The sequence below is a fragment of the Saimiri boliviensis genome, chromosome 5, assembly GCF_048565385.1.
Source record: "Saimiri boliviensis isolate mSaiBol1 chromosome 5, mSaiBol1.pri, whole genome shotgun sequence".
NCBI lineage: Eukaryota > Metazoa > Chordata > Mammalia > Primates > Cebidae > Saimiri > Saimiri boliviensis.
This window is the reverse complement of record NC_133453.1, coordinates 49574131-49624622: the sequence shown is the minus strand read 5'-3', so window position 1 is coordinate 49624622 and position 50492 is coordinate 49574131. Positions and strand designations below refer to the sequence as shown.

Sequence of the window (50492 nt, the reverse complement as noted above, 5' to 3'; positions counted from 1 at the left end):
TTGTCTAGTGCAGTAAAATGAAACCATGCCAAATTCCCAAAGCACAAAAAGGTAACTGATAGCTAAACCTCAGCGATTAAAAACAATATATTTTTTTAATGTTGTCTTCGTCTTTTGGTAATTTCAAATGGAAGAGTCAACTGAAGCTTACGTTCTCACCATCTACATAAAAACTGAGAGAGGAGCCCTCGTATTGTGTGTGGTGCCACAGAAAGCACTGTGTGCATATTGTATTTAATGCAATACACGTAAGTTCGCTTTAAAACAAAACTCAAGACAACTTTATCTCCACCAAAGAAAAATACAGCATTTGCACAATAATATAGTTGTGGTAGCAACAGTGAGAAAACAAGATACAGCCACATAGACAGCAGTATGTGAAAGGAAGAACCCTGTCAAACCCATCTCCTCATCTACTTTTGTGTCAGTGCTAAGGAAGGAAAAAAGTACAAAAATACAGTATACTTCATGAAACATCACCCACTCAAAAAAAGGGTCTAGAAAACGCACAGGAGAGAGAACGGAACCATTCGCAAATGTAATTGTCAGAAAAACACGCATATCAACGAAACATACGCAGTTCTCAATGCAGTTACATAGGAAATGAATTTTGAAGTGATCTGATTCTCATATTATCTCTGGTTAATGATTCAAGTTGTCAGTTACTACTTTTTCTACTCCTTTCCCAATTTTGTGGCCAACAGACTAAATATCACCTAATAACAAAAAAGACAAAGTAGCCCATTTAAGAAACATGAATTCAATTTCTGAATTAATCATAGATGTACATAAATTAATTTCAACTTGAAAAAAAAATAAGATGACTTGCCTCGAATGAATGGCTGTGCATAGCCAAACTCCCTTGGTAGAGCTGCAAAAATATCTGTATGTGACCAAGATGACAGCAGAATGTCTTCAGCTTTGGATATTAAACATAGAACACTACTTGTGAATTTGGAAAATGTACATCCTTCTGTTGATATTAGCCAGTATCCTTAAGCCATAACAAACAGTAAAGCTAATATTCTCTCAAGAGATAGAATTTGAATTTATCTTTGTCTTTAAATGGCCAATGTGAAAGATGTAATAAAATACACATCTTTCCCCCACCAGATGCACGATGGGTACCTTTGAAAGTGGACTGATATAATTGTATATACACTTGGCTTTGAACTATTTCACAGGTAAAGCAAAGGAAAACTGCCAGCCATACTTAAAGCAGAGAGAACACCTAAGAATTCTCCAACAGAAATTTACCATTCCTATATCAAGCAGTTTTCTAAATAACCATTGATTTATCCAACAACCTGCAACGGCTGGGCACTAACTTTACGCACAGCATTTGCTAGATGTTGCTAGACTTCTCCTTTCCCAAAGGACCCGAATTCTAGTCCGATACTTCGGATGTATCTGGATGTTTTTCATTTGTCAGACCCAATCTTCAGAAAATGCCTTTCAGTTTTACCTTCAGTAAGATGTATGATGCCCTTCAGAGTAACTGATGTTTCTGAGTTAGAGAAAAATTCGCTTGCTATCAACAGGTTGCAGCAAATTTGTTGGCCTTTCTTTCATTTCCCTAGAAACACAGGATGGGAAGGAACAGAGTAGCAGGAGGGAATCACAGATGAGAAGGAAAACTGTCGCCAGAGAAGACGAAAAAAATTCACGTTCTATACTGCATTCATCTGTAAAAGGACAAAATGTGGTTCAGTTTATTACACTGATGTTGTGAAATGCAGATTCATACATTAAATAAACATGACTGTCTATTCTAGAATGAAGCAGTAGGAAGATACTTCCAATGGGAAATAACTACCATGGAATGAGAGGGCCTTCAGCATGTACTGTCTATTATCCTGGGCTAACCAAGACCTTTTATATTACCTAAGCTGATGGATTATTTCTCTGCAGCCCACTGGCTTAATTTTGTGAATCCATCCAGACTACATAAAGCTTTTTGCTGTTATGCAGGTCTGGGGACAGAGCAATGTGGCAAATCTGCTCAAGTGAAAAAAGAGTGAGGAAATGCTGAGCCATATGCCAGAGGGAGAGAGGAAGGATAAGGAAATGATACATTTCCCCTAAAGGCCACTCAGTGGGTAAAATCAGTGACTATTTCAGGTACAGGATGGAGAAGCAGAATTACCAGGAACCCTTTCACCCTCCCCACCAGTAACTTCTGCCCAGCTGCCTTGACCAGGATAACTTACAGTAAGTAAATTGCTCATCCAAAGAATACTAGCCTGCCAGTCACTTCCTGTCTGACTTCCACACTGGTCTTTCCCCTTAGACCAGATACTTTTAATTAAAGATGATTCTGTCCCCTGGCAATGTCTGAAGACATTTCTGATTGTCTCATCTGGCTGTGAGGGTGCATGTGCTTACTGGCATCTATTTGGTAGAGGCCAGAGGTGCTGCTGGACCTCCCATGAAGCACAGTTAAGACCCCCTATCCCCAGCAAATAATTCTGCAGCCCCAAATACCAGTAGCACCAAGACTGAGACACACGGCACTGGACTGGAAAGCCTCAGGAGAACATTTTTTAAATCCAAAGTGCTCAATAGTGTGTGGTACACGGTGGGCTCTTAGGAAAATTATTCTGGATTGAAAAGCACAGTGAAAGTGTTGCCCTACGTTTCAGTCTGGCTGATGTTTCAAATGTGTGGTTAATGTGGTGGACTATGGGGGCAAAGAGAGGGAGGGAGGGAAAGATAAACAGAGGAAGAGTGAAAGCCTGGATTCAGATCCTGTCACTGTGTGACCAAGGCATATGACTTAACCTCTCTAAACCTCGAAGTCTTCATCTATTAAAAGAGGATTAATAGTACCTAGCAGATAGGCTTGTTAAATTAGATGGCATATGTAAAGTGTTCACTATAGTAGATGAAAAGTAGTAGACTGGTCTATTGACAGTCCTATCATTATGAACTTTAGCTAAAGGCCTCTAGCAGAGTAGACTGGTTCTATTATAGTGCTGGAGGAAAACACTGATTACATAGGAAATCCAGACTAAACAAATACCCAAGTCACGCTGCAGAAAACACTGGTGCTCTGGCTCTCTTGGACAATTTCCTCAGGAGCCTATGGTCCTGTTGCTCCTGAGGCTATACCAGGCGTAGGTCCCTGGTGCCACCCTCTTCCAGAGTTGCAACCTCCAGACTTGGCAGAAGACAGCCAGCTTGGGGAGAGCTGCTTCTGTTTCAGAGTGTACACCCTGATTCTAGGAGTGGATGCTGGATGGAAGTCATGGCCGAGGGGCAGAATAGCAAACAATTGTGGAGTCAACCCAATTTAGAGACTGATTCAACTTTTGCCTAACCACTGCCTATATTATAGCCTCTTTTTTCTTTTTTCTTTTTTTAATTATAGACTCTTTAGCTCTTTATGTCTTCTATGGGTTTAATGAGAGACTTCAGTGGTATGTAAAATGGATTTATTTTATTCTACAAATGAAATGAATGAAATCATCTGAAATGGAATGGAATGGCTACAACAGGCATCTGAAGACCACAAAACTGTTTCCTGACATGTGTTTAGCATATTTAAATTGCTCACAGTATCCTCCCGAGAGCACAGATAAAGCAGTCCATCTGCTGGCACAGGACTGCAGAGAGGGAACCAATCCATCTATTTTCTCAATGTCACGGGAAATAACGGTGACAACAGAGACAGAATACTGATTGCCAAATCCCAAACACACACAAGCCTCTCACCCAAAGGCCATGCTGCCTTTGTCTTAGTAACAGAATAAACCCAATCCTGTACAAACAGCTTCTTCAGGGTGCATGTTTTGAATGGGGCAAAGATTAGCTTTTTGTGGGAGGCTTTCCAGGATACTGGACAAAAGCATGAACTAGGGACCCACTAGGTAGATTCAAATATTTTTTCTACCATTTACTAACTGTTTGATCTTAGTCAAGTTACATAAAAGGGGCTGCAGGGGGATGAGGAGCTCTGTTCTCACATCTGTCGAAAGAGCAGTAACAATAATACCTAACTCAGAAGGTGGCTGTGAGAACTGAATGAGTAAGTACATGGTATACAGCAGGTGCTTAATGTCACCTATTAATGGTGGTGGTGATGATGTTGTAATTTCCTCAGGAACGACAAAGGAGGTATATAAAAGAAGATCTCCCCATTTTACAGTTCCTGTGATACAGCATATTTTCTGAATAGGGGTTTATGTCTGTTCCATTCTTGTCCCAGGCCTACAAAGCCCTTTTTACCTTTATAGCAGTGTTGGGAGCTACATTCTAACAGGATCTCCCTTACACCCAGAAAAGGCTCATTTTATACTTGCCAATAGGAATGGAACTATTTTGCTGCCACACTAGCTAAGTTTTTTTCTCAATGGCCTATTTCATCATCGATGATCAGGAAGATGCAAGAAGGTACAATCTCTAATGACTGTAGCCCGTGCTTAAGGTGAGAAAAAATGTCAAGAAGTTACACATGAGAAACCTGAATCCAGGCAGATCTTACCGAGGCCTTAACGACACATTCCCCAAAGGTCTGAAGAGTGACACCCTCTCATTCTCACTCACCTTTCCCCTCCCTGCCTTCTTTTCCTTGTTGAGCACATACTTTTTGCCAGGCACCAGGTACAAAGCAAGAAAGAAAGGCCAGACATGGCCGAGGGTATTTTTTAGAAGCATTAAACAATTTTTTAAGAATGAGCTGCAATAGTTCCATGTGGAAAAGGGCTTAAAATTAAACCGCATCAGCAAAAATCCAGCCAAGCAAGCACAATCTTTAAGAGGAAAGATTTCAGGCTGAAAGGCAAACAATACTAGTTGATATACTAAAAAAACACCCTCCCAAAGGAAGATGCTTTCTTTTGTGGACAATCATCTTCCCATTTCTATCATGAATCTCATTAACTGTTTCACTCCTTGAACCTTTTACTCCTGGCAAGCCCTTCACAGCCCCAGGAGCTAGTTGTACAAATTAGCTCTCAAATGTAAAGCAGATGAAGTAATTTCATTGCTGCTAGGTAAAGTATACTTCTCTCTAATTACTGTAACTACCAAGCCCTAGTCCCTCCCTTTCTAAAAATAACACGCCCTCCCCTAGACACAGTGAGGAAGCAGCATACCAAAGAAAAGCATTTGCTTATCAAAGAAATCTTAGTTCCTTAATATATGAAATTTCTACATGGACAACTTCAAAGGGCAGAGGAGGAAACCTGAATATTTGAAACGCCACTTGTTTTTTGGAAGGTGCTGAATGCCAGGAATAAAAATCCCGCTGATGATGTAGGTGGTTTAAATACAGCAGCTCCAATACGTCACCGCTCATCTGATCACTGCACTCCCCTTGGCTCTGCCAGGGTTCCCTCCTGCAGACAGGCCCAGGATCTGCCATGGTGCCCTCCGTCTCTGAGCACACGTATTTACTGAGAGCTACACACATGCCAGCCGTGGTACTTACCATACTGTCGAATTCGACGGAGCCCACTATCCGAGACACCTCGTCAAACTCCTCAGGAGACATAGGGAGCAGGTTGTCTGTGGACTGAAGTCTAGAAGGGTGACTAAAATGGGGAAAAAGAAAAGGGGAAGTCAACATCTGAGTGACGAAAGCACTAGGGCATACTTACACACTTTATCTTTTGTCTGTATGAATAATCGCGACGTTTTTATTTTGGGTAAGTGCATACACTTGTAAAACACATTTGCAAAAGTACAGCTCATGGGAGGCTCATGTCCCCAGCCCAGCCCCTTGTGAAACGTTTCACACTCCAGGGATGTGATGAACAATAGCCAGACTGGAATCTGCGCCGCTTCTGCCTGGGTAAGCCTAGTGTGCAGTGCACTACCCTGAGATGACGATGCCTCACGGCTTACCCTGGACAGAAAAGCACCAGAGAAGTCTGGGGAGTCCCTCATCCCTACCTTGAGGTTTGAATGCAGATAAAGCTGCTCCACAGAGTGTTTTTACATGAAGGCTACATCCATTCACCCCAAGACAGTGCTGCAGGCCAAATAACTGACAATGACATTTCCAAAATTTTTTCTACCTTTTATAAAATGAAACAACAAAATCAAAGCAAGTGGAGACAACGTATCTCAATCATTACTTTGGCCTTTTCTGGATTGAAAAGAACTGCTTTCCCACTCTGATCAATTTTTGCTCATTTTATTTATACGTTTTCAAAGTATCAGTTTTGGAAAAATGTATATACTTTAAATACAAATTTGGTTTTTGGCTTTTTTTTTTTTTTTTTTTTTTTTAAAAAAAGGTAGTGAAATGCTGATAGGGGATAACATGGGATCTCAACAAGTTCAACTGTGATGGCAACAGCAATTACAATGGAAAAGTAAGATACAAGCATCTTCAACAGGTCCCAGCCAGGAACAAGGCTGGCCTGAGGTTTGCAAACATGTCACTCTTCTGTGTTCACTTACACTTCAGACACAGAAATCAATTCAGTCTTGATATATCCAGTTCCTTTAGGGCCATCAAGTTCCATTGGCTCTGGTGCTAGAAATAAATACATCATGCACACTTTCAATCAACAGAAATTACTTAAGAATAGAACATCAACTTTTCGGGGGGATTAAAGTTATACTGTATTCCTAGACAGCTTAGTGTCCTAAAACTTTAAGGGGCCATAACCTCCCTCCCTGAGTTACCTAAAACTCTAATGGGAATGCAGAAGCTACTAGGAGGAGGAGGAGATTTCAGCAGGACTCTAGCTAGGAGCTTTCTCTTTACACAACTTGAAATCTTACAGGAAGCTGGAGCGCAAATTATGTGAAGTTCTATTTGGTTTATTGGCATTAGCCTGGCTAATGAATATTCACAGCTCTCAGGGTAAGGTGGAGGCATTTTCATTCCAAAGTAATTTTCCTAATATTGAGATTTCTGATTCCGAAAAACAGCTTTGTTGTTGTGTTCCAAACAAAACAGGTCTAATTTGAACTTTCTCAAATGCAATTCATTGACAACTGAGAAGCAAGAGACCTGTGTTCTCAGATGAGGCCTCCTCTTACTAATTATCTAATCAAAATAGGATCTAGTAAGTAATTGGGCCACCCTAAATGAACCACTTGACTGCTTCCACGCCTCAGTTTCCTCAACTTTAACATGAGCAAGATGCCTTCTGTTGGTTGGCCACAGTTCCTTATTCTTTACCCTTTTTCATGTGGCAACAGTGATAGTAACAAACACAGAAGACCAGCAATGGATTTTTCCAACACTCCTAAAATAGGAAATTATCCATTTATTTTTTATAGCTATATCAGGTCAAATAATGCATTATGTTTCAACTGCGCTGAGTTTATACCATCTTTTGAAAGCCTGCTCTTACCAATTCGAAAGCAAGTGGTGGATTAATGACACCGCATGGGTAGAGAGTTTGGGAACAATCACCCCCTCATCAGGAAGGACTGTGCATGTGATTACCACCTGCTGGCCCCGCTTACCTTCCTTTGGCCTGGAGTAATACTTTCCAAAGGCATGGTCTTTGTCAATATTTGGATACAGATACTTCAGGGGATTCTCAGGAATATTCTCAGCAGCCATGACTTTGTAATTGCGAATGATGTCAGGGAAAGTAACGGCAGAAAGTTCTTTCTTCGTGTAGGGTTCAACTGCATGGAAGTAAGGTTCTAAAAAAAAGAAAAGAAAAGTGAATCCCACAGAATATCCCCAAATGAAAGAGGACAGAGAAATAAAACACTGCAGAGTTGACAGATTTGAGTAAACCTCATAAGAACTAATCACAATCTAAGAGTTTTAACATATGTAGTAGACTGCTTTATTTCTAAATAAATTATAATCCTGTCTTAAGAAAAATAAAAGGAGGCATTATTCTCAATAGCATTGCATTTGACATTATTTGCTTAGATTTATAAATCCGAGGCCGGGCGCGGTGGCTCAAGCCTGTAATCCCAGCACTTTGGGAGGCCGAGGCGGGTGGATCACGAGGTCAAGAGATCGAGACCATCCTGGTCAACATGGTGAAACCCCGTCTCTACTAAAAATACAAAAAAGTAGCTGGGCATGGTGGTGCGTGCCTGTAATCCCAGCTACTCAGGAGGCTGAGGCAGGAGAATTGCCTGAACCCAGGAGGCGGAGGTTGCGGTGAGCCGAGATCGCGCCATTGCACTCCAGCCTGGGTAAAAAGAGCGAGACTCCGTCTCAAAAAAAAAAAAAAAAAAAAAAAAAAAAAGATTTATAAATCCGGCCAAAAAAGATTTATTAAAAACCTTTAAAAGCTTGCACCTTTAATGATATGCTGGCAAGAGGCAGATAAATAACTCACTACTAAGTGGGTCATCTTGGCTCAAGCCACAGATTTAAAGTACTAAAGCTAAATTCACTTTGTTTTTCTTTCCATATTGAAAAATCTAATTTTGTATTAAAATAATGATGATGATATATAAAAAACAACTTTTAAAATAAAAAAAGATCCTACTTGCTACATTTCCCTCTAACCCTTAATGTAATAAACCATGGTTTAATTCACTCCTGTTGTTATTCCCAGACTGAATTCAGATCCTTTTTCCTAGCTGATACAGAATCTTCCGGTGTCCACTTTCCAGAGGCCACGGTTCAGGTGCTCTGGGGAGCCTGCTCTGGAACATGAGACTATGCTGCCATTGCAACCCTTCTTGGCTGTTACTGCCCTGCTTGACCTTTCCTGGTTGCCAAGGGTTTTCTTCATCTCTGCTTGGTCTGGTAGCTCTGTCCCTCAGCTGGTTCAAGAAGGGAAAGGGGGAAGAGGAAAAGGGCAGGTTCCAGTGACTACTGCCCAGGCCAGACTCTCATCTCAGCCCTGCTGCGTTTTCTTCAGAAGAAAAATAGAAGAGTATTCCACAGAAGCAAATAGAACAAGAAGAGTATTCCAGAAAAAATAAACAGAACAAGAAAGAAGACTATTCCAGAAAAAGAGACTATTCCAGAAAAATAGAACAGGAGTATTCCAGAAAAATAAACAAGAATATTCCAGAAAAATAAACAGAACAAGAGTATTCCAGAAAAATAAATAGAACAAGAACAGTATTCTAGAAAAAGGAAACAAGAAGAGTATGCCAGAAAAATAGAGTAAGAGGAATCCAGAAAGATAGCACAAGAGTATTCCAGAAAAATAAATAGAACTCTTCGTATTCCACTTTGTCTACCCACAGAAAGTGTAAAAATTACTAAAACAAATCAGTTTTTCCTCCTGCCCTTCAAATAGACCAAACTCTAAACAACAGCAAAAAGTCATCAGTTTGTCTTTATGATTTTTTCATGTGCGCTGTTGAGCTTGATCCTCAGAGACCTGCTTCCTAACGCCCAGGTTTCCAGAGTCTTTCAGCCACGGACTCATTTGATTAAACAGAAACCCGATCTATGACAAAGATAAACTTGTAGTTGCTCTGTTGGAAGGCAGGGTAGAGGCTGCCACTTGTCCCAACAGGCCCTGCACCCGCTCCCTGGCTAACGATGTGTATGAAGCCTTCTCCCAAAGCCTGTCCCCATCCACACATTCTACTCTGGGATTACCCTAAGAGAGTCCGGACGCTTACACCTGGGGGAAATGTGATTCCTTCCAAGAATGGGTTGCAGATTATATTGACTCACATCCTTGATCTGCAGATAATGAACCTGACGCAAAGGAAAGAATCTGGCCTTGTCTTTTCGAAACCACCATTTCCACAATATGTTCCAGAGAGGGAACCACAAACATTCATGGTGCTTTATGAAATCCTATCAGGGGTTCATTCAGGGTAAGTATGAGATCTGCAATTTCATGTCCCAAACATCATCTGTATGAGCTCACTGGCGGTGATGAAGAGGGACTTCATCACACACATGGAATGGTGGGACTGTGTGCTCAATCTCCCACTCACCGCCTCCGTTCTGGGACCGCTCCACCCATGTGAATGTGATGGCCCCTTCCCGGGAGCTCTCACTGAACCGCAGCAGGAAGGTCCCCGGCTGCTGGTCCTTCAACAAGGCGCGCTCTCGTTCCTTGCTGATGAAGCCCATGATGCACCTGGATATTGAAGAGATGGACAGAGGGGCTTTTAGATCAATTGTGATTTCCATTTTCAGGCTAACTTACAAACCAAGAAAATGGCTGGAATATCACAAAGAACCTATGGTAAAAAACGTACACCATTTTTTTTTTTTTTTTGGAGACGGAGTTTCGCTCTTGTTACCCAGGCTGGAGTGCAATGGCGCGATCTCGGCTCACCGCAACCTCCGCCTCCTGGGTTCAGGCAATTCTCCTGCCTCAGCCTCCTGAGTAGCTGGGATTACAGGCACGCGCCACCATGCCCAGCTAATTTTTTGTATTTTTAGTAGAGACGGGGTTTCATGTTGACCAGGATGGTCTCGATCTCTTGACCTCGTGATCCACCCGCCTCGGCTCCCAAAGTGCTGAGATTACAGGCTTGAGCCACCACGCCCGGCCTAAACGTACACCATTTTAAAATCTATTCAGTTGACACTTAGGGAAGCTTTTCACTTCTACATGTACATACTAAGGTTTAAAAAAAAAAAAAAAAAAAAAAAAAAAAAACAGGCCAGGCGTGGTGCCTCACGCCTGTAATCCCAGCACTTTGGGAGGCCAAGGCGGGTGGATCATGAGGTCAACAGATCGAGACCATTCTGGTCAACGTGGTGAAACCCCGTCTCTACTAAAAATACAAAAAAAAATTAGCTGGGCATGGTAGCGTACGCCTGTAATCCCAGCTACTCGGGAGGTTGAGGCAGGAGAATTGCTTGAACCCAGGAGGCGGAGGTTGCGGTGAGCCGAGATCGCGCCATTGCACTCCAGCCTGGGTAACAAGAGCGAAACTCCATCTCAAAACAAACAAACAAACAAACAAACAAACAAACAAACAATATGAACATGGTGTCAGTAGGATGCTACAGATGCTCAATAAACATGTGCTAGATTAATGAGCCTTTTATTGTTCCTTGATTATTTTAAAGGCCATGAAAATGTCTGAATTTACATATCTTTTTTACTGGAGAGGAATATGTTCATATTCTAGCCCTTCTGATCGAGTTAAAGCTTTTGTTGAAATATCAGCTGATCCTGGCAATAAGTCAGATAGAAATGATTTGCCCAGTTAAAAGGGTTTTTGTTTCTTCCTAGGGGTCACATAGTAGGTGCTCAAAAAATGTTTGTTGAGTGAATGAATGCATGCATGGCACTCAGAGTTTTTTGTTTTTTGTTTTTGTTTTTCATTTAGCTTTGCCAATACTTATACATGTACTAAGCAAGTGTAAGGTTATTAATGTTATGAGGTTCCACTCTCCCGTAAATGTGCACCTCTGTGAGATTCACACACAGCTAGTCAAATACTGCAGCTGGACTCAGGCCTTGTCTCAACATTGAAGCACTAAAAATATATTTCAAAATACATCCATTGGTGGCCCTTACCCATCATTCCAGAGAGGGAGCAGATGTTTTTTAATGAGTTCTAGAATGCTTTCAATCCAAAGCCAGAAGGGAAAATTTTTATCATTTATATTCTCCTGAAAGTATACAAATGCACACATTATGAACAAAAATCTAAAACAGTGACTTACCATGGCCCCTCCCACCATCAGGTTTTAATTTGTAAAGACTCCCCAGGTGCCAGGATGGAACTGTCCCATTCAGCGCAGCAGTGGGATCCCTTCCTTGGTGGGGAATATCAAGATCCCTCCCTCCTCTTATCACCATTCAGACCAGGAGCTTTCCATTTCCCTGGGCCGGGCTCTGCTTCCCTTTCCAAACAGTAGCAAGCCAGCCCGGGAATGACCTCCAGTGTGAATCACGGAAACACAGCTGCCCCACACTAACAAAATCCAGCAGTGCGAGCTGGTCCGCACTGTCTGCTGACCCTGGCAGGGTCTAAATGTTCTCTGCAGTGGGCCTCTCTGCTCGAGCAGGCCATGAAGCTCATCGGGCTGATCAGGCTGTGCCACCTGGCGTAGAACATACATTTCACACAGAAATGGCTGAAACGCTGCTGGGCAGGGGTCCAGCCAGCCTGAGAAGACTCATTTCAGATATAAAAGAATGTTATCACTCAGGCAGGTGCTTCCTGTCAGACTCCCGCTCAGAGACCAACCTCCTGCACTGAAGAAAAGTAAACAACTTGCCTGAGAGGCCCCTTGGTCAGAGAAGAACACGCCAAAATAAGCAAACAGGTAACTATCACAGTAAGAAATACGAGAGCCTCAACCGCCAGCCAAAAGGACTCAGAGAGCACAAAACCCAGACAGTCCTTACCTTACAAAACCTCGTCCACGGAATAAGACCATCGGGGCTGGCGTTAGGACCTAAACAAATAAAAACCAGATTTTTCAGCAAACAGAAACTGATTCTGAAGCTTTGGTTGGACGATGGCTCTTGTATTTGCTCTCAAGGAACAGAGCCAAATGCCCAACAAAGATTGTGTGTACACAGTTGGCATTTCTGGAGACCTTAATGCCAAATTAACTGAGCAATTCTCACATGTGCTGGAAAAGGGCAGAATTTAAATAGTCTGAAATATGTGTGTATCGGTTTGAGTTAATGGCAGGGAGGAATCCATGCCAGATTCCTGGGCACTATGATATGAGAGTTTTTAGGGAAAGCAGAACATCAAAAAGCCTTACCGTCTGCTCTCTCCCTCCCCAGCAGCCCGTTTCCCCTCCCTCTTCTCTGAGAGCAGAGTCCGTTTAATGCCCTATTCATGTTATACTTCCTTCCAAGACCATCAGCTGACTTTGTCTTTTGCACAAAACCAAAGCTGCTCTGTTGGGCCTCCTAGAGAAGCCTCCCTATCCAATGCCTCTCCCCACTGCCTTCCCCTACTGCTCAGCAAAGCCCCCTCTTCCAACGACCCCAAAGAATTTTTTTCAAAGTTCAATCTGTACCCAAGATCACTCTTAGATCTTCAGTGTAACTGATGCTTGACTTTACAAGTTTATTTTAGACATTATTTATGCATTTCCCTCAGCTCTCCTCCAAAGAGGACATGGGCTCAGAGTTTGATGCGAATCAAAAGCCAAATGAGAGAAATGAAAGAAGCCCAGAGCTTATTAGCTACACAAATTAAAGCAGCCCGGGTGAGAAGTGGTGATAAGCCCATGATCTGTCTTCAAAGAGAACTACAAATAAGCCACTACAGGCAGAAAAGATACCCTTCTTAACGCTCACCAAATAAGAAAATGGAATAAGGTGATTTATTTCATATTTTTTATTAAACAGCACAAGATCACCACTGTGACAGCTGCATGGCCAAGGGGAGGCATTGCTGAAAGCCACTGGGTTAGGAAGAGCCTGCTGCTATTTGTAGTAAATGCAGTGCAGCTCGACAGAAAGCAAATCTGGAAACAAGTTGTCCATGGATTTGTTTTTTTTTTTTTTTTTTGAGACGGAGTTTCGCTCTTATTACCCAGGCTGGAGTGCAATGGCGCGATCTCGGCTCACTGCAACCTCCGCCTCCTGGGCTCAGGCAATTCTCCTGCCTCAGCCTCCTGAGTAGCTGGGATCACAGGCACGCGCCACCATGCCCAGCTGATTTTTTGTATTTTTAGTAGAGACGGGGTTTCACCTTGTTGACCAGGATGGTCTCGATCTCTCGACCTCGTGATCCACCTGCCTCGGCCTCCCAAAGTGCTGGGATTACAGGCTTGAGCCACTGTGCCCGGCTGTCCATGGATTTTTAAAGAAATCGTTCAGATAGCCCCATTCACCGAAAGATCTGACCTTGAGACTAGTGGATCTTTGATTTGCTTAGTATGGAAGACTAATAAATGCACTGACATTAACCACCGAAAGGGAATTATCTACCACCGTCTAGACTCTGCTCAGTCAGGCAAAACTGCAGATCAAAAGAGGCATCCTCTTGCAGGGACAGCATCCCCTGCCACCTGGGCCCACCTGAGGCGAGTGCCCTGGATTTATGCTGCAGTGAGCAGGCCCCAGAACTTTTTTCTTATCATGTCAGGGACTTCCTTTTTTGCTCCCCAAGGTTAACAGGTCTTCATCTTTCTTATCCAGGAAATTATTTCAGCCACAAATAATCTATTTTACATCATTCATACAACTTTCCTGTAGGGGGCCGGGCACAGTGGCTCATGCCTATAATCCCAGCACTTTGGGAGGCCGAGGTGGGTGGATCACAAGGTCAGGAGTTCAAGATAAGCCTGGCCAAGATGGTGAAACCCCATCTCTACTAAAAATACAAAAAATTAGCCAGGCACGGTGGCACATGCCTGTAATCCCAGCTACACGGGAGGCTGAGGTGGAGAATTGCTTAAACCCGGGAGGTGGAGGTTGCAATGAGCCAAGATCGTGCCACTGCACTCCAGCCTGGGTGACAGAAGGAGACTCCATCTCAGACAACAACAACAACAACAAAAACAAAAAACCCTTTCCTTAGGAATGCATATCGGAAATCTTAATATGAGACAATGAGGAAAGGATTCATTTAAATGTTATCAGGTCTGTATTTCTTTCTAAGGTGATATATAATTCTCACTTAGCTACAATAAACTGTAGCTTGAAAAGCTGACAGATTTTAATACTTTTTTACCTTTAACAAAAGTGACAGCAAAAAGGAGAAAAGAGCAATTAGAGATGTTTTTATGAATTTCAATTTTTATAAACGTTAATAAGAAGTTAATATGCATATACCAAGAAGCTTCTCTCCCAACATGTTCAGCTGGTCCACATTGAGACCTCTTTTGGTGACAGAAGAAAACTGCCAACTCAGCACCTCTGAAAGTTGAGCCCATCGTGCACATGGTGGATTCAGGAAGAAGGACAGATTCTAGAGAGAAAATATCCAAAATCTAAGGGTTACTACAGAGACACCAATCACAAGTGAGACACTAAAACATGTCCATCCCAACGTTCAGTTCTAGTTTATATAACACACAGATGCTTTCACAGTAGGGGAAGAGAAATACAGTCAATTTTCATTATTCACAGATGCACATTTGTGAACTGGTTTACTCACTAAAATTTACTTGTAACTCCAAAATCTAAACACATGGTATCTTTGCGGTCATTTGAAGACACACCATACACACAGCAGCAAAGAATTCAAGTCTTGACCGGGCGCGGTGGCTCACGCCTGTAATCCCAGCACTTTGGGAGGCCGAGGCGGGTGGATCACGAGGTCAAGAGATGGAGACCATCCTGGTCAACATGGTGAAACCCGGTCTCTACTAAAAATACAAAAAAATGAGCTGGGCATGGTGGTGCGTGTCTGTAATCCCAGCTACTCAGGAGGCTGAGGCAGGAGAATTGCCTGAACCCAGGAGGCGGAGGTTGCGGTGAGCCGAGATCACGCCATTGCACTCCAGCCTGGGTAACAGGAGCGAAAGTCCTTCTCAAAAAAAAAAAAAAAAAAAAAAAGAAAGAATTCAAGTCTTTTAACACTTATGTTTCCAACTGAAGTCAAACAAAACGACATGCTGGCTTCCTCTGTCAGCTCCCATACAAAAATGTGTCCTTTTTGAAGTCTATTTAGTGCCATGTTCTTTGCACTTTGTGACTGCTGTTGGTGATCACTCTTTAAAATGGTGCCTAAGCATAGTGCCACAGTGTGGTCTACCGTCCCTAAGCATGGGAAGGCTGGGATGTACCTTATGGAGAAAATACATGTGTGAGGTAAGCTTCACTCAGGCATGAGTTACAGTGATCTGACTGTAGGTGTAATGTTAATGCATCAGCAAGTATATTAGATAAGGTGTCTTTAAACAGAAACACACATAAACAAGGTTATGTATTGATGGGTTGACATAAATGTTGTGACCAGAGGCTTGCAGGAACCTAGCCTTGTAGTTCCCTTTGGGGCAACAATTCATTATTTGCTGATTAAGTGTTCCTGGTGACCTTAAAAAACGTTACGTGCTTCGAATAATGATAATTGACTATAACTAATTAACAGTGAGTACCCACACTCTAAGAATGGAGCATACTTGTCTAGTAGATGTATACATTTTTAAGGAATCACAATAATGTGATATGGAATCCCTGACTGCCCTAGCTTACTCACATGGGAGAAAAATCATAATTCTCATTTCGAACACATTCCCAGGCTTCACATTCCCAGATTTACTCGAGAGCCTTAGAAACACCACAGGAGCTTTGTCACTGCTCCCTCAACACCTGACCATTGGGGTTATTTTAAAGATGCAGCAGTGAGAACACGGGGGTCTCTGCTTAACTCTGGGACCAAAACAAATATGTTTTCCATACCCTGGGTTCCGCCACCAGCATGTTGTACCAAAGGATGGAGGCCCAGCCGCTCGGGAGCTGGCTGACGTTGGAGATCACCACGACAGGCAGAGAGGTCGTCTAAAGGATGACAGAGACCTTGAAATCATCCGGATCACAGAAACATCACCTTCAGGTAACTGCTTAGCCTCAACTAAAAGCAGGGGATTATTTGTAAATTTGCATATATTTCGTACTTGAAAATGAGAAATGTTAAGTTCTGTTTTTTCGTCCAGTTTAATTTGCCTTTGATACGTCTTTCAGTTAAGAAATAAGTCCCCCAAGATAATAACAGCTATAATAATTCCTTAAGGGATATGCAATACAAGAAGATAAAGATTGTCACATTGAAAACACAAAATGTAAGGGGAGGGCAGAGTGAAATAAATAAGTCCCAGTGCTTAATGTTATAAAATTAATATCAGCTATCGCAACTGGAATGTTTAAGTTGTAGAATCTGAAGGTTAATTCGATTCTCTAGCTCTCTGGACCATAAATTAAGGTGAAGATAGTATCAGCTGAAAAAGATCATTTTGAAAACAATTAGGTAAATACCTCTGAAACAAAAGCTGGGAAATAAAAATACATGTAACAATTAAAAGCGAAAATAATGAAGTTTTCCAACTCGGGACCATAAAAGTCTTACCTCGAGGTCAATCACCAAACCAGGCTGGCACAATTGGGTTTCAAAACTAAGGGAGTGAAGCTCTTCAGTAACGATGAGAGGACCCTTGGAAAAGAAAAGGAAAGAAGAAAAGAATATAACCACTTATTCACAGATCCTGAAACTTTCCAAAGCCCAATTAACATTGCAACAGGCCACAGAGATCCTGGACGCAACCAGCGGCAAGTCCAAAGACTCAATATTCAATCTCTCCCAGATTTAAGGATTCTGAGTATCTCCGTGTGCTCTGAAAGATAAGTGTCTCAAGTTATGGCAAGGGTTATAGGTTCAGAGTACTAAATGTCAATGGGAAAATAGCGGCTAATGGCTTTGTGACCTAAGGCTTCTTGATCTTCAGCTCTGCCTGCCTGCCTGCCCAGTGTGGCTGCACATCTCAGTGAAGGTGGGTGGGGAGGAGATGAGAGCGCCAGGAATAAGTGCACTCTTGTGATTGTCTACTGCCTACGGGAAGGGCTGACTCGCGTAAACTTGGCAGGTCACGAAGTGTCTTGGTTTTGGTAGAAATGCATAGATTTCAAAGTGCCTTCATAGACGTTACTTCATGTGAGCCTCACAACTTAGAACTAGAGAGGTGCAACTGCTAGACCCAGGGAGGTCAAAACAGTCCAGGCGCAAAGCAGAGCTTTGCACCGTCTAGGCCTGTGTTTGTCCCACTGCTCCACATGACCTCCACTGTCCTGGTGCGGAAGGAATGCATGCTGTGCGTGCATAAAGAACGAAAATGTTCTAAACCGAAACAACTCCAGATATTTTATCCTTTGTCCGTAGTTCATCTCTGAATACATCACAAACCCAACTCCTAAGGATCATGTTGTAAGAAGGAAACTGATGCAAAGGCAATGCTTCCAGTAGGGGATGCCATGGCCGAAAATCCCTCTTGGCACACAGCAAAGCAGTCATAAAAGTGGCCTCTCATTCCAATTGTGACAGTACTCTGTGCACTCTTAGCTAAATCCTGCAAACTTCCTGTGACTCAATTTCTTCACCTGTCAGATGTGCAGAATGCAAAAGCCCAACATAGCTGTTCGACTGAGTTGTCCATGAGTGTCTAATGAATTTATGTACAAAATCTGACAACAGTAAAGCACAAACGTGGTGTTTTTACTGTTGTCACAGATAGACCCAGCTCCTTTGCTACTCCTCCCTGCTGGGTCTGAACTCCTCTGTGAGGTGTCCCCAGACACCAACTGACCTGCCCTTGCTGGATGGACCTGCCTGATTTGGGCCCATTCACCACATAACGAGACTCTTACCTCATTCGTTCTGGTGCCAGCATTTTTCTGTTCTTTCAATTGCTATAAAAAAAATAATCGTCTTAGTAAACACCACGGCAATGGTCAAAGTTGCTACCTTCATTTGTAAATTAGAACAAAGTTAGGACTAAGAAGAATGACAGACGTGACATTATCTTTAGAATGTAGAACAAGAGACAAAATGGCCCTCGTTCTGGCTCCATGAGCAGAAGCACATGTCCCCAGCAGCCTGAGAGTGCGGAAGCCACAGTCTGAAGGGATCTCTTAGAATCACAACCGGCTCCTCTCCTGCGTTCAAACTTTCCCTGAATGATTCCCTATGCACCTTCATTAGCTGTTTCATGCCCCAAGGCTCAGTGGACAGCTTCTCCCTTCCCCTTCCCTCAGCAGACTCCCCCAGGCTGGGCCCAGTGACGCCAGGCTCAAGGGCTCTCAAGTGGACATCGATCCCGGAGCTGACAAGGGAGCAGGCTGGGGCTCTGACAGGGGGGATCTGAATACCCTCAGGCACCCGAGTTGGGCTGGGCTTTTGAGTCACGTAGAGCTTCCCAGCTGTAAGGCTTGCTGGATCGCAATGTGGTCTCTAGTGAGAAAGGAAAGGATGCCTTTAACTTCCCATAGGTTCTGGGCCAAGAGAGAGCTTTGTACTTAGCACCCACAGAGCCTCCCAATTGGCAACCCCTGTGATCACAGAGGAGGAAAGAAGGGACAGCCCACAGAGAGCACCCCACTGGGTCTTTACTGCCTGGGGAATGAGCGCTACTGTTCTGGAGAGAAGGCGGTAGAGTCAGCTTCCCGTGGAGGCAGGGACCGTGGGCAAGGCCACCAGGAAGGAGAATACAGGACCTGAGAAGTGAACTCTGGAGTACAGGACAGAGTCCTGGAGGGTGGGAGAAATCAGTCAGGACGTAGGAGTCATAACGTTTGAGGAAACTGCAAGTATCTACAGTGAGTGACCGTGGGGATCATGCAGGCAGCACGTGCAAATCATTTACATGAATACGGGCTTATAAAATATTTTTATGGAGAGTGATACAGCCCAGGAAACAGAGTGAACCGTCCTGGGATAAGGAGGAGAAACCAAAATGCCTCAAGTGCTGGTGACAGGAAGTCACCAGCCACAAAGTCTGGAAAGCCCGGGGGAGGGGGGAGGGGGGTCATCCACATGACAAAGTGCCAAAAAGGGCCGCTGTGTTGTCAAAAGCCCTAAAAAAAAACAAACAAAAAAACAGGACAACATAAAGAGAGGAAACTGATGTCCCTACCAGGTGCCGAAATTCAGCCGCCAGACTGCCATTCGTGGACTCCTCCATGTTCATCACTTTCGTGTGTGTGCCCAAAATGTTGAACTTCCTAAATCTGTAAGAAACAGGAAAAAAATACTGAAAAGACTTCCAACTACCAAACAAATAAGCAAAAATACAGCACGGTATAGTGCGAAGTACATCACGTACCCTTTTACTGTATTTCTCTCATTCACATCTCTGCAAAAAAGTATATATATACAATTAGATATGTATATTTAAAATTTGAAATAAGCTTTAACAAAATTATAAAAGAATGCAAGAGTGTAAGTGAATGATAAATAAAAAATGAATCTACCCCTGTGGGTTTGTGGCCTTCCATTCACTGCCTGACTCCATCTACCCATACTAGGTCCTGGTTATCCCAGCTGAGTCCCAGACATGTGATGAGGCCTTGCTAGACCACCTGGCTCCAACCACGCTAGCCAGACCAGCACGACTTACAGCTCGCAGAATATGACAAATAATGTTTTTGGGTTTTTCAGCCACCTTTTTTTTTTTAAGACAAAGTCTCACTCCATCACCCAGGCTGGAGTGCAGTGGCATGAGCTCAGCTCACTGCAACCTCCACCTCCCGAGTTCAAGTGATTCTTGTGCTTTAGCCTCCCAAGTAGCTGGGATTACAGGTGTGCACCACCACACCCAGCTAATTTTTTTGTATTTTTTGTAGAGACAGAGTTTTGCCATGTTGGCCAGTCTGTTTTCAAACTCCCAGCCTCATGTGATCTGCCTGCCTCGGCCTCCCAAAGTGCTGGATTACAGGTGTGAGCCACTGCACCTGGCCTAGCCACTAAGTTTTGGGAATAGTTTGTTAGGGAGCAAAAGCTAACTGATATTACCAAAGATGACGGCAGGGAAGACATGGCACAGACCAGGCTATAAGGAAGAATATTCTTATAGGAGTGGGAAGAAGCAAAAAGCCAGAGGAAAACGATTTGAATAATCATAAATCATTTTTGAAACTTGCCATACCAGTATGTGACACAAGCTAACAAAAACATTAAATATGGCAAGGGAGAGGAGCCATCTTGTTCCTAAATGTGAGTGGCCGGGTCAGTGCCAGTCTAGGTCTAGGGTCTCAGGACAAAACAGGATGTAGCTACTCCACCTGGACTCCAATGAGAGATGCCCATTCCTGAGTCCCCATTGCCCAGAAGAGACAAGGGTGAATCCCACAGGCTCCACACAGTCTCTTCAAGATGCTGCTGACTTCACTCTACAAACAACCCCCCAAATGACCACAGAATCAGGGCAGCCTGAATGTTCAGCCTTGGGTTTGATCAGGGGCCTCTCCTCCGGGGCTGACCTTGAAGGAAAGGGTGGCATGCCAAGTCTAGCCACTTCAGACTTGCTGATTACAATCTCACATGCCTAAGGAGACATTCACTTTCTTGTTCATTTACAGTCTAAAAAGGCACAGGAATGTTGATATTGGCTCTCGGGGAAGCTCCTAACATCCAGCAAGGGAGCTGCTGATTTAAATCTGCTGGGATCATTTGTGATGGCCCTGGTAGATCTGACTAGGGGTTCTGCTCATGCGCAGCATCATCGGGACTCTGGGTTCAGCCCTGGGGCCCCAGGAAGGGAAATGTCCACCTAGTGTAGACCCTTCCATAGCGTGAATCTGCTTATTTAGAGGAGGAGTCTGTACTTGAGAAACAAAATCAACATTTCAATAGTACATGTATGTTACATATTATTAAAGATATCTTACTTATCAAATAAGACTTTGACTTTCAAATTATAATTCAGCTCTTGCAATTTCACCAACAGTCTGCAAAGAAAAATAAAAGCCATTACTTAAAAAAATTACCTGTTACAATTTATTTATTATGCCAATTCCCTATTAACGTTTAGATAACCACTCCCCCCCAGTTTTAGAGTGTTACCAACAACAAAACTGGCAGTTTTGTAGATCTACTTCCATTTTTTTAAAGTGTATTTGAAAGAATCAACTCCTAGCTACAGAATTGCTTAGGCAAAATTCTAACACTAATTCTGACAGGAGGCCGCCCTGATTTTACATTCCCATCCATAGTTAATGAGAGTAGCTGTTTCCCTCTATAACCCTGCCGATATTGGGTTTCGTCAAAATTTCTACCTTTGGCCAATGTAATGGGTTAAAAATAGCAAACATTACTTTCTACTAAAACTTGTATCTAATCTTGGTGCTGTTGGGAGACAATAAAAACTATTGCCAATAATCAGAAAAATTAGTGTCACACATACAGTCACACCAGGGTAGCGTGGAAAGATACAAGGCAGGTGAGAGGGTGTGCTTCTGCTCCTTGGAGCTGGAGACCTTGGGAAGGAGACTCCAGGGCTCTGTCCACTCCATTCAGTGGAGCAGGTAGATGGGATCAGATTTCTACTGTCCCTTCCAGCTGTGAGTTCCAGAATTCCACGAGGGCTTGAGTGTGGCATTGTACACTACCAGCCAGGGAGGAATCCCCAGACTTAAATCAGCAGCACCTGAGAAAAAGAACCAGGGCCAACTCCAAAGGCCAGTCCAGTTCTTCAGAGTCTAGCTACTCATCATAAGCAGCACATTTAGCAATGTGGCCATTCAATAGAAGAGCCACAAGTTCCTGGAAACACTTCTACAATTATTATCGAGGAGAAAGCCTAAAAAACAACATATGTAGCATAATCTTAGTTTTTTAAAAAGGAAATACATCTTATTTGTGTGTGTGTGCACTTCTGCATGAAATACATATTTGTGTAGACATGGAATCCTAGTTTTTTAAAAAGGAAATATGTCATATTTGTGTGTGTTTCTGTATGAAATACATTTTTGAGTAGACATGAACAGAATCCTGGGAGGACAGACACTAGGCCGTTTACTGTGGTGTCCACAGATATTTATATCATGGACTACTTTGAGAATCTGATGAAAAGTATAAAACTATTCAGTCATCAGAAAAATGTGCACGTTATAAACCCACATTCACACAGTTTCTGTTCACAAGGCTCAGGTTATGAGCATATGCTCAAGAGAGGTAAGGGAGCCAAGAGTTTTTACTCTGTATTACACACATTTCTGCAATTTGGAATTCTGTTTTACTGTGAACATGCATTATATCTATGATTGGAAAAAAATCAGGAGTGTGTACATATATGTGTATCAGTTACATTTCTACTATGAATATATTAACAAAAGACTCTCAGATATTCTCAGTAAGAGTCCATATTAGAATGCCCCCTGAAAAACTATTTCCTCAAAAGCACCCTATATAACAGTTTTTATAAAAGAAAGCTAGGGAGACAAACCACAAACTACATGACAGGCAAGGTATGGGATGACGTTTCCCTGGTTACCTCAACTTCACAGTGAACTGGACCCCAGTCTTCAAGACCAGCGGCCTCTGAGGGTGCGTAGGCATGCAGGGTTGTCTTTCCACCACAAATGAGCTGCAAATACCCAGCAAAGGATAGGTAAGTTAGCATTTCCATGAAGGCTGAGGCAGTCACAATAACTTTCCCTAAAGAAAAAAGGGAGTTAGAGAGTACAATGTAAAAAATAGTTTGAAAGATTCTGATAAGTTGGACGAATAAAGTGATATTTTCTAATTAGTAAAGAAATCCCAAAACCTAATAGGCAATTAACAGAAACAGAATAATTGTAATGATCTGTGAAACTATTCAACAATGAAGGCTAGGCACAGTGGCTCATGTCTGTAAGCCCAGCACTTTAAGAAGCTGAGGCAGGAGGAGTACTTGAGCCCAGGAGTTCAAGACCAGCCTAGGCAACATAGTGAGACCCTATCTTTACAAACCTTTTTTTTTTTTTTTTTCAATTAGCCAGGCACAGGCATGGTGGCTCATGCCTGTAATCCCAGCACTTTGGGAGGCTGAGGCGGGTGGATCACCTGAGGTCGGGAGTTCGAGACCAGCCTGACCAACATGAAGAAACTCTGTATCTACTAAAAACACAAAATTAGCCAGGCATCATGGTGCATGCCAGTAATCTCATTCAGGAGGCTAAGGCAGGAGAATCACTTGAACCCAGGAGGTGGAGGAGGTTGCGGTAAGCTGAAATCACACCATTGCACTCCAGCCAGGGCAACAAGAGCAAAAAATACTGTTTCAAAAAAAAATTAGCCAGGCATGGCTAATTAGTCCCAGATACTGGAGGGCTGAAGCAGGAAGATCACTTGTGCCCAGGAGGTAGAGGCTGATGTGGGCCATGATCACACAGCTGCGCTCCAGCCTGGATGACAGAGTGAGGCCCTGTCTCAAAATAAAATAAAATAAAATAAAAGCCCTGTATTTAATTATGTTCATTTACAAGTCAGCATTAAGAATAAAATGTGTACTCAAAGTATAAGTAATGTTTTTAATTTTTTAAAAACCCAACATACAGGTCTTGTTTGAACATTAGCCACAGGCAACCAAGTACGTTGTTTTTGAATATTACTTCCAATAAGTACGATATTTATTAAACATATCTTCAGTTGTTGTGCTACATAGTGTGTAACAAATTACAATACTCTGTAGCCACAAATTATATGCAGAGTATGAAGAAACTATTGATCAAATAGCGTAATCTTTCCATTTATAACTCTATAAGGAAGAATTAACAAATCAGATCTTACATGTAACATCTCACTAAACTTTATGCATGGAAAGTGACAGACGCTGCTTGTGCTGTTTCACACAAAATGGCTGAACTTCACCTTCAGAAGACTAAATCTGACATCTAAACACGCCAATATAAACATCAAAACAAAATATAGTCTAACCAACCATGACAAACAGTCTGGTATCAGGAAAATACATTATTTTATAAACCAGCACACAAAGGTTTAAAACAGTTTTGAAAATGAAGTTAGCTGTCTTGAGCCAAGGGAGTAAAAAAAAAAAAAAAAAAAGTCAGTATTGACCATTTGTGAAGATGGTAAGAGTCTGTTGAGTGCAGCTACATACAGTACAATTCAGGCAATTTTGTTTTTTCACTTGGGTTTAGATTGCAAATTCATTTCTGAGAAAAGGATGGATGGAGGCAAATTTTAGCAGCAACCTCCACCTGACTGCTTGACCAGAGTGCTCTGAATTTTAACACTGGTCACAGCACCACCAGCTGTTGTTCCACGACTTGTTAGCTTTTCAGTCTCAGCTGCAATCATCATGAAACACTGTTCTACATTCGTTGCATTCTTAGCACTGGTTTCCAAAAACGAAATTCCAAGGGAATCAGCAAATTCCTTTGCTGTTGTGTAGTCTACTACTTTCTTTGTGGGCAGATCACACTTGTTCTCTACCAACAATTTGTAGACGTTTTCACTGGCATAACAATCTATTTTCTGCAGCCACTGTTTAACATTATTGAAGGACTCCTGGTCTGTCACATTATACACAACTAGGATGCCACTGGCTCCTTTGTAATAACTGGAGATGACTGTTCAAAATCTTCCCTGGGCTGCTGTCTCCCATATTCGAAGATTGATTTCCATGAAACTCTATAGTTCTTATTTTGAAATCCACACCAATTGTGCTGATGTAGCTTTCTGTATATGTATCAACCGCAAACCTAAGAAGGAGGCAAGGCTTTCCAACCCCAGAGTTGCCAAGCAGAAGTAACTTGAAAAAATAATCATATTCGGGATTCATGGTGGACATGTCACTGTAGCTGCCACTGCCGCCACAGCCACCCTTGCTGCTACAGTTGCCCTGACTTTCTGCGCCACGGACAATTGGAGGAAAGGAATGAGATAGGCTGTTCTAGGAAAGCAAACGTCTTCCCCAACTCCGTCCCCTAGAATACAATCAGCAGCCGCTGTCAGTCAGCTATCGCTTCCACTCAAAATCAAGTACATTTTTATTACTTCAAGTTTGCATTTAAAAAAATTACATTTTTATTATGTCAAGTTTGCAATATGAAGCCTTCTTTTCCATTCAGTGACATTTATCTATGTACTAAGCGTGTCTAGAGCACCTACTGTTCACAAGGCACTGTGCTAGGTCCTGCTGGGGAAAAAGTTTGAAAAACGCATGTCTCCGCCGTCTGGAACCTTATGATATTCAACAAACATAAAGAAATAGATAACAACTATAAAACAAAAGGCAGAGTAGGAGAGGAGCGAAGGATGACTGTAGGCCAGGAAGGGAGATAACATCTGTTTGGGAAATTTGGAAAGATTTCATGATGAGATACAAGCAGAAGCTTGCAGAATGATACAAATTTTAAAGTAGGTATAAGAAAAGGCGGCTCTGAGGAGGATGATAGATCCTCAGGCGAGGCACTGAGAAGCAAGCATGCAGCATGGCCCCTATAGGAATCAGCAAGAGGTACAGTTTGCCTAGAAAGGGGCATGTGTGGACATGAAGCATGGAGTGGTCAGCCAGGTCCACGCTGCAGAAGAGGGGCCATGAATGCCCACCTGAGGGGCTTCACTTGCATCAGAGGGTGATGAGGAACCAGAATGGAACTCTGCTCAGGAACAGCACTGGTCACAGGAATGGAGAAGTGCGGAAGAGTCTAAAAAAGAGGATTTAAGAGCCTGAGACATGAGGAGGGGAGGGGAGGAGGTGAGGCATGCAAGGGAGAGACCTGGTCACAGGGGAAGGAGGAGTGAAAGGTGTCTACAGATTCCAGACTAGGTGGCCACAAGAGTGAAGGGCCACTGGCATAACCAAAGAATTCAGGAAGAGCCACTGTCACTAAAAAATTTTTAGATAACCTACTAAACCTTTCTGAATCATCCAAATTACAGTAAAATGTTCCTCTGTATAAAGTGATTACAGAAGGTACAAATAAATGTCCCTTGAGTTACCTCTGAATGAGTTGCTGGAAAAGACTGAAGGTGCGGTCCCATAACACTTGTTTGTTTTTTGTGATAGGGTCTTGTTCATAGGTGTATTTCTGTTCCAATTCCTCCAGCTTTTTAAGCTGCTGCCGAACTTGCTGCAGACTCTCTGCAACTATGGTGAACCTGGGAAGGTATAAGACACAGATGTCTTTATGAGAAACAGTCCAAAAGCAGCCTGGATTAAAGGGAATCATGGTGTATTAGGCCATTCTTATACTAACAAAGACATGCCAGAGACTGGGACATTTATAAAGGAAGCGGTTTAATTGACGCATAGTTCCACATGGCTGGTGAGGGCCCCAAAGCATGGCAGAAGGCAAATAAGGAGCAAAGTCACATCTTATATGAAGGCAGGCAAGAGGGCTTGTGCAGGAAAACTCCCTTTTATAAAACCATCATGAGGCCTACTCACTCCCACGAGAACAGTATGAAGGAAACCACCCCCCTCGATTCAATTATCTCTACCTGGCCCTGCCCTTGAAACATGGGGATTATTACGATTTAAGGTGAGATTTGGGTGGGGACATGGCCAAACCATATCCCATGGACACCAACAAGTTGTTATGTGTAACACAAAATGTTACCAGGATATTGTGCTCTGCGATCTAGGGAGAAATAAGGGGAACGAGGCTTGTGCCAGTGCTAGAAGCTTTGTTATTTGAGGACAAAAACTAACATGACTGAATGATTACAGCCTAGATCAAAAACTTCTGCACACCACTGAGGTCTAAGTAAGGGGAGGTGAGTGTGGGCTGGGCTTCTGGGTGATGTGTGACGGAGGCAGGGGAAGGAAGAGGCCAGAGGCAGGGGAAACAGCAAAGCAGATGCTTCCAGGTGATGCAAGAGGCAGCGAGGAGCCACTGCAGGTTCTGTCCAGAGAGCAGCATCAGCAAGCAGTGTCTCGGCAGGACCAGTCAGAGACGTGGAACAGAGTGGGAGAAAGGGGAGCCAAGGCCGAGGACAGGAAAAGAGGAAGGAGGAAGGAACAACGATCCTGGTTGCATTCGACTGAAAGGAGAAGGCAATATGCTCAGCCTCGATCCTAAAAATATAAAGCCAGTGAGTACACCTAGTGATTGCTCTTAGTCTTCTTTCCTTTCGGTCAACTGCTAACAGTAAAACAGGCAGGGGAAACACAGTTTTATTCGCTTGCAGTAATGACAGAAGAAAACTTTTTACAAGTGTCTTTTTCGCTGGGAAAAGTATCTACTTCACTTTCTGGTTTTACTCAATTCCAGTTCAAAGCCCTGGGACAGCAGCCATTCGTCAGGAAAGGAGAAGGCGGGATAACGGCTGCCTGAGTACCGGAGATGCTAAACCAGTGTCCCCAACTCTGCACACAGAGAAAACGACAATCCTTACGCAGCACAGTGGGAAAACTAGAGGGCAGGTGTGTCCCCAAGAAGAGGCGCCTGTGGTCTAAGACGACCACTAGGGGGCTCTACACACCCCGGAGCCTCTCTGGCCACCCAGAAGGCATAGGGGTGTCAGCATTCCTCACGACACATGGGGTGTACTGGACTCAGAAGCTCTGCTCTAACCCACAAGAAATCTGAGGCACCTACAGGCAATTCACAGAATAAAAATAAATGGCTGAATACTAATAATTTTTTTTAAAAAAATTAGCAATACAGAAAATAACCTCACGAGGTCTCTGATCCTTGGACCCTTTGCAATGGTCCCAGGCCACCATTCCCTCATATTCACTCTGTGATCCCAAGTGCAACTGCTGTTGCCTCTTACCTGGACCTCACTAATAATATGCAAACAGTATTCCAACTGGTCTTTCTGTCTCTGTCCTATCCTACAGGCTCTGGCTAGAGTGCCCTTTCTAAATCAAAGATCAGAGAAATATCCTGCTTAAGAAAAAAGCCTGCCTTTGCTCAGCAGTATGGGTACACACGGCCCCCGTTCTGTTCCTAGCATAGTGTGAGAACCCCCACCATTAGGTTCCAGCATCTCCTGCCAGGTCCTTTCCTTCTCGTCTCACCTGACATCACTCTCCAGCCACCCAATACAGACAGCCCCTCCAGGCTCCCACATGCGCCTTTGCACATGCTGTTCTCTGTGCCAGAAAGCACTTCTCCTCTACGCCGAAAAAGCCTAGTCACTCTTGAGTCAGTGCAAGGCCATTTCCTCTATGAAACCTTCCCTGGAGATGCTTTCCTTTGTCCTCCTTGGAACTCTGATGGCCTTTTGTTAGAGCACCTGGAAACTTCTACTGCACAGAATTATTACCATGTCTACACCCCTCCTCCCCACTGACAAGTCCTTGTTGCCCAGGGCCAAGAATCAGTCATCCTTGTGTGCCCAGGTCCTAGTACAGTGCCTGACACATGGTAGGCATTCAGTAAGTATTACTAGATGGATGACCGAATGAATGGCTCCCGACAATCTATTCACGTAAGCCTAGAAAAATGCCTCAAGCTATCTTGTTTTGAATGAAACATTAGGAGTCAAGTTGTTAAGTGTGTTCTATAACGACCATGTCACTAATGTGTTGTACAGTCAAACAACACATCCATGGCACAGAAGTGCTCCAAACCAAGCAGACGTCGCTGAATGTGGCAAGAGTCATGAATAACACTGTGCTTTCCAAGGGACTGTTTCCAGGGTAAGCAGAAGCTGGACTACGTCAAACTCTATACCAACGTTTTGACAAGGTCCATTCAACACGGCTCAAAGGTGCATTGATGAGCTTATGTGGTTTGCCAGTCAGCTGCTGGTTTTTCACTTTGGAAAATCTTACCAGTTCTGCAGTTGATCCAGGCAAGCATTGGGTGGTCCCCCAATACAGGCACTCTGCTGTCTCTGCTTCCACTCCACTAGTTCATCGTTAATCAGGGCATTCTGGGTAAGTTCAGTGACATTCAACAACTCTATTATTTTGTGAACTACTTCCTAAAGGCAGTGGAAGAAACAGTAAAATAAATTCATTTTTAATCACTGAATTTTAAAACATTTTTTAAAAGAAAAGCAAGTATCATTTCATTCTCAACTGGGGCTCTAAGCCAGGTGGTTATAAAAGAAGAAATAAAGTGAAATAAATTCATTTTTTCATCATTGAATCTTAAAATATTTTAAAAAGAAAAGCAAGTATCACTTCATTCTCAACCAGGGCTTAAGCAAGGGGGTTATAAAAATAATGTTTCCTTTCTTCTGAACATTGAGTCCATTATTCATAGGCTATAACAAAAGCAGCATGCTATTCTGGAAAGTAAATAACTACCTTTCTTTTATTGTCAAGCATTAAATACATCTTCTTGAGTAACAGCTGTTCTTGTTTCTGATCACTCTTTGCCACACCATTGGTCTCGTGTTCTATAAATTGAGAGACAGCCAGTAAATATATTGACATAAACAAGACAGAACCAACAAAAGCCAAGATTAATATAAACTTAGGATAAATAGATACAAATGTCGCCAGGCGACAGGTCAATGTTTGGGTTTCTTCCATCTTTATTAAACATGAAAAAAGTCCTAAGGATAACAACTAAACACACTGAAACAAAACGCTTGTTTTCAGTGACCCATATAAATCAGACATAGTAGTATCTGCCACTGAAGTCACTGGCAGATAATTTCCTAAGTAAACATACATAACAAAATTCAAAACTTCAGTTAAAAAAATGTATGCAAAGCATATCTATACCTTTTGAAGAGAAGTAGATGATTATAAAGTGGTAGTTTAAGTCGCTGTCTCTCATACTTTTTAACAAATCATACTGATAATCTCTGCCTATGAACCATGGTATACGCCAGATGATGAACATAGTAACAGCAGTACCCTACCTATTCTGTACAATATACAACTTGAGTTATTTTCGGTTGTTACTCTCATTAAAAACAAGCAAATAGAGCAATACTTTAAAACATGAGAAAAATACTGAGATTATCTGCCATGTATACAATGGACCTGCAATTTTGAATAAACTTCAGATATTAGGGCAGGGGAACTCCACATTCTATCACTCTGTATCAGTCAGTGGGCTATGCGCAATTCATAAGGTGAGTAACACATAACCAGTGGTTATCAAGTATGGGTCACTGACCCCTAGGGGACTTTTGGCATTGTCTAAAGAGTTTTGGTTGTCACTAGTGAGGGTTCCTGGGTAGTGCCACTGGCATCTGGTGGGCCCAAGTCAGGGATGCTGTTGAACACTCTACAATGCCAGGACAGCCCCCACGACAAATTATCTAGCCTAAAACATCAATAGTACTGGATGCCAAGGAACCCTAGCTTGGGTTATCAAGGAACAATTTAGAGTCATAAAATACTGGGCAAATAAAAAGCAGTAATCATATTAGTTATCTAGTGTGAACAGAAAAAATTACGGCCAATGGGCACCACTTCAATTGTGAACCCTTACCTCTGTTCTGCAAGGTTTTGCATTTAAAGTCATATTCATCTTGTAAATCTTCCAGGTTCTTGATTTCATGCTCTATACACTACAAATAAAGATGTAAAAATGTTTTCTACTGATCAGCAACTTCCAAAGACTTTAGAGAACAGAGTTTTGCTCCTATGGAACCCAGAGAAACGTGAAAACAGTTCCAGCTCCTTCAAAGAGATCTGACTTGGAGAGGTCTAATCATATACATGAAATAACTTATTTTTTATTAACAAGTATGTAATAACATTTTTTAAAAAGCAAATGTATAATAATTCTCAAACTGATTTGTATGTCCTTAACCTGGTTCCAGGGCCTAAATTTTGATTCTTCCTCATCATTTTTGAGAGATACGATTTAAGAACTCTGAGTTAAGTACCTCTGAGTACTTAACTCAGTAAACTGAGTTACTTAAATACTTAAGTAACTCGATTTAAGTACCTCCGAGACACGATTTAAGAACTCCACCGTGAAGCACACAACACGGGTAAAAAGCTCATGGGAACTTCTCATTCCTTTCAAATAAGAAAAGTGACCATACATCCCGGCTTTACTGGGACAGACCTAGTTTCGTACTTGGTATAAACAGTGGCCTCCTGGTGGCTCAAATGCGTCTGCGTCTGGACAATAAATTGCATGTTCGCTCTACAAATAAGCCGCATTTGTTTGGGATTTGGTCACATTTCCACATATTCTTCTCTGGAGTTCCATGGCTACTTCTGGACTGGGCTCCCTTAGTTTCTACTTTAATGAAATGTTTCCCTAGGAGAATTTGCTCCAAAGAATAGATAAAGTTGCTCCAAAGAATGTCGAGTTTGGAAAGATGCTGTCTGAAACGTAAGTCAAGGCCATACTGGTGCTACCCAGAGATCCGCAGAGGACCATACCCCTTAGTTGGAAGGCCTTTTCCACAAATACACACTTTTGTGAAGAACTCCTCAACCTCTCCCCGCACCAGCCTTAACAGTGGAAAGGAGTAAGTGTACACCGAGGGCACCAGAGCGGCCTTTTGCTTCCATAAATTGACTTGGAAGTTTTATCCTAAAATTGCTGTGGATGTCTTAATCAGAAATGCATCCAAATTTATTTCAGTAAAATGTATTTTTGTTCCTCTTCCAAGTCTTAGGATAAAACAGGTGATTGAGAAAGATGGGCCATGTTTTTCCTGGGCAGTGTGACTTGAAAGGTGTGGACTCAAAGGCCTGTTTAGAGCAGCAACATCTCATTTACTGGATACTGGGGCAAAGTCAACATTCACTGCATGATCTTTCAAGGAAGAAAAAGATAAGCTCAATGTTTGGCGGTTATAATCAGGCGCCATTTAAAAAGTCTATCTGGTCATTGCTTTTACTAATTTGTTTACTTACAGCTTGAGACTTCTGCAACATTTTGCTTCCCAACTACTTAAAAGACTGAACTCAGTTACGAGGTTGACACCCAAAGGGACTGCAACCTTTTTTTCCCCTAAAGAAAGTTTCAGAATAAACGCATGTGTTTACTCAGTACTTACCATAACCTTGTCCTTCACGTTTCTGACTTTGCTGTCAAGCTCTTTCTGTTTGTCTAGCATCACTGTGCTCTGAATACTCCCCAGCTGAGCCTGTAATGGGAAGGGCGTGATTACAGACACCATTTTCTCCAGGGTGTGTACTTGCTGGTTACACTCCAAAGTCCCCACCTGCCTCCCAGATCTTCTGACACATACTACAGGATTTCCACTTATGTGTCAATAAGAATTTTTCCCCACGTTCCTGGAAAATGCTGGCAAACCATTAACAAGGCTGCAAAATAACTAGGCTAAATTCACATCTGTAATTATTTCTGGGAGTTTCCATGAATTCACACAATTGCACAGTGTCACACTAGAATTCAGTTCAGAGTTTCTCCAATACTGTACACAGGATTACTCTTATTAACCCTGTCCTTATGTATCTTAAAGCTTTCCGATTCAAAGTGTGTCCTCATACCAGCAGCATCTCACCACCTAGGATCTTGTTGGAAATGCAAAATCTCAAGGGCTAATTTGATTATGGAATCAGAAAACCCGATTTTAACACCATCTCGGGTGATTCAGAGGTGTACTGGAATATAAAGGCATTCCATTAAGGGCATCAGTGAAAATCTGCTACTATAAAGTCAATAATGAATATAAACCCAGACTTGCCTGGGAGCATTCAGTCCTATTTCTAATAATCAGAACACTTGGATGTGACAGAACACCACATGTGCCCTGCACATACTTACTAGGTACTAAGTAAATGCGAGACAATGTTATAGGCCCAGGTATTAGAGTGGTAAGTGATGGTTCCTGTTCTCATAGAGATTAAATTCTAGAAGATGTGATTTTTTTTTTAGAGTTAAATCCCCCACACAGCAAAAACTGTGCTTGTCAACCCTTCTTACACAGTGCACAGATTCTACAGGGGTGTTTTTTACATATTTAATTGTATCAATCTTTTCTTCTTTATTTCTAGACTTTTCCTTATATTACAAAGCCTTTCCCTATTGACATTATGGCATTCACTCATTTTTCTCCCTAGCGTTTGCCAGGTTTCCTTCTTTTCTTTTTAACTTTTAGATCGCTGATATATTTGTTGCTCATTCCTATGATCAGTGTGAAGTGTGGGTCCACTTTTGGCTTTCGCTTTTTTCCAATTAGCTTTCCATTCGTCTTAACAACATTCAGTGAAAAGTTCATTATTTTCCCCAGTGCTCCGAGCTGCCAACTTTATCAAATAAATTTCCATATGCACACGAGTTTCCTCCTAGATTTTTCTCTTCTTTCCCCATTGGCCTGTTTATTCACAAGCCTGAACCCTTGAAGAATGTTTGATTACAGAGGATTTATAGTCTATCTAATAAGGCCATTCCCATTTCATTGCTCTACTTTTTTACGTTTCCTTTCTATTTTTCCATGTTTTTATAAATTTCAGAATCAATTTGCATAGCTCCAGAAAGCAACTTGGTATTTTTATTAGGATCACATTAAAATTATAAATTAACCTGGGGAGAACTAATATCTTTATGTTGTTGTTTTTAATTCTTATACTTCTAATGATTTTCTCTAACTGCACTGGCCAATACCACGAATGTGATGTTAAATAGCAGTGGCAGCACAGTGAACATTCTTGCTTTTTTACTGACTTGCTGGAGTTTTTCCAGTTAAGAAAGGTACTGTCTCTAGAATGGAGAGATATATATTTGTGCATGTTAAAGAGGCATCCACCAATTCCTACCTTATTGAATGTTTTTATCAGGAATGAATATTAAATTCTGTCAGACCCTTTCGGCTTCTGTGGAGGGAAGTAAATGCTTTTTTCTCCTTGTAGCTATTAATTCAGTGAATTGCATTAATGGGTTGCCCAGTCATGGTCTACCCTTGTAACCTACAATAAATCATATTTGGTCATGGTATATGACTTTCTTAATATAGTAAAATTCTGATCTTTACTATCTTATTGAGGACTTTTAAATTGATACTCATAAATAAAATTGGTCCACAATTTTTTTGTTCTATGTTTATCAGGTATATGCCATCAAAGTTATTCTCTCTTCATAGGAAGTTTTCCTTCACTTTATATATTCTCCAATAGCAGAAGTTCAAAGCATGTGAGCTGTATCAGCTGTAGAGTGTGTATTAGAAATACATGAATGTTATTATTATCCTCTGGAAGTCCAAGGTGCGCCATATCACTAACTGACAAAAGGGGTTTTTCTGGGCAGTCGGAATGAGTTGCCACTTTGAGCAGTTCCATATAGCTTTATGCCTGTGCAGGGAAATCTTTGCTGTTGTCTAATTCTGATATGGTTTGATCTGTGTCCCCACCCAAATCTCGTGAATTGTAATCCCCAACGTTGGAGGTGGGGCCTGTTGGAAGGTGATTGGATCATAGGGATGGTTTCTCATGAATAGTTTAGCACCATCCTCTTGGTACTGTCCTCGTGATTATGAGTTCTCATGAGATCTGGTTAAGTGTGGAGCACCTCTGCTCGGCTTCCTCTTGCTCTGGACATGTGACGTGTGTGCTAACCCTTCACCTTCTGCTATAAGTTTCCTGAGGCCTCCCCAGAAACTGAGCAGATGCCAGCACCATCCTTCCTGTACAGCCTGCAGAACCACAAGCTAATGAAACCTCTTTTATAAATTTCCCAGTCTCAGATATTTCTTTATAGCCAGCCAAGAACCAACTAATACAACTTCTAAGCCAGCAGGATGTGGGCACTGTGTCCTGTGGGCTTTGTAACAGCTAGGACACTAGACCTAGAGAGAGGGACCAGGTCGATGGAAAATTCTAACTCCCCAGGCCTCCTCCCAAATGACCAAGGCTTGGTTTAGAGAACAGGGATATAAACAATGGCTGTAAGAGGGCAACTACATCCCCAGCTTCTACATCTGCTTTCTACTGACTTGCTGGGAGAGGCTTGGTGGAAATACCTGGTGACTGTGGCAGAGCCTAAAAAACCTTCTGCTCCCAACTTGGGCAGTAGTCGTTCCAAGTCACTCAAACCCTTGGTGTTCTCTTACCCCTTCCTTTCACCCCTCCCTGCTTCCCTGCACCCTGCCCCATCTCCTGCTAGGCAGCTGCCTTGGCTGCTCCTGTACACTCTGGTACTGACACCACTTTCACAGTGAGTCCTTAACTTTTTAACTTTCTAAGAAACCAGGAACACTGAAACCACAAGAACATCAAACATTGAAGTTGGAAGGGACATTAGCTGTCACTGACTCTTACTTTCTCATTTCACTACTGCACCTCTAGAGACCTTGTTTGGATGGGAACTTGGTTACTCACAGACCCCAGACCACAGAAAAGTCTTCTGCTCAGAAAGGAGGTCCTTTTCAATGGAATGAGCAGCTGTCCAAGGGAATAGGCACTCCATGGGTGTGAGAAGTTCCAGCCAGAATACCCTCACATCCCATTCCACAGATTAGAAAACTGAAGAGTGACTTCTCCAGTGAACTTGTTTTAGAGTTGGACAATACTGGGTTTAAATTCCAAACCCACTTCTCATTAGTGCTGTGGTCTTGAGCAAAGTACCTAACCTCTAAACCTTAGTTTTCTAATCTTTAAAATGGGGATAAGAATACCTACCTTCATGTTAGTTTTTAAAGTATTTACTTAAATGAAATAATGTTTATAAAGTGCTTAGCACAGGGACTGAAACATGATAAGCACTCAGCATATGATACCTATTAGTCCTTAAGAGCACAAAGGTGGAACAGCAAAGGGAAGCTTAGAATCCACCTCACGTCTTCTCCTCCCACCTGAAAGAAATTCTCCCACCTCTGCACACCCTATGGACCTAAATTTTGTCCAGACATGCAATTAGCTTTTTCACCACAAAGAAAAAAGAGAGAAAAATGTAGTGTGCTATAAGATAGCACACGAGTCATTTATAGTCTACTAGAGTGTGTGTTACATAATATTCTCTTAAATGTGTTTTCTAAAAACCTCTTATATTAAAACAAAAGATAATGGTAACAATAATTTCCCATCTTGGCATGTCTGCAGAATTCTGTGCTCTCTAAATGCTCTGAATTGACTTGGAATTTTGCACGTTTCTAACTTGCTGAATCTGCGGAATCGCCATGTACCTATCACACAGTTTCAACAATTAGCATTCATGGACGCCCTTGTTTCATCCATATTCTCCTTACTCTTCTAGTCCCCAAACTGGATTATTTGAAGCAAATACCACACATGACATCATTCCATACACGGACACTTTAGAATAGAATAAACACAGTCATGTCCCACATAATAATGGTTCACTCAGTGACGGACTGCACGTATGACAGTGGCCCCCTAAGATTAGAATGGAGCTGCCCCATATGGGGGTACCCAATTTTATCTTTTATACACTATTTTTACTGTACCTTTTCTATGTTTAGATATACAAATAACATTGTGTTACAATCGCTCATAGTGTTCAGTACAACTTCATATTGCACAGGTCTGTGGCCTAGAAGCGACAGGCTTTACTATATAACAGGCGTCCCCAGACTACAGCCCGCGACGGTCCCGAGGCCATTTATCCAGGCCCCCACCGCACTTCAGGAAGGGGCACCTCTTTCATTGGTGGTCAGTGAGAGGAGCACAGTATGTGGCGGCCCTCCAATGGTCTGAGGGACAGTGAACTGGCCCCCTGTGTAAAAAGTTTGGGGACGCCTGCCATATAGCGTAGGCGTGTAGTAGGTTATACTGCCTAGGTTTAAGTGCACTCTATCATGTTTGCACAAAAAATGCAATCACCTAGTGATGTATTTCTCAGAATGTATCTGTGTCGTTAAGTGATGTATGACTGTATTAATAAAATGCAGTTACTTCAACAAGGGAGGAAATGGCAAAGAAATGTTTCTGACTTATCTAGCCAAGAGTTGGCTGGATAACTTTGGAAAATCGGCACCTATTGTGCCTCTTCTCTTTCCCTGACATCCCCAGACACCCAGGAACTTCCCTCATATGCTAAGAAGGCCTTGCAAAGGTGTTCACAGAGTCAGGTGTCCTCTGAGAGGCTCAAAACAATCCCCAGGTCACCTACATTTTTAATGGGGAGGGAGCTCAAAAGCTGGTAAACCTTCAAGATCCAAAGTCAGGGGATGGGGTTCATGTGGGAGGGCAGAGGCCACTTACTCTACCGCCAGTGCCAACTCTGGGCCAAGGGGCCAAACGTGAGGAGGACACACTTGCGGCTGCGGGAAACAGGTTGTCCTTCTGCCCATCTTTTCTCCTGGCTGTCTGTCCTTTGAAGTTTATTAGAAATACAGAGGAGGCCTACGCATACTGCTTTTAGGATGGAAGCCCCATATAATCAAAACTGCCTGCTGAAAATCTCCCAGGTATGTGACAGGTTAGAGATAGGCACACCTCTTTCAGAGGAGACCACCTGTCCAGCTTCTCCTCCAACACTGCTTCTCCTCCACCTTTGTCCCTAGGCTGGGTACCAGATGAGCTAGCCATCTTGAATTTGGCATAAGCAATACGTATCTTTACATGCTCACTTCAGCAAGGTGCTATCAGTATGACAGGAAGATAGGAACTACATGCCTAAGGAAGTGACAGGATCACAAGGACTGGGACAAATGCTCAGGCAGTGTGTGGAGAACAGCATCCTCTACTACATTTCAATTCTCTCCCTTTTTACTGGCCCACAGTTCACTTTGGTAGTTATTTGTTGGTGAAATGCACACGGGACGCATACCGCGTCTTCTGGCATCCATATTGGAATGGGCTCCTCCAGAACAACCCATAACATGATGGCTTCACACTGACTGCCTGCTGACTTGTTGCCACCACCCCACTGCTCAAGGAATAGTAAATGCCATAGCAACTTCAAAACACTGCAGAACCTGACAGCTAGGAAGGTTTTTTATTAGGATTAATAATACAATGATCAAAATTCTTGATACTAGTACAACTCTGACTCATTTACTGTTTGATGTCTTGAATATTTAATAGGTATCTTGATCTTACTCAAAACAAAGCCCTTGATTTTCCCATCAGCCTCCTCTTCTCTCCACAAATCTATTGTGTCCTGCAAAACTCCTGGCCCTGCCCTCTCCTTGCCTTCCCAGCTCCATGAACAGCATTCCAGTTTTCAAGGGCCTCTAATAGCCGCTATAGAGCCATCCCTGGCTTTTTGCTTTCTCTCACTCCCACATCTGATTCTTTAATATAAGGATCCTTCTATATTGGCACCATATCCAAAGCATAACCTGAATCTGCCCACCCCTTCCTACCTCCACTGATTCTACTGAGTGTGAGATTCCACTGCCTCTTCCTTGGACAGCTGCAAAAACCCTCTACCTGACTTTCCATTCCTGCTCCAGCAACTCAGAGGCCTTTCCTGGCCCTAGTCTAAAGGAACAATCCCACTCCCAGCCACTCCATGAACTCAACATGTTATCTTCTCAGCACTTTATGCTACCTGGAAGTATCTTGTTTATTTGTCTCTCTCCTTGTTACAACTGCATTCCATTAAATCAGGATCTTTCTTAAAGCCTGGTTCTATAAAATCTCTAAATCTGATTCTCCCCTCTTCTTGGGGCTAGACAATTAGAGAGATATTCACCATTGCTGTGACACGGGCCCCAATAATATTTGGTGAATGAATACGTTTTTATTTTATTACAATTTTTGGTGTTCAATGAGAAAAAAGTACCTGATTAAATCTCTGGGCATTTTCCAAAATTTTCCTTTCCTCCTTCAGACAGTTATAAATGATCATAGACATCTGGATTGGGTCTTCCTGAAAATTATCCTAGATTTAAGTGGTTAGAACAAAAATAAATTAAAATTCAGAATGTTTAAATTATTTTGTGTTGTAAGTTGATAGGAATTTGTTTATATTCTCTGAGAAACCTCATCTCTCATCTATTAAATTCTATATAAGCTATGTTTGTTAAAATCAAAATGTTTCTTTCACAAATTATGATAAAAATTGCCTTAACTTTCTAAAAAGGGGCAGATACCTAAAGTACTTTTTGATTAAAAAAACAAGTATTTTCACATATGGTTCATATAATATTTTTACTTTAATATCCTTCTATATTTTTTTTCCAGTACATTTTAATGGTAGAATATTTGAGAATTTTTTTTTTTTTTGAGACAGAGTTTCACTCTTGTTACCCAGGCTGGAGTGCAATGGCGCGATCTCGGCTCACCGCAACCTCCGCCTCCTGGGTTCAGGCAATTCTCCTGCCTCAGCCTCCTGAGTAGCTGGGATTACAGGCACGCGCCACCATGCCCAGTTAATGTTTTGTATTTTTAGTAGAGATGGGGTTTCACCATGTTGACCAGGATGGTCTCGATCTCTTGACCTCGTGATCCACCCGCCTCGGCCTCCCAAAGTGCTGGGATTACAGGCTTGAGCCACCGCGCCCGGCCCAATATCTTTCCATATTTCTTGACGTCAACTATATTTTGTTAGGATTCCAAGACAATGCAAATGATATATAAACTATACATGACATTCCTCAGTGAATGCATCTGTTGGTCTAAGCTTTGAACTACACTGAAGATATTCATCTAGGGTTTTCTGTTGCCATTGTCAAAGCTAGTTTGCAAAACACTGGCAATAATGGCTCTTTATAGAGGTACATTCAAGCAAGGTCTGTACAACAACAAATTTCTGTAAAATTAATTTTTAATTTTTTTTTAACTTTTTAAATTTTTTAATTTAAAATCTCTACTCACTGGTATATAAAATCATAAATATATTCACAAAGAAAAAAAAACTTCCAATTACATAAGCTGAAAAGTTCAGTTCAATTGTATAAAAGAAGGAAACGATAGCTTTTACCTCCATTAAAACAGAAAAGTTCTGTTATCAAAGGACACAAATATGGTAGCCAGGCTAAGGGCATGCTGTAAGCACATCTGAAGAACCCCTAAAACTTTGTAGCATGTCCTCTCATGTCTGGATCTTTGACTTCCGCTTCCAGGAGAGGGCAACTCCACCAGAAGCAAGGCAAGATGGAGTCTAGTTCCTGAAGTCACCTGACTTCCTCAGGTGAAGGTCAAACCTTTCCGGACTTATTCCTCATTTGTATGGCAAGGACCTGAACCTACCCACTAACGTTCCTTGTAGCTTTCATGTATTGCTATAGATCACTGCTCCTAAACTGTAGCCCCTTTTCATTGGTTTAAATGTTGACAATTTTTAGTAAAACAACATTACAGCATCACATTTTTCTCAGAATTACTGACACCTAAGAGGTGATACATTTAACCCTGAAAATTCCTTCTGTTTATAAAATAAATTAGTATCTTATTTTACTTATGCTATAAATACATACTAATGCTGTAAATAACAAAGGGAGTTATTTACAGTCTTTGTTACTTCTCTAAATACCAGGAAGTGTGTGCTTAATTGTACTTGCTGAAAGAAGAAAACTGCCTTACATAAACATGAGAACATTTCAACTAAAATACAAAAACCGGGTCATACCTGAAGATTACGCTTGCTTTTCCTTATGTTATGCTGTAACAAAAAGTTATTCTCCAAAGAAAAGCGACTATATTGGTCATCCAGCTGCGACAGGAGGTCATGAAAACAAATGGTGGCAAATGAAACATCATTGGCAGCATGCTCCCTAGGAGATTTAACATGTACACATTTCATTCTTGAAATAAATGTTTACATGAAACAGACAAAACAAATGTTGCTTTCCTTATCGAAATTATTAAAATAATTTAAGCATTTTCTTAGGTATACTTTCTTCTTTTGAAACTGATACTGCTTTTAGCAGCAGTGTATGTGGTATTTCTCTTATATGCAATTAGTATGAAAAATTCTAGAATGCTAAGAGATTATACATGACACTGTTCATGGTGACTATCTCTGGTCGGGGAAAAATCAACAGGGGACCCTTCACTTTCTATGTCAAACACTTTCAGGACGTTTAAAATATTTGCAATTAGCAAATAATACATTTTAAAGTACAACACCTATCAGTTAAAACAAATCCCCTTAATTGTACTACCTTCTTATTTCTAATCAATGTTTAACCATTAATTTGAATTTATTTCTTTTAAATTACTTCTTTCTATAGTCTGGATCCTAAGTTGAAAAATAATTGGTGTCAGTATTATCTAACTTGTCCAAAGCATTTAGGAATAGCTATCATAAATTAAATTTGACAAAACTACATAAAAGTGCTTAATGACTAATATACTTAGCTTTGTCAAGACACATGTCATTTTTTAGATCAACAAACTTTTCTGCAACAAATAATCCCAGTGACCATCGATGAAATTCACCTTCCAGTAAACATGTTTCCAAGTCACTTAATCAACAAGATTTAGTTCCTTACCAGTCTTGCTTTTCTAACCACTGTGCCAAGTATTGTCGGATTTCCATGGGAAAGCTGTCATCATAAAGCTGGTGAACCTGCTCCAGGAATTTTGAGTCAAGCTGCTGAAGTTCATACCACTGAGACATCCTACAGAGAAAAAGAATATACATTCTTTGTATGTATATGGAAGACCCTAGCTTTAAAGAAAGCCTTCCTAGCATCAGGTTGTACTCTTAAATATCTTGCTTACTCCAAAACAGTTTGTTCTAGGAATATTTTATTTAAATGGCATTTATAGTCTAAAGCCTGTTTTCAATTGAGTTTGGGGATCAACCTTTTTTTCTCCTCCATGAAACACATCTTCAGGCCTTTGCTTGTTGTCAATATATCAAGGCAGCCTTCTCTGGCCTCCTTATTTAAATTGCAACACTTAACCTGTAAACATGCTATCTCCCTTCTCTGGTGTATTTTTATTTTTCGTCATAGTACTTACACCACCATCTGACCTACCACATTTTTAATTTTGATTATTGTCTATTTTCACCACCTGAAGGATGGATGTTGGAGGATTTTGTGCACTGGTATATCCTCTAAGCACGTAGTAGGTCTCCAATAAACACACCTTTAAAATGAATTTGGTATTTTATCAAATAAATACATGAAAAACATTATTTTAATTAGATTTGCTTTAAATCATAAGACTCTCCCAAAATTGCTCTCCTACAAATAACAGTACATTTCTAATTTAACTTACGTATTTTTAAACTATTTTATATTTATGATGTATATGGTAAAATTCATTATTTTTGTTACACACATTTAAAAAGATGTATTTTCTTCTTTGCCCACTACAAACAATAAATCTGGCATAAAGCAGTAATGATTTTTAAATATTAAAACAACATCATTAAATGTATTTTAAAAGGATAAAGTAACATCTCTTTGAGTAACTGTTCAGTCCATTTTTATATAGTGATCAAATTTTTTTATATAGTGATCAAATCACATTTTTATATTGTGATTAAAAAATCACAATAAAAACTTGATATAAGGAAGTCCTAAAATTCATTAGGAAAACGAAGAGTCTCCATGACCATCACGTAACAGGATTTATGACAGCACACAGTTGGCAATATGCAGAGGAGACACAAGTGAATCTTGTCCTGCCAGACCTCTGGGGAAGGGGGATTTTCAAGTAGGGCATGGAAGAGGGTGTGCACATACTTGTAGCCAAGCACATGTATGGAGGCATGAAGTCATGCCTCTTCCACAAATGTCCTCCCAAAGGAGCATAAGGAAATGTCTGGACTATAAAGCTACTTATCATCATATGTACCAGAAGAAATAGACCCAAGCCTAGCCCCTTGGCACTCCAGCTGTAGCAATTTGGTTTTTCACTTCAATTTTATTTTACCTGAGTGGGAAAATGTGTGGCTCTTTCCCTCCCTGCTTGGCAACTAATAAGGATGTGTCTAAAATATATATGCTGAACTGTCAGCCAAGGGGAGCTGCAACGCCTCTTGTTAGCCAAGTGAACCCAGGTAACTTACTCCCCTATAAACAAGGTGGTCATGTGTGTGTGTGTGTGTGCGTGTGCGTGCTTGTGTGTGTGCGTGTGTGTTTAGTAGATGGGACCTTGTTCTGTCACCCAGGCTGGAGCGCAGTGGCATGTTTATAGTTCACTGCAGCCTCCAATCCCTGGACTTGAGCAATCCTTCCACCTCAGCCTCCCAAGGAGCTCAGACTGTAAGTGATATGGTTTGTCTCTATGTCCCCATCCAAATCTCAAATTGTAATATAATTCCCATGTGTCAAGGGCAGGACCAGTGGAGGTAACCGAATCATGGGGGCAGTTTCCTCCACTCAGTTCTCATGATAATCAGTGAGTCTCATGACATCCAATGGATTTATAAGCGTCTGCACTTCCCCTGCTTGCATTCATTCTCTCTCCTCCTGCCCCGTGAAGAGGTTCCTTCTGCCACACAGAACTGTGAGTCAGTGAAACTTCTTTTCTTTATAAACTACCCAGGATTGGGCAGTTTTTTGTATCAGCATAAGAACAGACTAATACAAGAAACAAGATGCTTGGCTAACTTCTTTTTTTGAGATGGAGTTTTACTCATTGCCCAGGCTGGAGTGCAATAGTGCGATCTTGGTTCACCACAACCTCTGCCTCCCAGGTTCAAAAGATTCTCCTGTCTCAGCCTCCAGAGTAGCTGGGGTTATAGGCATTCACCACCACACCCGGCTAATTTTTTTTGTGGGAGGGGTGGGAAACAGGGTTTCTCCATGTTGGTCAGGCTGTTCTAGAACTCCTAACCTTAGGTGATCCACCCGCCCTGGCCTCCCAAAGTGCTGGGAATACAGGCGTGAGCCACTGTGCCCAGTCTCCCTAATTTTTAAATTTTCTGTGGCGGCAGGTTCTCTATAGAGTCTGTTTCTGAGCCTGATTTCAAACACCTGACCTCAGGCAATCTTTCCACCTCAGCCTCCCAAGTGCTGGAATTACAGGTGTGAGCCACTGCACCCTGCCGCCGTTGGTTGTTAAGGCTGGATGAGCTAGTACATATGGAGCACCTGGCACAGAACAGGTGAATTAATAAGCTCATGTTCACAAATCTGGAGTCAATCTCATCTTCCCACAAAACCTGTTACCAACTCAGGGAGGTGCATGGCCAACTCCCAAAGACGTAGTTCAAATCCAAAATTAAGGGGTGATTCTTTCCTCACCAGTCCCAAGACCTGCTGCCTCCCTGTCTCCAACACTCTACCTTCGCAATCCAGCCTCTGCTGCATACAGATTGGACCACATCACTCTCCTGTGCAAAAATCTTATGATTTGTCCATTCCTAGGCTGATTTCCACCCCACCCCATCTTCATCCATCAACAAAGCAACCCAGTCACCAAATCATTTACTGTTTTTCAAGTGTGCCCAACATTTCTGCTCTTCTCCAGCTGCTACTCGCCCTTGCAAACATCCTCTCTACAAATTGTTGCATCTCTAAATCCTATAGCATTCAAAGCTATGCACAAAAGCCCCTTCTTTCATAAAGTTGTCTGAGACTTAGTCACAATTAAGCTTTCTCTGAATTGTGCCTCACTGAATTCTGTACCTCTATTAGAGCATTGGTTCCAGTTTTTCTTGCAAAGTTCTATGATGCCTCCAGAACCTGCGGCGGGGAAGGTGGGTGGGGTGGAGTGAGGGTGGAGTAGTGGGGGTATTTTCCTTTTAACCTTTTCTGGACCTTGGACAGTGCCCTGCATATACTATATGCTCAGAACAGTTTGTTGAATTGAAATCCTGTATATTTCAGATGGAATTAGAAAGTAAAAAGCAAGCCATATTTTGATCTCACAAGTGTGAGTCCAGCATCCTCAATAAGCAACAGTTGCACAATGGATTGTGCCGGAGGCTCAAGTCCTATTTCTGTTCTATAAAAACAATTCCCTATCTATACGAACAACATTCGAAGCACAATCGACCACACATCTGCATGCCTACCCCAGAACTCTTCAGAACTGGTCAGAATTTTCTTTAAGAGTAATTATATTATTTGGAGTGGGGGTGGGGTCTGCAAAAACTAAACATCACTTTTAAACTACAGGAAGACATTAAGCTCCTCCATCTTTAAACATAGATACATAATTAAGATTCCGAAGTCATGTACTCATTCACTGGATCCCATGGACATTTACTGACCTGCCACCTTGTGCCCCAACAAGGGCCTGGGGATTCAACCAAAGGATCAGCTACGTACAGCACGTTAGTGCCAAGACTGTTGAGGTTGCACGCACAGAGTGCGAGCGTTAACCTAGACAGCTCTCGAGGATGGCATACAGCAAATGATACTTCCTGCGAAAAGAAGAATATGTGACTGATGGAAAGGGGCGGAAACGCGAGAAAGTGAGGGGAAGGTGCGGTGACTTCTAGAGGAAAAGTCGATTTCACAAGTCCTCTTTACTGCCAGAGAGCACGACTGGCAAGGGCAATCGTGCCGAGCAGTGCCATCTCCGAAAACGGATGGCGCTGCTCGCACTTGGACTACTGGGACGCGTTCTTTCTCTGGGATCACGGATTCGCCGGTCAGAACAGCCAGCCAGTCCTCGCCTGGCGTCCAAACGTACGGCCGGAGGACTCGGTCCCGGCGCGGCCCACCCCGGCACCCGGAACCTCACGGCCACTCACTCTGCGCGCAGGATCCGGAAGGGCTAGGCGGGGACGCGGCGGTGCAGCCTCTCCGGGCGCGCCGGGTCGCCTCTGCTGGGTCTGGGGAAGGCCAGGCGCGGTCCCCCGGTGCACCCAAGCCCCTCCGCAGACTCTGCGCTGGAAAGCGAAACGACGCCGCAGGAGAAAAGGCAGCGCCAACTACCCGGCCCCCTTCCGCCCGCACCAACCACCGTGCGGATCCGCGCTCAGCCAATCGGACGCGGCTGTTCCGCGGGCGCTACCGCCTCCCTCTGCAGGCCGCTGTTCCTCCCGCGCGCCTGGTGTTTCCTCGGGCTTTGGGCGGGGCCGTTGCGTGGCCGCGCTGGGGACTGGAGTTCTGTTTACATACCTTAGAGGACGACTGAAAGGACGCGCTGTGTTTGCAGAAGCCCAAACGTGGAGGTCTCTGCATTGAGCTTCATCACCGAGACTTCAGGCAGAGGACAGATGTGGCCACGTCGTCATTCTAGAAGCTCCCTTTAGCACCTGACCTCCATGTTGCTAAACCCAGGGGACGCTTTTCTGTTGTTCCCACTTTACTTGACCGCTCGTAAGCTTTGGGCACGTATCTTCCTTGGTCATGATGACAACACGTGGTCCTTGCTTCTTCCTGCCTCTCTGGCATTCTTTCTACCTCCACCTCCACTAACAAACTATATGTTAAGGCTTGTCAGGGTCCAGACCTTGGTCAGCTTCTTTATGTAGGCTTCTCCTCAACACTTGTGAAGACCTCACCCACAGCTTCAATTTCCTTCTAGATGGAGGGCTCCTACTGCTTATCTTGTCCACACCTTTCCTCTGAGCTTCACACCTACACCCCACGCTTGCCTCGCCACTTGTATGTGCAGTGAGCTCTACAAACTACGTTCAGAACCAAGCTCACCTTTCTCTTGAAATATGCTCTTTTTTCTAGAAGTGGCACATGTCAGATAGCTAGAATTCATGGTTGACATTGCCTTCTCCCTCACCTTGCCACACCTGATCCTCAACCTTGTTGATTCTTCCTCCTAATTCCCAAGTCTCCTTCATTCTGCTCCATCTCTTCGGCCGCCTCCCTTTTCTTTCATTCCCATTATTGCAGTAGATTCCCAAATGGCTGCCTCACTTCAGCCTTTAGCTCCCTTTTAATCCATTCTCCATACAGCCGTTTTTTTGTTGTTTTTTTGTTTTTTTGTTTGTTTTTTTAATTGAAAAGCAGATTATGTTATTTGTTAATCTGAAAATCCTACCATGGCTTTTCTTGGCTGTTATAAAATTTAGTTTCTAAATACATATTATAAAGCCCTGGTTTCCTGATCTCTTTCTCTAACCCCATAATGTAACACTCTGTTTTGCTTGCTTCAGCATATAGTTCTTCAAATAAACCAAACTCCCCAAATTCAGGGCCTTCTCACCAGTGGCTCTCTATTTGGAAAACCCCTTGAGTCAACATCTGCTTTACCCAACTTCTTTGCTGGCTAACTCATCTCTGAGATCTTAGTTTAAAATCTCAGCTTAAATGTCACTTCCCGAGGTAGGCATTGCTGAAGCCAGACAAATTAAACCTTCTTCAAATATATGCTCATAGACTCAGTTGGTTCTGGCTGCACATGGTGGCTTACACCTGTAATCCCAGCACTTTGGAAGGCCGCACGGGTGGATCACAAGGTCGGAAAATCAAAACCATCCTGGTCAACTTAATGAAACCCTGTCTCTACTAAAAATACAAAAAAATTAGCTGGGCGTGGTGGCGTGCAACTGTAGTCCCAGCTACTTGGGTGGCTGAGGCAGGAGAATTGCTTGAACCCGGGAAGTGGAGGTTGCAGTGAGCCACGGTCATGCCACTGCACTCCACAGAGCCAGACTCTGTCTTGAAAAAGAAATCAGTTGGTTCGTTCAAGTAGATGGGATTTGAGTCAAGCCTTAAATAATTAGGGACTTTGGGGTAGGAGAAGGCTCTGAATAATTTCCCATGGATAGGCCTGTATGTGCTGTGTATTACAGTTTTTTATTCTCTGCACATCTATTTGCTCTTCTGGTCGCATACACATCCTCACAAAGCAAGTTAGCAGTGAAACCAGACTCCTCTGCAAAGAGTTGCTAGGGCACCAAAAGGGTACTCACCTACAGACTAAGACAATGACTTACTGTTCTCTGAAAAAAACTGTATTAATCGTCTTAATGATGCTAACAAAGACATACTCGAGACGGGGCAATTTACAAAAGAAAGAGGATTAATGGACTTATGGTTCCACATGGCTGAAGAGGCCTCACAATCATGGCAGAAGGCAAGGAGGAACAAGTCACGTCTTACATGGATGGGGGCAGGCAAAGAGAAAGGTTGTGCAGGGAAACTCCCATTTTTAAAATGATCAGATCTTCGAGACTCATTCACTATCACAAAAACAGCACAGGAAAGACCCTCCCTCATAATGTAATTACCTCCCACCAGTTTCTTCCCATGACAGGTGGAAACTGTGGGAGTTACAATTCCAGATGAGATTTGGATGGGGACACAGCCAACCCATATCAAAAGCTAACTCTAGAAAGGGAAGATTACATGTTAAAAATATCTTTTTCGGGCCAGGCGCGGTGGCTCACGCCTATAATCCCAGCACTTTGGGAGGCCGAGGCGGGTGGATCACGAGGTCAAGAGATCGAGACCATCTTGGTCAACATGGTGAAACCCCGTCTCTACTAAAAATACAAAAATTAGCCGGGCGTGGTGGTGAATGCCTGTAGTCCCAGCTACTCGGGAGACTGAGGCAGGAGAATTGCTTGAACCCGGGAGGCGGAGGTTGTGGTGAGCCGAGATCGTGCCATTGCACTCCAGTCTGGGTAACAACGCGAAACTCCGTCTCAAAAAAAAATCTTTTTCTTTTACCATAAAACTTGCACAGATACTAGCTTCAATATTGATGAAGGAATTAAATAATCGTAACATCTGCAAGTAGGATTATCAGGCACTCCAAATCCCTATTTGAACTGTCAAGATCTATGCATGCTTCCTTTCTTAACCCCCTTTATTTTAGCATTCCTGACAATATCCTACCATAGGCCTTCATCAGTGGAGAATTGGAATGCTATGCTAACCTCTAGGCATATTACTTTTTTTATCTCTTTCTCCTTCACTATATTTGCCAAATTAAATTTCTTAAAGTACTGCCTTGATATAGTCATTCCCTGCTCAAAAGCCTTAACAACTCTCCTTGCATTTATGATAAACACAAATGTCTGCTCGTCTGGATCATCCACAAAATGTCCCTTTCTTCTTTTCAGACTTTTCTGTCATTGTCCCATTTCCCAACTAACCTTGTCTATCTCCAACGCTCCACCCATGCTTTTAATTTCCTGACTTCTGCCCCTTTGCACACACTAAATGGCAAATCTTGACCCTGACTCTCTTCGCTTACCAAATTCTTACCCACCTCTGAAAGCCCAGCCCAAATACTATATTCTCTTTCTAGAACCACCTCAAACTGTAGCAATCAATCTGGGGTCTCTGAATAACCAAAGAATACATATGTCTCTATTTATTTTGACAAAAACTATACACTCCCTAACATTATAGTTTTTGAAGTGTCCAATCCTTATGCCTCCAAGATTCAAAGTTCCTGGAGGATAAACTGTTTATATTTTATTTTTTACTACATAACATATTGACTGCTTCAAAAAGCAATGAAACTAAAATCAAACAAAAACCTAGAAATCCAGAATTGGACAGATACAAATATGTGACAGTCACCTTATAACAGTCAACTTGGGAAGCTATATCTCTATATCAACAATGTCAAACTTGCAAAAGACATAAAACTAGAAAAAAACAGCTAACAATATGTCTGTAGATTATATTATTTTTGAATCTTTTCTGTCCCTTCCTACCCCTTGCCATGGATGGTTCACTAAGGGTAGAATATACCTCTCTGTGTGCTGTAACTCTGACACTGGCCATATGACTTGTTCTGGATAAAGGAATATGGGCAGTGTGATGTATACACCATCTGACCTGAAACTGCCTGTTCTTTGTGATAACTTGTTCTTGTATTCTTCTTCCCTGTGCTAGGAGACAGCATACCTCAGGTACCCACGCTAAATCAAAACTCTAAATTACCTAAATATTCTAACAGGCTGCTGCTGCTGGTCTGAAACCAACTGGGTATTATTTATTTACTTAGGATAGAGTGTCGCTCTGTCGCCCAGGCTGGAGTGCATTGGTGCAATCTAGGCTCACTGCAACTGCCGCCTTATGAGTTCAAGCAATTCTCGTTGCTTAGCCTCCCAAGCAGCTGGGATTACAGACCTACGGAACCAAGCCTGGCTAATTTTTTGTTTTTAGTAGAGACAGAGTTTAGCCATGTTGGCCAGGCTGGTCTCACACTCCTGGCATCCAGTGATCCGTCTGCCTCGACCTCCCAAAGTGCTGGGATTACCGGTGTGGACCACTGTGCCCGCCCTCAACTGGATAACTTTTATTTATTTTTTTTGAGACCAAGTCTCCTTCTGTTGCCCAAGCTTAAGTACAATGGCGAGATCTTGGCTCACTACAACCTCCCCCTCCTGGATTCAAAGGATTCTCCTGTCTCAACCTCCCATCAACTGGATAACTTTAAAACAATAAATGCAATGACTTGTATTGGATTTAAAAGAGCAACAAATGACAGGGTACACTTGGTCACCAACAATCAATCAGAAACAAAAGGTAATGTGAAATTTACTATTTGCCACCCCTGAACTCACCAGTACAGACAAAGGAGAATCAAGGACAGTGAGGAATCCAGAAACCATATCATATGATGAGTAACTGAAGTCACGGGAACAACTCATAATTCACATGATGTTACAGTAGAAAGACTTATG

At 42.4% G+C, this 50492-nt stretch overlaps 1 protein-coding gene and 1 pseudogene across 2 annotated transcripts; both read right to left on the bottom strand.

Moving 5' to 3' along the window:
* Positions 1–253: 253 nt before the first annotated feature.
* On the bottom strand, positions 254–45834 carry STAT1 (signal transducer and activator of transcription 1). 2 transcript variants are annotated; one of them, XM_003940813.4, is made up of 25 exons: positions 45636–45834; positions 45150–45302; positions 41467–41595; positions 40602–40746; positions 38814–38912; positions 32161–32250; positions 30630–30708; positions 29489–29580; positions 29009–29160; positions 26224–26382; positions 22769–22861; positions 21165–21224; positions 19601–19630; positions 19412–19505; positions 18147–18188; positions 16855–16938; positions 16191–16289; positions 14619–14754; positions 12225–12274; positions 11388–11482; positions 9844–9989; positions 7429–7614; positions 6409–6484; positions 5432–5534; positions 254–1685 (listed from the first exon to the last, which is right to left on the bottom strand). In XM_003940813.4, exons 3-25 carry the CDS (start codon positions 41592–41594, stop codon positions 1671–1673), a joined length of 2253 nt encoding a protein of 750 aa, XP_003940862.1. In that variant the 5' UTR covers position 41595; positions 45150–45302; positions 45636–45834; the 3' UTR covers positions 254–1670. The 2 variants fall into 2 exon arrangements, with proteins under 2 accessions (XP_003940862.1, XP_010349860.1); XM_010351558.3 differs by lacking the exon at positions 45150–45302.
* Positions 23224–26213, bottom strand: LOC141584569 (ras-related protein Rab-1A pseudogene; annotated as a pseudogene).
* Positions 45835–50492: the final 4658 nt, after the last annotated feature.

What these genes read in the sequence shown, in the direction of transcription:
- STAT1 (XM_003940813.4), bottom strand. Translation starts at nt 41,594, where the DNA reads ATGTCTCAGTGGTATGAACTTCAGCAGCTTGACTCAAAATTCCTGGAG. An exon ending in ACGTGAAGGACAAGGTTATG is followed by an intron (nt 30,709 to 32,160) that starts GTAAGTACTGAG and finishes CTTTATTTGTAG; the next exon opens with TGTATAGAGCATGAAATCAA. An exon ending in CGTGGACGAGGTTTTGTAAG is followed by an intron (nt 11,483 to 12,224) that starts GTAAGGACTGTC and finishes GTATACTTTCAG; the next exon opens with GAGAATATAAATGATAAAAA.